Source organism: Schistocerca piceifrons, unplaced genomic scaffold (genome assembly GCF_021461385.2).
Source record: "Schistocerca piceifrons isolate TAMUIC-IGC-003096 unplaced genomic scaffold, iqSchPice1.1 HiC_scaffold_839, whole genome shotgun sequence".
Classification (NCBI taxonomy): domain Eukaryota; kingdom Metazoa; phylum Arthropoda; class Insecta; order Orthoptera; family Acrididae; genus Schistocerca; species Schistocerca piceifrons.
This window is the reverse complement of record NW_025729101.1, coordinates 363,463-435,551: the sequence shown is the minus strand read 5'-3', so window position 1 is coordinate 435,551 and position 72,089 is coordinate 363,463. Positions and strand designations below refer to the sequence as shown.

The 72,089-nt window shown below is 40.4% G+C and overlaps 1 protein-coding gene across 5 annotated transcripts; it reads left to right on the top strand.

The window, feature by feature from the left end:
* Window positions 1-34,910: 34,910 nt before the first annotated feature.
* Window positions 34,911-58,836, top strand: LOC124770914. Of its 5 annotated transcripts, none has more exons than XR_007013240.1 (5): window positions 34,911-35,412; window positions 35,631-35,788; window positions 37,475-37,657; window positions 43,837-43,994; window positions 58,540-58,836. XR_007013240.1 is itself a non-coding variant. In XM_047249229.1 (2 exons), exons 1-2 carry the CDS (start codon window positions 44,119-44,121, stop codon window positions 58,802-58,804), a joined length of 303 nt encoding a protein of 100 aa, XP_047105185.1. In that variant the 5' UTR covers window positions 44,006-44,118; the 3' UTR covers window positions 58,805-58,836. The 5 variants fall into 5 exon arrangements, 1 of the variants encoding a protein (XP_047105185.1); XR_007013238.1 differs by having other exon boundaries at window positions 35,631-35,953; XR_007013241.1 differs by lacking the exon at window positions 37,475-37,657.
* Window positions 58,837-72,089: the final 13,253 nt, after the last annotated feature.

Here is a 72,089-nt window from a genome sequence, read left to right as displayed (position 1 = left end):
ATGGCAAGAGCTGACATACAGGCTTCACATCCCTGGACCCTTCGTTATGGTGTTGATGTGGCACATGTTGCCCAAGCGTGCCCTGAACTCCAGCACCAGGTTCAAACGTGGAAGGACAGACTGGCTGAAAAAGGACTGCACCTCAATGTCCAAGTACAGAGTACCTAGAATGAGGGTCCCAAACCAGAGGCACCATAAGTGTCGGCGAAGGAGACCTGCAGAAGACCATGCATTGTAAGTACCTAGGGCCTGTCGTCACCTCAGACTGCGACACATCTCTTCATACTCGGATGAGGGTGAATGCAGGTTGGCTTAAGTGGAGACAGGTCAATGGAGTCCTCTGTGATAAAAAGATCCCTCAGTATCTAAAGGCAAAAGTATATAAGACCATGGTACGCCCAGCAGCAATGTATGGGACTGAGTGTCGCTCTATGACGAAACAACAGGAGCAAATGTTACACATCATGGAGATGTAGATGCTTTGGTGGTCCATGGGGCTGACGCGGTGTGAGCACATAACAAATGCAGACGTCCAGAAAAGGTTTGGTGTCGAGCCGATCACTGCCAGTTTAGTTTAGTTTAGTTATGTCATGTTCTGTAGATAATTTTTACGATTATTTTATCGATATGATGTGGAACAAGTCAGATTACAAAATATATATAGACACAAGTGAATAGTGCTAATACTAATATTACTGAAATTTTTAGTTCTACATATGCAACTACATTTAGATGTACAATTTTTTTTACCAGTTCTGAAACAGAATCTCGTCCGTGGAATAGAAGGAGTTGTCCAAAAGAAATGATTTTAAGCTAGATTTAAAACTGCTACCTGCCAGACACTTTATGTTGTTGGGTAAATGATCAAAGATTTTTGTTGCTGAATAATGTACTCCTTTTTGAGCAACTGACAGCTTCAATAACGGTTAGGAAAGGTCATTTTTCCCTCTAGTGTTGTACATATGAACATCACTGTGCTCCGCAAACTGAGATGGATTATTTATAACGAATTTCATTAGTGAATTTATGTACTCTGATGGTGCAGTTAAAATACCTACCACCTTGAATAGGTGTCTACATGACGTCCTTGGGTGAACACCACTAATTATTCTCACTGCTCTCTTTTGTGCAATCAATAGTTTATGTCTAAGTGGTGAGTTACCCCAGAAAACTATTCCATAACACATTATTGAGTGGAAATATGCAAAGTACGTTAGGAGCCTGATCTGTTTATTACCAAGACTAGCGATTATACGAAGAGCGAAAGAAACTGAACTTAATTGTTTGAGAAGCTCAGTAATATGCTTCTTCCAGTTCAAGTTGTCATCAAATTTGGATAAATCTACCCTGTTAACTGAGCCCTGTTCATATGCTACATCAATTGTGGGTGCGACTCTATTCAGTGCACAGAAGTGGATATAGTGAGTGTTCTTCAAAATTAAGGGAGAGCCATTTTCTGGGAACCACTTAATAATTCATTGAAACACATCCTTAACAATATCTTCAGCTGCTTTTTCTGGAATGGGATTTATTATAACACTTGTGTCACATGCAAAAAGTACTAGTTATGCTTGCTGAATGTTAAGTGAGAGGTCATTCAGATGAATAAGCAACAGCAGAGGACCTATAATTGAACCCTATGGGACTCCCTTTGTGATAACTCCCACTCACTAGAATTTACCACCCTCCCAACATTATTTGTGTTATTCAGCACGACTTTTTGGTTTCTGTTCGTTAAGTATGATTCAAACCATCTGTGTGTATAGCATTCGATTCCATAAAACCTGAGTTTTTCTAAGGGTGTGACGTGATCCACGCAGTCAAATTCCTTGGAAAGATCACAAAAAATACCAGCTGGCGATAATTTGTTATTTAGGGCTTGTACTGTGTGATGGGTAAATGTGTAGATAGCATTGACAGTCGAGTAACCCTTCCGGAATCCGAACTGTGACATGCTGAGTAAATTATTTTCACTTAAATGTGAGACTATTCTTGAATACATAACTTTTCGAATATTTTAGAAAACGAAGTCAGCAATGAGATTGGTCTGTAATTATTTAAGTCGCTCCTGTCCTCTTTCTTATGAAGAGGTTTGACAATTGTGTATTTCAATCTGTCTGGAAACTTTCCCTGTGCTAGCGAAGCATTACGTATATCACTAAGGACTCCACTTATTGAATTAGAACAACACTTCAAAAGTCTGTTAGAGACTCCATCAACACCACATGAGCTCTTATTTAACAGTATATTTATAATTCCCTTAATTTCACGGGGGGTGGGGGATTTGGTCCTATTTCTAAAGGCCTAAAGTCCTGGGGAATGACATTTTTAACATTTTTTTTGCTTCTTCAACTGAACCCTTTAAACCTATTTTTGCTGCTACATTCAGAAAGTGAATGTTAAAAATACTTGCAACTTGTGAATTATCACTCACAACATCATCATTTAGCTTTATTGCTATGGTATGCTGCGCACTGTGAGGCTGCCCCAACTCCCATTTGACAATGTTCCATACAGTTTTAATCTTATTATCCGCATTATTGATTTCTGTCAGAACACATAAGCTTCTCGACTCCTTAATAACTTTATTTAAAATATTACAGTATCTTTTGTAGAAAGCAAGTAACGTTGGATCCTGACTTATTCTGACCTGTCCATATATTTCATTCTTCCTCTTATGTTGTATCTTAATTCCCTTAGTAATCAATGGCTTACTTGACTTTGTAATGGCTTTTTTGGATAACATTTCAGGAAAGCAACTCTCAACTATTGAGACAAATTTACGGTGGAATAAATTGAATTTGGCATTAGCATAATTTTCTGTGTATACTTCATCCCATTCTACCTTTTCTAGGCCGCTCTTAAAACTCTGTACCCTGTTCACCTCCCTGCCTTGTATAAACCTGCCTGAAGCCTGTACGGTGCTATATGTGTTATTTCCGTGAACTGTGCATCATGATCAGATAGCCCATTAACAACTGGGTACATATTAATTGTTTCTGCCTGAGCACTGTCTATGAAAATGTTACCGATAAGTGACCTGCTATCCTACTGCACATGAGTTGGAAAATTTACAACAAATACTAGATTGAAACAATGAAACAAAGATTCTCGCTCAATTTTCCTATCCGTATCTTTTAAGAAATCTACATTAAAATCACCACAAACCAGTGACTGCTTCTTTTTGTCTGACAGGTAGCTCAATAAAGCCTCTAGTGAGAGAAGCCGTCTCCGCTGTTACGTCCACATCATGAGAAAGCAAGACAACTCAGTTGCAAAAACAGAGCTCCACATCAACCCAGGAGGAACAAGACCACCAGGAAGACCGGCAAAGAGATGGACTGACAACGTCAGGGGAGACATGTACGTTATTGGCTTAAGACCAGAAGATTTCAACGACAGGGAGAAGAGGAGAAGATGTAGCGAAACAGCAGACCCCGCAAGTCGGGATTAATGCTTGGAAAGACAGAGAATTGTTTCTGGGTGGTTTGTTTTGCACACATTTAGGAATGTCAGACTGCAACCCATCGAGTGCAGAGAAATCGATATTCGGGTGCAATGAATGAGATCCGGTAAAACATACTGAAACTTTCCAAGACTCTTGGCTTCAAACTGACAGATTTAGAGGTTGGTTGGATGCCGTTGAAGGTAACAACAGAAAGGTGCGGTGTAAACAGTGTTACTTTATTGTTGCCTGCAGTAGAAGCGACCTCGAAAAAAATGCTTATCGAGTTAAACACATTAAACATGTTGAAACTGTGCAAAGGAACAAAACTATTGTTGATTGTTTTCGAAAATGTTTGATGAAAGCAAACATACGGAAAAGGCGAAGACGGCTGAACTGAGATTATCAACTTTTTTCGCTGAGCACATTGTTGCATTTTCAACAGTGGACCAACTTGTTCCTGTGTTAAAAGATGTTTTCTCTCACTTCAAAATTGCTCCAGAGGTTACTTGAGGTCGTATAAAGTGTGCCAATATAGTGAAAAATGCTATTGCAAAGGTGGAAACTGATAAAACGTTTGCCCGCATCTCGTGGTCGTGCGGTAACGTTCTCGCTTCCCACGCCCGGGTTCCCGGGTTCGATTTCCGGCGGGGTCAGGGATTTTCTCTGCCTCGTGATGGCTGGGTGTTGTGTGCTGTCCTTAAGTTAGTTAGGTTTAAGTAGTTCTAAGTTCTAGGGGACTTATGACCACAGCAGTTGAGTCCCATAGTGCTCAAAGCCATTTGAACCATTTTTTTGATAAAACGTTTCAGTATCTAAAGGAAATTTTCTATTTTAGTGAACGAGAGTACCGACATATCAGATAGCAAACATATATAAGTTTTAGTGAAATATGTGTCGCCAGTTGATGGGTATGTGAAAACCCAACTTCTGGTGTCGAAACCTCTGGATGCCAAAGACTGCTCGGAAGAAAATCTATTCATAGCTCTGAGGAGTGTGTCGAAAGAGAAAGATATTCCAATTACAAATGTGATTGCCATGGCTTGTGACAATGTGTCTATAATGTGGGAAGCTGTGATTCTGTCATAACAAGACTTAGAAATGTTGTACCAAATCTGATTTTTCTCAACTCTATATGCCTTTCATCTGCTTCAGTTACAAACAAGACACGTCAGAAGCTTCCTAGATCCTGTGAAGAGTTAATAAGGTCCATGACAACCAACATACCTGGCAGTGCAAAGCGCTGCACTATTTTACAAGAATTTCAAGAACTTTTAGGAGTTGAACGTAAATGGTTCTTTAAATTATCGGGAACGCGATAGCTTATTTTGCATATATGTGTTGTTCGTCTGCTGGAAAACTGGGACGTGTTTTTACACTACTTCCAGTTAGCAACTATTCAAAATTAACGTCTGCAGAAATAGAGCTTCACGAATTTGAAAGTTCGTGTATTATAAGGCGCGTTTACACTTAGCTCAGAACATGTTTTTGTTTGCAACATTGATCCCTCCACATGTTGGCTACGTTGTTCGTTGTTTGTGTATTCAGTGATTACATATTGTCTCTAAAGTATATTTTGGTTTACTTCGACACTTTTAACGCTCTTTTCCAATTGAGGAAAATATTAATTCACAAGTTTTCAGGAGATCCTTTGTGTCTGTTTATAAAACATTGGTCAGAACTTTCAAAACCCTGGTGATCTCACTGAAATACACAAGATTAATAAACTTCCATCATACCATTATCTCCTATTAGAACCAGAATATCTTGGCCCCAAATGTGAACGGTTATTACAAACTCGCTAGGAAATGTGGAAATGGAATTCATAAACTAAGACTTAAATGCACTGATTTCTATATCTCAGCAATCGAATAAATGAAGGATCTGCCTATACACGATGAATTTTTTAGAGACTTAAAATTCGTAGAGTCAAATATTGCATTAACAGCTGACAGAAGGTACCAGATTTGTATCACGAATCGCATCGAAGTTTGGAGGATCTGATGTAATTACCTTTGCAGCTGAATGGAGAAGTCTACCGTTTGTGGCTGAAATAAGAAGAAGGAACGTTCAGAAATGGACTTGGATCGTATGCAGAGTGAAATGTCAAACTTGAAAGATTTCCGGTATCAGGGATTCAGAATATCAGTAAACTTGCTGAGCTGGTTCTTTCGCTTCCACATTTTAATGCTGAATCCGAAAGAATATTTTCTATTGCAAGTGATGTAAAAAAGAGGAAATGAAACAGAATTCGAGGTGAGAAATGAAATTCATTTGTTTTGTGAGATGTTTATTTCAAGCAAACGGAATAGACTTCACACCTTATTAAGTGGAACAAAAACAACTCATGCTTTACAATAAGAAAAACTTGTATTAAGTGAAAGTTTAACTGTGCGATGGAGACTGAAAGAGGGAGGAGTACGTGTATATCTCTTCAAAAGCAAGGGTGTATTTTCTGAAAGGATAAGCAAGCACTTCAGTAATGTAAGTCCTGAGTTTACATTATATGATGTGGTATTGCGAGGGTGCTGTTATATATTGTAGTTGCATTTTACACTCTACTACTAGTTTAATGTGCTGTGTGTGGAATCGTAAGCCATTATTTCTTTTGTTATACCTATTGTCTCTCTCTCTCTCCCGCTCTCTATCTCTCTCTCTCACTCACTTTTCCTAGGCATCATGTGTTTTTCCTTACCATGGGACACTTTATACAGAAAAGGGACATTTTGAGTAACAGGTTGGGACTTTGAGCTTCAGAGTGTGGCATCACTGGTAGTTATTCGTAAAAAAGCAGAACAGACGACAGTCGTCACTTTTAATCGATGTTCCGTGGTTGTCACTTTTTTAAAAGTTTATTGTGTGGAATACATTTAGAAAATCAACATGTGAGTGATCTAATAATTGTCTCTTGACCGTTGACTCCGCATATCTTTTCTTTTTCTTATTAAACGTAGTTAGGTTTAATATTTGCGTGATAATATGAGTGAGCAAAATGTAAAAGTGCGGCATGAAAATACTCTGCGGTTAACAAGTCGAGTTACAGGCGAAAGAAAAATCGTATGTATTCGTGGTTGTGTCATGCAGCGGATGCTGCCTTAATTCAGTGCGACGTTAAAGACTTGTGACATACCATGGCTGGAACAGCTAGTTGAGTCTCCCAGTTGTGAATAACGTTGTTTCGGATTTACCGGTATTATTAAAATGATTCACAAAACTGCGTTGTTTGATGTACTTGGGAGTCATAATATGAAATTCGTTAACATAATTTATAAATTTGAAGTTCATATAAGTTTAGTATGACTTGTATAACCGCAGTTTTGTTTCTGTAGATAGCTTCTTATGCGCGAATGTTACTTAGTACTGTGCTCAGGAAAGTATGAGTCTATATAGTGCACAACGTGAGTGATGAGTGTGCCCCTTTTTGCCACACGTTGTGTAGTTGACATCTGTGATGCTCTTATTGTTTAGGTAGTTCGCGTGTCTTGTTTACAATATGGCTCGAAGTTGTTTGTGTGTGGGGAAGGGGGGGGGGGGTGGTATGTAGGTGTAGTAGAGATGATATGTGTATTGTAGATTGCGATGATGCCCATCCGCCTTTACCAGAACTTCACTTGTAATGTTTTTTGTTTAATTTGAATTCTGTTGTCTCTAATTCTACCGTAGCCCGAGTTCTGGAGTCAACGGAAGCGTCAGATTCCACCCGTCTGGTTTGACCCGTGACGTTATGGATGTTGTGGTCTGTGACATTACGGCGCTCAGTTTAGTTTCAGTTGGTTGTTTGTAGATGTCTTCTTGTGTTTGATGGTTCCCTCTGGTGGTGTGTGTATGTATGTGCGTTGCCTTGTGTGGTGTATTGGGTTTATTTGAACTCTGGTTTTGGAAGAGCGGAGTTGTGGCATTGTTCATGACCTAGGGATTGAAATTGTTTTCAGTGAGTTATCAGTTTTATTGTGTTCTGTTTACGTGTCAGCATTTTCGATACGTTTTATTGGTTTGCTGTTTGTGGTGCGGTAAGACGTTTAATTTATTGATTGGATTCTCTTTTTGTTGTGAATATGATGATAAAGTGAAATAGCACCATGTTGCGGTCGGAGATGGGAGAGGATATGTTGTCCTCGATTAAGTTCTGCAGGTGTCTGGATTAATAGCGGAATTTGTGAAGTGAGGCGTTTTGCCGAGAGAATACGCGGTTGGCGAAAGTTCCGGCTTCTCGGACCGCGGACATGTACATGTGTTGGTGTCGGAAGGACAATGTTTGGAGCTCCTGTAGGTGCGGTACCTGGTTCGAGAAATCTAGGTTGGCTGTGAGAGATTATTTTCATGACGTACTATTTTTGTTACAGGTCCCATATTAGTTTTTGTGTGTATGCGACTGTAGTGAGTGAGAGGACGGTGTTAGATTGATTTTCTTTTTGTAGGGCAGTGTGTTCTGAGTATGTCAGTATAAGAGTAAGTTGGGTGAGCTGGGGTTAGTGTTTGAGATAGATGAGTCACAGTTTGGGATGAGGGAAGTATGGGAGAGGTACATCTCTGGTTGGTTTGTGGGTGTGGGGAGGTTGTTACTTTGTGGGGTGGGTATGCCGATTATGTTTTCAGGGTTTTGGAGGGGCGCACTAAGAGGGACTTGAAGGGTTAATTGAGGAGGGGAGTACTGTAGTTTCAGATGCTTTTTCGTCATACAAGGGTTTGGAGAAGAGGGCTTTTGATCAGTTAGTTGTAAACCATAGTTTAGAGTTTAAAAATAGCAAAACTGGTGCATGTGCTAATGCAATGGAGTTGGTTTTTTTTTTTTTTTTTGGGGGGGGGGGGGGGGGGGGGGCTTGGTGGTTAAATCAGTTATAAGGAAGGGAAGAGTGGCTCTTCTAACCTGCCATCTCATTTAGATGAGTATTGGTGTTGGAAGTGTGTCCCTGGCATTATTGTGTTTTTCGTGTTCTTCTGTGGGCAGTAGGGAAGATGTACAGGATAGTGGTTGGTTGAGGGTGTTCGGTATGTGGGGGGTGATTGTGGGTAGTTGTTGTGGATTTAGGTGGGGGGGGGGGGGATTCTTTTATGATTATGTTCGAGAGACCTTTTTTTGTTACAGTTGTTTTTGACTTGTACTGTGTGATTGAGTTCAGTTTATTTTTGTGGTTTTTATTTGGTGTGTGAGTGAGTGTTGGCCAACCAAGTGTGCAGTGCCGGAATTTGTTGGTGGTAAGTAGTAGTTTTTTTGGGTCTATTGTTCATGTGTGTTTATCGTGTATCGATTGTTTTTAATTTCTGTGGGGAAGTTTGATTTTTGTGTTTTCGAGGTGATGTGGGTTTGGTTTTATTTATCGCAGTTGCAGGTGTTTGGTTTTTGGTATCATCGGCTGTGGTTGACCTACGTAGGTCAAGGGAAATGTTTGATTCCAATTTTTGTCATCTGATAATGAAGCCAATGAATGTCATGGCAAAAATTATTGTGGGCAAAAAATTTAAAGTGTGTTGCTGTAAGAGTAATTTACTTGTCAAGAACTATCACTAATTGTCTCTGTGAAGTTTTATGAAATGTCTCATTTTGGGTTTTATAGAAGCATTGTCATGAAGTATTGTCGTCTGGCATTATCATGTGAGGGCAATTCTAGGTATTTGCATGACATCTTGTTGTTGCAGCTTGTGCTAATTAGAGTAAATGCTAAATGTTCATATATATATAGAGTACATTAGAAGCCAACATTCTGCGAGCTAAAGGTCATGGAGGCAATAAACTTTTGTACTTCTGTACATTGTACCAAGCAGTAGTTGGCAGAAGTAAAATGTTGAGGAAATATATTACGCTCTGCAAGAAACAATACATATTTATACATGATACTATAGATTGAACTTATAGTTGTTCGTATGTAGGTAACAAATTATTCAATAAAATACCACTATTTGTCTAAGTATTTACTGAGCATGCTTATAAACGTAATGTGCTTGGCTCATGCCTGCCCCTTCTGCAGTGTGAAGGGAAAATGATTAAATGTAATTGCAGTACTTAACCTACTCTTGTTTTACAGAGAGTAATGTAACGTTTATTGACATTATCTGTTGGTGTAATGACACCATTTGCCCTAATGACTTAGTAATAAAATTATTACTGTTAAATTATCCTTCAGGTATGTCACATGGAGCACTTAACTAAACAAACTTCGTTCTCAGCTAGAGTTTGATGCAAGCTATCAAACTGTTCACATTCCACCGCCTCACGGAACCACCCACTGTAACTGTTTTGAAGCCGTAGTTGCTTACACCATTCTCACAGAGATTGACGTGGGGATGTATTTGGGAGAGGAGTGAAACAGTCTGTCAGAACTAGTCATACAGCAGTAAATAAAAATTGGATGTTTGCTTTGCGACTGCCAAGTAACTCGTGTCTTTTATTGGATGCTGTATCTAATTTGTTCACTTGCATTATAAAAATAAAATCTTTAATCAGTGTCTACTATATTGGTTACACATTTACCATTTGCATTGGTAGCTTGCTAGTTACTTCCATGTTATACATGATGTATTCAAATTGTAGTACGGATTATGTCAGCTGAACAGCAGATTGCATGGCAGAAGTCCAGTGACACTGTACCTGTCTCTTACTTTGCATGCTGCAGTTCATATTTATGAATTGAATGAAGGACAGTGAACATGACAAACGGTGAGTGGAATTGTCACATTCCAACCAAACCTTAGCCTCGGGCTTTGCCACAGGTCACTTTGTCACCACATCTAGTTTTCTTCCTACTGTTAACACTGAAAACAAACACAGTTGTTTAGTTACAATCACTCATTTCGCAGTTGCCGACTGCATCGTGCAACAGAAGAGCCAGGACATTAACTACATTTAGCCTCTTGCATAGATCATTTAAAACATGTATGAAGTAGTGAGTTATCCTTTCCTTCTACTGTTGTAATTGTGGATATTGCTGTCACTTTCAGAATGAAGTGAATTTTTGCGTACTTAATCAGTGAATGAATGCAATTTGAGCCTTTGGTTGACGTCCCTAATTGCTTAGATATGTCCACAACACAGAATATTCTCCCACAGAACATTAATGAATGAATGTCTCTGTATCCCCAGAGTTGGCCAGTTTTGAGTTTTTATCAGTATTTGAACCCAAGAACTTGGAAGTTTCTACCCAATTTATTATTTTCTGTTGTCATGCTAACATTAATAGGTGATGAACTTAGTTTGCAATGCCAAACTGGATGATTTATGTTTCTCAAAGTTTGCAGCAGGTACATTTGTCTAGAACCACGTACTTCGTCTGGTTTGAATTGATTGCTTATTTTGTTTTGATCTGATAAGCTGAAAGTGCATTATTGTACTGTGTCGTGCAATGTTTGTCGGATTCTGATAATGAGTGTTTACGACCTGTCGCCGCTCGTGGCATGGCTTGCATTTGTGCGTGCTACTGCGGCTTACAATAAAAAAAGAGGAATTGTCTCATGAGCGAAACAATGGAAAGAGACTGCTATTTGTTGTTACTTACACTGCTGCTTTCTTTGATTATGATCAACAAGAACCAAATAATAGACTGCGTGTGATAGATGATGATCTGAACGAGAGTTTGGCAAAAAATTTTCTCTGTTTGAAAATCTTTGCAGCCGCCTGTTTAGTACATTACATTCTGCACAGAAATGAGTCCTCTTAGATTTAAAAATCTAGTCAGTTGCCGTGCTTCATTTCTGACTGAATCACTATTCAGCGTAAGAATAATACAAATATAGGCATGACATGATACGTATATTCTTCCATGTTTGCTGTTGTCTCTCTAGTTTCGTAGTTAATTAGGCAGACAGGATTTAAATGAGATAGCAGCAAATACAAAAAATACATGGCATAATGTTTACATTCTTCTACCTTTTCTTTTAATTTATTTACTGATGCAGAGGTTTTGGCGCCAGTATTTATCTTTGTGCCTGCAAAGCATGCCTGTGTAGCGCTGCGTATATTAGACAGCAGAAGTTAGTTGTGGCGGCACCTACCAACATTTTTCAGAACTTTCGCTTACTTTGAACCTGATTGTAAACCGCAGACAGTTTTTTAGATTACAAAAACTGGAAAAAGTGTGGCTTAGATTTGAGTGAATACGGTAATTCTTTCTCTGTTGCTGTATAATTCAGCTAGTGTTTGTCTAGGCTGCAACTAGCGAAAGCAATGGTTTTATTTTCTCCCTCTTCTGGGTCCCATTCCCCTCGCAATAATTCTGCTGCTATGCCATATTCTGATGCATCTGTTGTGATGCCAAATGGTTCACGAAGACTTGGATGATTTAAAATAGGATCATTGACTAGGGTATCCTTTACTTCCTGGAATGCCTTTTCTGCATTTTCATCCCATAATCATTTTGCCTTTTGCTTTAATAGCGATAGTAGATGTGGATTACTATGACTTGTCCTTGTATATACCGTCTATAAAATCCCACTAATCCTAAAAAGGAACGTAACTATTTTACATTCTGTGGATGTGGACAGTCTTTAATCGCTTTAATGCGTTATGGATCAGGTTTAATTCCTCTTATTCCTTAAAGATGTCCCAAGAATTTTAGTTCCCCTCGCCCAAAATGTGATGTAGCGAGCGAGCTTAGTAGTTATTCCCTTGGTATAGAATTTCTCTATTGCTCTTGAAAGTACATCACAATATTCCTCCCAGGTTTCTGAAACAATCAGTATATCTTCTACATAAATCAATAGCTCTTGTAACAACTTTCTCCCTAATGTTTGATATAATGCTCTTATAAACACTGATGCTGATATGTTTAATCCAAATGGCGAAACTTTAAGCTTGTAGACTTTGTCATATAGGAATGCAGTATAAGGTCTAGATTCTTTAGCTAATTTCACCTGCCAGTACCCATCTGTCCGATCCACAGAACTAAAATAATTTGCTTTTGCAAAATGAGCAAGTAGTTCGTTTATGCATATGGGACAATCTCTCTCCAGTTCAATGTGACAATTCCAGGTTCTCGCATCTAGTACTAGGCGCACACCACCTGTTGCCTTTCTGACAACTATCGGTGGATTGTTGTATATGCTTGTGCTTCTTTCTACAACATTATTATCTAACATTTTATGTATTTCTTCCTGTACTTCCTCTCTTACGTTGATAGGTACAGGGTAAGGTCTAAAGAAAAAAGGTTCCTTGGTTTTGATCTTAAAACTACACACATAATCTCCTATATTCCCTGGTTTGTCTGAAAATACATCTGAATATCTGCATAATATTCCATATAGCTCTTCCTTTTGAGTAAGGGTTAACAACATTTCAGATTCGTAAGCCTTAGCATACAAATCAGCTTTATTTGCAATTTGTTGTAGATTACTTACATCCTTTTCCATTGAACTCGTATTCGCTATTAACCATAAATTATTACTCCCGTTTAGTCCTTGACATCGATCTGTCTTAAACAAGATCTATTAGGCTACAGTTATCTAGATTGCACTTAAAGAAATCACTCTGAAAGTCTATTACCACCGCACATTTCATTAACCAATCTACTCCTAGTAATACTAGTGTATTTATTTTAGGGACTATTAACATGGTTTGTTCAAACACAAGTTGATCTATTTAAAATGTAATCCTTGTTTCCCATTTCACTACATTGCTCTTAATACCTGTAATACCTACAATATTTACTCCCGTAACAGATAAGTTAGGAAATTCCTTTATTCTTCCACTTAATAGCCATTCCTCGAAAATTGACACTTCGCTTCCTGAATCAATGTAAATTTCCACTCCTTGATTTCGTATTCCTCCGATTGCAATTGGTTTGCGTTGCACTTTTTCTAAATTTTCCTCTTTCGCTAATAACCAATCGTTAATAGGTGATATTTTACTATAAACGATCATTTTACTTATATATATGGGCCGAGTTTTGTTCTGCGACATCCTGAATTCTGGCCGTTGACCTAGGATTTTTCTTGTTTTCCATCACTATGACCGGATACTGATTGGAACTTACTTCAACAGTACGGTGGTTTGCCCCATGTTATTTTGTTGCATATTTATTTGTTGGTTTTGAGGTGTAAACACCTGTGAATTGATGTTACCAATCTGAATTCTTCCCCCTCTAGGGTTATTGTGATTTAGACCATTATCCGTGCTGTGAACAGTTTCATTACTGCTTACTCTACAATAATTAGGTTCCTTCGCCCGCGGTAAGGAATTAGGAAAGGATATGTTATTTCTGTTTCCCGTATTTCAGTCATTCACTGAATAATTTTCATTTCTTTCAGTATTCAGTGTCTAAACCTACAATAAACATTAATAACTCATTCACGGTTTTCCACACTCTGTACAATATTCCTTGTCGAACGTGGTATGGTAAACATCTAAGGAGTACTTTCCGTAAGTGCATTTCATCTGTTGGATTATCTAAGTATTTAGTTTTTGTCAAATGCCATTCCAAATACTTTTAATATGTGCCCCATGACTTATTGTATGGAGTAGGGTCTAATAACTTTAAGATTAATTTTTCCTGGATACTTGAAGACCAGTGCTTTCTCTTAAAGCTTTCTGAGACGCAAGTTCTTCTGCATGAGTATTTCCCCATTCCACTGCTTCTCCCAATACGTGTCCTTATGTGAAATCTATTTTCTTTACGTCATCCCAATTTTTGGGCAAAGATCTGGCAAACACTCGTAAAAAATAAATTGGGTGTCCATCACTGTCTGGTTTGTACTTTGGAAATTGCCGTGCTAAATCAAACCTATTACCTATAGATAAACCCTCTATTACATCTTTAGTTACTCCTGTTATAGTTTCAGGTTTACAATTTTCTAATTTCTTTTTATTATTGTCTATTGCTTTCCATATTCTATGAAGTTCTTGTTTACTGTTAATTGTACCTTCCCCAGAAGTGATTTTGCCATTATTTATTTCTGTTTTGTCTTTTACTTCTTTTTCTACGAATAACTGTAAACGTTTCTCCAAATGTTGTATAGCATGAGGTGTTCGTGCTACAGCATTTTCCCGTATGGACGTGATTTGCTTATTTATGTCTGAAATACTAGTGCATACCGCTTGGAATTGGGAATTAACATTATCTACATAGCTTGTCCACTGTCGGGTTGTTAATCTATGTACACTTTTCTGTAAATGATTTGTTAACACTTGTTTAGCTACTTGTTGCACCTGTAATGGCACTGAGTCTCGTAATTCTTTTACTCTAGAATTTATTTCCATTATTTTAATGTTTTGATTATTAACTTGTGCATTAAAGTTTGATCCTAAGTTAGGTTTAACCTCTTGTATTTTATGGTTGAGTACGTCATTGATTCAGTAACTTGTTCCTTAATGGACTAAATTAGTTCTACTTGTTCCACTCTCCGTCCTTTCTTTTATTTCTCTGCTTGTTTTTTAATCATACCTTTTAGTATTGCCTTATCCTTCTCTGCTTGTTCTTTAATTATGCTTTCCAGTATTGCTTTATCCTTCTCTGCTTGTTCTTTATTTATGCCTTCAAGAATCTATCTTAACTCCTCGTTTTGCATTGCCGTATTTCTTGTGATTGGCATACACTTTTTATTACTAATCGACAGTATTAATATTAAACCCTACACTCGCAGAAATGTCTCAACTTTTTTTTAATGTTCACGGCTCACCCTTCTGCGGAACTGTGAACTGCGTGCTTGTTGTAGAACAGCCGAAGCCAGTGCTGAAGTCGAAGCCGATGTCTGCTCTTGCTGCCACTGTCTTCTTTTTTTCTGTTTCAGGTATCCAACAGTAAATTATAGTTTCCATTCATTATGTGTTTACTAATCAGACAGTTCATTCAAAAGAAGCTCTTAAATATTATTATTCTTGATTCCTTGTTACGTGTGAGGTAAGACACTGTTGTTGATCGCTGGTTGTCAGGGGCAGCTTCTGTCTTCTATTCTTTGGAGTCGTAATTCTGGTTCAGATCAATTTTTTGCACTTAATTGCTGGTGCATTCTCCATTCACCTTTTCCACAGTTACCATATGGGGTGTATTTTTCTGCTTTCTCCTGCTGATACATATTTTGTATGGTTTGTGGTGGATCTTACACCAGCACTATGGGGAAGTTGCATCCCTGGCTGATACAGCAGGACAATATTTTGCCGACCCTGATACACCGCCAGATGAAAGTAGTATTACCTTTATCCTCTAGTCTCAGAGTAGTTGTTTGGTGGTCCGAATCCTTCCATGCCACCTCCCTGTCAATCCAACTGTGGTGAAGATACCTGGAATGTTTTTGCAAGTTCTCTCTACTGCACTACTAAATAAATAGCCACACTTATCACAAACGGGGTACATTGTGCCCAACATTTTCACTATTACTTTTAACAACACAACAAACATTTGCTACGGTAATACCATTCTCTTGAGAACATTCAAAAATGTCCGTATATGCGTACTTCAGGACCTGAGAGAGCAAACCAGATAAACTACTGCTGTTCAATTGTTCATTACGCCCTTGTTGGTGCGTCATTTACTTCATGGTTCTCGGATTCAGGCACTTGCTGCACTATGCCACAAATGACTCCCGTACGACCAGTGGTTGTAACACCATTTTACTGTTTACTGGTCACCTTCTCACTGGCTCCATGACTGCTCCACATTCACTGCATACAAGAAAGGAAAACACACAGTTTTCCCTTTCTCACTACATTTCTTATTCAACTTACTCGTGGGCACCTCTTGTCGACGGCCTTCCAATGGTCTGTTGGGATGTTTATAAATATCTTGAAACGCTACACTAACCAACCTTGGAAATCATGACATAATTAGAATGAACAACATAGTTTATGCCAGTTGTTGTTACAACCACTGATAACATTTAATAATGGGCTGCTTACATTCTTTGCTTCGTAAACTCATGACACTATTTATAAAAGCCACAAATTGGAATTGCACACTAGAATTAATGTGATCATGAAAATAAAGCAAGAACAGGATTCAGGTCTTTGTTTGAAACCTGAGGAGCATTCGAGCATTCATTGCATTTTGTACATGTATAGATGATAGTGTGTTCCAGTTTGTATTACTTGAACAGTGAATTGTGTTTTATACATCTCATGTACATTTGCAATCCATTTGGTTTGCATCCAGGAGACATGTCAAAAATTTATAACACAGTTACAAAGGAAAACACAGGAGAATTGCTTCAATTTAACCCTTGTATCTCTGGAAAGATCAGTGAAATAAATGTTGGTGTCAGTAGTGTTCAGTTAAAACCTGAAATTGTTAAAACTGAACAGAGCTCCAGGGCGATGTGAATCCCTGTCGTATTCAATACTGAGCTAGTCCCCCTTCTAACTATAATCTATTGGTCAAAAAGGGGTAGTAGAAGTGATAGATAAAATTACTGTCCAATACCCCTGACATAGATTTGTTGTGTAATCTTAGAACATATTCTGAGCTCAAACATAATGAGGTATCTCAAACAGAAGACCACATAGGTGCCAACCAGCACGGATTCCAAAAACATCAAGGCAGCGATTTAGAGGCAGCATTTCTTGGTTTTTGAAAAGCATTTGGCTCACAGTCAGTACCAAACTTAGGCTTATTGTTAAAAGTATGGTCATATGGGGCATCAAGTGAAACTTGATTGGATTGAGGACTTTCTGGTAGGGAGAACACATGTTGTCGTGGATGGAGAGTCATCTTCAGATAAAGAAGTGACTTTGGGTATGCCCCGGGGTAGTGTCAGGGCCCTTGCTGTTCGTGTTGTTTATTATTGACCTTGTGCACAATATTAATAGTAACCTGAGACATTTTGCAGATAGTGCAGTTATCTATAGTAAAGTACCATCTGAAAGAAGCCGCATAAATATTGTCATATCTTGATCAGATTTCATAGTAGTGTAAAGCTCTTGTACCCAAAAATCTTATATACAGGATTCATTATTTTTCCTTGCAGAAAATTTGAGGGAGCCATCTGGAGGTGGCATTGAGGCAGCAACAACATACATCACAACCTGTCCGTGGAAATGGCATGGCAAGCCGTTCCACAGGACTACATCCAGCATCTCTACGATCGTCTCCATGACGATGAGGAGACAGGAGCTGAAGCTGTGGCTGGTGCCAGAGCTGATGTCCGCTTCCCGGTGTTTGTTTTATGACTATCCCAGAATTTCAGCTAAGAAATAAGGCAGAGGGCACTTCTCTGCACTTAGCGACAGTGCGAGGTCTTCTGTTGATGACTACAGCGACATCTTGAAGTGGTGCGAGAGCCCCGTGGATAGCTGCATAATGAAGAGAAACGGACACATGTGGACTTCCGCTGTCGCTGCTAGCCACCAAGCGGTGTGTGGCAGGGGGCACTATTCGCGCCGAAGTCATATCGCCCCCTCCGTTCCACTCGCGGATCTCATGAGGGGATAAAAGACTGTCTGAATGCCTCAGTACGAGCTCTGATTTCCCTTAACTTTGAATGGTGATCATTGTGTGATATAAAAGTAGTTGGTAATAATATATTCTCTACATCCTTGGCGAAAACCGGATTTTGGAATTTAGTGAGCAGCCCCTTCTGTTTAGCGCATCGTCTATCTGCAAGTGTGTCCCACTTCAAACTTTCTATGAGATTTGAAACGCTCTTGCGATGGCTAAATGCACCAGTCACAAACCTTGGTGTTTTTCTTTGGACTTGCTCAATCTCTTGAATCGGACACAACTGGTAAGGGTCACACACAGATGAACAGTAGTCTACCACTGGATGAACAAAAGTATTGTAAGCAATTTCCTTTGTTGAAGGACTGTATCGCTTCAGGATTCTACCAATAAACCCCAATCTAGAGTTTGCCTTACCTGTTACATGTGTAATCTAATCGTTCCGTTTGAGATCATTTCGTACAGTCACACCCAGATACTTGACATATGTTACCACTTCCAAAGACTGGACGTTTATTTTGTACTTATACATTAATGTGGATTTTTGCTTTGTTATGCGCAGTAGGTAACACATACTAATATTGAGAGATAAGTGCCATTCATTACGCCACATGTTTATTTTCTGCAAATCCTCATTGATTTGTTCACCATTTTTGTGTGATACTACTTTTCTGTAGACTACAGCATCATCGGCAAACAGTCAAATGGCGTTGCCAGTATGATTAACCGGATCATTTATGTAAATCGTAAAAAGCAGCGGACCTATTACACTGCCTTGAGCCACACCTGATGTTAGGCTTGTTTCTGTTGAAGTCTCCACATTCAGGACGACATACTGCTTTCTGTCTATTAGAAAACTTTCTATACAACCGCATATGTTGGCAGATAGACTGTAAGCGTGCACTTCTAGGAGCAAGCGACAGTGGGGAACTGAGTCGAACGCCTTTCGAAAGTTGGGGTATATAATACACAGAGGGGGCCAGCTGTGTCTCGCATGACCACTGTTCCCTAAAACAGTGCTGGTTTCTGCAGATGAGCTTCTTAGTCCAGAAAGGTCTTTATATCTGAACACAAAATATGTTCCACGATGCTACAACAAACTGATGTCCGTGAAATTGGCTGGTAATTATGTGCATCCGATTTTCTACCCTTTTTGTAATTTGCTGTGAGCTGGGCCTTCTTCCAGCCATGGAACTTTTCACTGTTCCATTGATTTCTGGTAGATGACGGATAAGAATTGTGCTATATTTGTAGCGTAGTCAACATAAAATATTACAGGGACACTGTCTGGACCAGATGCGTTCCTGGTATCTAAGGATCTTAACTGTTTCACAATCCCAGATACACTAAACACTGTCAGCCATCCTTGCATTTGTTCGATAATTGAAAGGGGAATGGTACTGCAGTCCTGTACCATAAGTGAGTTTTTAAAAGCTAGGTTTAGAATTTCAACCTGCAGTTTATCATCATCTATTACATTACCTGTACTGTCAGCCAGAGAAGGTATTGAATTATTTGTAGCGTTCATAGATTTTGTGTGTGACCAAAATTTTTGGGGGTTATTCTTAGAACCTGCAGGTATAATATTGCTTTCAAATTCGTTAACAGAATCTCTCCTTGACCTTTTGACAGCTGCTTTCATTTCGCATAATTTCTGCTTTTCAGCAGGGCAGTGACTATGTTTGAAAAAACTGTGCGAAATTCTGTGCTTTCCCAGCAACTTCCTAATATGTTTGTTGAACCAAGGTGGATCCTTTCCTTGCCCTATATTTTTGCTAGGCACATATTTCTCTAGCACGTGGTGGACAATACCTTTAAATTCCAACCAGAGATGCTCAATATCTTTTTGTCCCGTGGTGAATGCTTGGAGCTGACTATGAATATCTTCATTAATGACACTCTTATTTGCTTTTCCAAACAAGAAAACTCTAAACTATTTCTTTGGTTTTCTTGCAACTTCCACTGACATAGAAGCCACAACCACATTATGGTCACTAATACCTTCTTGTAGATGAACTTCTTCAAAAAGTTCAGGTCTGTTCGTCGCCAAGATATCTAATAAGTTCTCATCTCATCCCAGAGCCCCAAGAAGCTGAAGGGTATGCGAACTGCATTACCTGGGCAGACCACAAACCTGAGAACAGAGTATCAGTTACAGAATAACCCAATTTACAGGTGTGAAGTTGATTCAGGTGCTCCCACCGCAATTTGCATGGACCTTCTGTCAAAATATGCAATTGCCAAGCAACATTATGACAATATCTCGTACCCAGCACTTCTGACCACTGTGTGATCTGAAAAAAAATTAGAAAAAAAAGTTCATTGCGTTTATACATTGCCTTAGTGAGTGGAGCAGGTGCAGGCGGCTTACTAGAGCGAGGAGTGGTGTCACTGTCTGTGAAGCAACTCTGCTGGTGATGTGCTGTTGCGAAGTGGTAGAACGAGAAGAGAAGCACATGTTGGTCCCGCATGTGGCAGGTGCGTAGTTTATCCATCTTCTGCTGAAAAGTTCGAACAAAGCATTCTCCTTCTCCATTGGACTGCTGCACTTGGGATGCGATAAATCCCATTGGCTGTACAGAAGTCATCGAATTCTGCGGACACAAATTGTGGTCCGTTGTGAGTCACAAGCAATGCTGGTAGACTTTCAAGGCAAAATATGGGATGCAAGGCTTGAAGATTGTAAAGCATCGTCGTAGAGTGTGTGGGAACCATAAAAGGGAAGAAACTTGCTGTACATTTCAGAGACAGTCGGCCAATGAGTGTTCTGGTAGTGTCCGGCAAAATCCAAATGCAAGTGCTGGCTTTCGCCAATCAAAGAACTGTTGTGGAGGACCCGGCTTGTGTTCCGCACAAGTAAGGCACTGAATCCAGAATGAGATTTTCATTCTCCAGCAGTGTGTGCGCTGATATGAAACTTCCTGGCAGATTAAAACTGTGTGCCGGACCGAGACTCGAACTCTGGAGCTTTACCTTTCGCGGGCAAGTGCTCTACCAACTGAGCTACCCAAGCACGACTCACGCACCGTCCTCACAGCTCTCGCAGGAGAGCTTCTGTAAAGTTAGGAAGGTAGGAGGCGAGGTACTGGCGGAAGTAAAGCTGTGAGGACGGGTCGTGAATCTTGCTTGGGTAGCTCAGATGGTAGAGCACTTGCCCGCGAAAGGCAAAGGTCCCGAGTTCGAGTCTGCCCGGCACACAGTTTTAATCTGCCAGGAAGTTTGAAGGCTCTGAATAGTTACCTGCTGTACTTGGAAGTCCATGCCAAACCGCATACCATGTTGGTGAGCCAGTTGCTTGGTATGGGCTATGACTTAGTGACCCTGATGAAGCAGAATAAGAAAATGTCTCCAGAGATCCTCTGGAATTGCCACACACAACTGTTCAGATTCAGTACACTGCAGTATGACACTTCATAGCACAGGCAAGTCATGCTGATATCCAAAGTCTCGACAAACCCCAGGCTACCAGTTTGTTTCACAGTGAGTGACCAATTGGTGTGGATGTAGTACAACATAATCCACAAGTAGGGATCTGCTGTCATTGCCTGGGCAATCTTCTGGTTGTGTAAAGGAAACTGACAGACCTGTGACTCAGTGTGGCAACAAGACACTTCTGATGCTTCAACGTCTGCACCCAGTGCCAAAGGAAGATGCAAAAGTGTGTCTGCATCGGCATGCTTTGTTGTAGGCCTGTGCATTATCTTGCGTTGTAGTGCTATAAGATGAGAGCCAAATGTTGCAGTTTATGTGCAGTGAAATTCTGGATGAGCTTGGCTAGGTTAAAAACTTACTGCAAAGGGTTGTGACCGGTGATCAAGTAGAACTTTCTTCTGTGCAAATACTGGTGAACTTTAGTCATTCCAGAGATGATGGCAGGAGGCTCCTTCTCTATTTCCAGATGGTAGCTCTGAGCTTTGTTAAGCAATTTGGAGCCAAAAGCTATTGATCTGTGAGTAGAACCAATCCTGCAGCAAAGCCTTACTAAGAGGCATTAGTAGTCAAGACCATAGGTTTTGAAGGATCAAAATGAAAGAGGCAGTGGTCACTGAGGAAAGAGTCTTTGAGTCGTCGAAAAGCAGGGTCACGTTCTTGGGACGACACAAAAGGTACATTCTTCAGCAAAGACAGTGCAGTGGTGCCGCAGTCGGAGCTGGATTTGGAGTGAAGCAGATGTAATACATCAGCTTGCCTAGCACTGACTGCAGTTCTTTGGAGATCTGAGGCCACGAAGGACCTGCAAGTGTGACTACACCAGATGAACTCCCTGAGAATTAATTACGTACCCCAAGTACTCGATCTCAGTTTAAAAAAACACACGCTCAGGTCTGTTGCATTTTAGGCCTCTTCTGATAACACTTGGCACAGGCTGTGCAATTTATAAAGGTGCTCATCTGCTTTGGGATCATCTAAACAATTTGTACACAAAGACACAGGTGCAGCTAATTGTTCCAAACAGCACTGAAAAATTGGAGGTGTGGGTGCACTACCGAAAAGCAAATGAAGAAATTTGAGGAGTCCCTTATGTGTATTAATGACACACACCTGTTGTGATTGTTCATCTAAAGGAATCTGGAGGAAGGCATTGTGTAAATCAATCTTAAAGTAACGACAGCTCCCAAACAGTCAACAAGTTAACCAGGTCGAGCCAGAGAAAATTAATCCGTTTCTATTCGGGGTACAATGTTGCTATCTTCTTCTTCTTTCTTCTTCTTCCATGGCACTACAATCCAGTATGAACCTTGGCCTTCCCAATGAGCTTCCACCATCCATCACGGTCACATGCTACCCTCCTCCAGTTTTTTTATCCGAGCTTCCATATGTCTTCTCTCACTCCATCCAGCCATCTTGCTCCAGGTCGACCTCGCCCTCTTTGTCCTCCCGGATTATCAAATAGAATCTTCTTTATCACCTCAGACTCCTCCGTTCTTGCCACATGACGTGCCCATGTTATCCTTCTTGATGGTATGATTTTTGTTACAGGAGCATCAGCATATGTAGTGTACAATTCTGCATTGTACCTTTCCTCTGTTGTTCTGTGTCACACACAGGGCCAGTTATTCTCTGCAAAACTTTCCTCTCAAATATGTCGAGCAGCCTTGCATCGGTTTCTGCCAAGGCCCATGTTTCTACATCTAAATCTACATTTATACTGCGCAAGCCACCCAACGGTGTGTGGCGGAGGGCACTATACGTGCCACTGTCATTACCTCCCTTTCCTGTTCCAGTCTCGTATGGTTTGCGGGAAGAACGACTGCCGGAAAGCCTCCGTGCGCGCACGAATCTCTCTAATTTTACACTCGTGATCTCCTCGGGAGGTATAAGTAGGGGGAAGCAATATATCCGATACCTCATCCAGAAACGCACCCTCTCGAAACCTGGCGAGCAAGCTACACCGCGCTGCAGAGTGCCTCTCTTGCAGAGTCTGCCACTCGAGTTTGCTAAACATCTCCATAACGCTATCACGCTTACCAAATAACCCTGTGACGAAACGCGCCACTCTTCTTTGGATCTTCTCTATCTCCTCCGTCAACCCGATCTGGTACGGATCCCACACTGATGAGCAATACTCAAGTATAGGTGGAACGAGTGTTTTGTAAGCCACCTCCTTTGTTGATGGACTACATTTTCTAAGGACTCTCCCAATGAATCTCAACCTGGTACCCGCCTTATCAACAATTAACTTTATATGATCATTCCACTTCAAATCGTTCCGCACGCATACTCCCAGATATTTTACAGAAGTAACTGCTACCAGTGTTTGTACTGCTATCATATAATCATACAATAAAGTATCCTTCTTTCTATGTATTCGCAATACATTACATTTGTCTATGTTAAGGATCAGTTTCCACTCCCTGCACCAAGTGCCTATCCGCTGCAGACCTTCCTGCATTTCGCTGCAATTTTCTAATGCTGCAACTTCTCTGTATACTACAGCATCATCCGCGAAAAGCCGCACGGAACTTCCGACACTATCTACTAGATCATTTATGCATATAGTGAAAAGCAATGGTCCCATAACACTCCCCCGTGGCACGCCAGAGGTTACTTCGTCTGAACACGTCTCTCCATTGAGAACAACATGCTGTGTTCTGTTTGCTAAAAACTCTTCAATCCAGCCACACAGCTGGTCTGATATTCCGTAGGCACTTACTTTGTTTATCAGACAACGGTGCAGAACTGTATCGAACGCCGTCCGGAAGTCAAGGAAACTAGCATCTACGTGGGAGCCTGTATGTAATATTTTCTGGGTTTCATGAACAAATAAAGTGAGTTAGGTCTCACACGATCGCTGTTCCAGGAATCCATGTTGATTCCTACAGAGTAGATTCTGGGTTTCCAGAAACGACATGATACGGGAGCAAAAAACATGTTGTAAAATTCTACAACAGATCGACGTCAGAGAGTTTTGCACATCTGCTTGACGACCCTTCTTGAAGACTGGGACTACCTGTGCTCTTTTCCAATCATCTGGAACCTTCCGTTTCTCTAGATACTTGCGGTACACGGCTTTCCAAAGCGTAAGTGAGAACCATTGGATAGTGAATTTTGTTGGGCTACTGAGGAGACTTGACTGGAATAAATCACTAAAGGCAAAATATATCTTATTTGCTGATATCAGTCTAATCTTAGTTACAGTTGAGATCTCATTAAAGCAAGTGACTATGGAACCAAGATACTTGAAGCAATCAACCCTTTAAAATGTGTATGCATTCACACTGAAAGTTGACGGCATATTCGTTGATATGCTTCCCCACAGGCCACGTATTTAGTTTTATCTTCATTTACCATAAGACCCATCTTCTTACTTGCTTGACTTAAGGCTGTAGAAGCTTCTTTCAGTTCGGGTACTGTCCATGGATTGTTTTCTATGTCATCTGCATGTGCTAAAATCTGTGCTATTTTTTTATTTCTAGGGGGTTTGTGTAATATCCTCAAACACGAATGCAGATTCTTACGTCGGACATCATAATTTTAACCATTCTCAGGAGCTTTCCCTGTATCCCTATCTCCTGTAATGCATGAAACAACTGGTTTCTATTGATGCTGTCATATGCAGCCTTAGTCAATAAAGAGGTGGTATTCGACAGTTTTCTCCAAATTTGGCGCAGGTGTGATCTATTGTTGACCTCCCTCGTTGAACTCCGCTAGTACCTTGTACCCCAGGTTCAGGAGGGTGATTCCACAGTGGTTTCTAAACTCCATTCGGTTGACCTTTTTATCTATTGGACATGATATTCCTTCATTCCATTCATCTGGTATCCTCTCCTGTTCCCATATGAGAGTGATAAGTTTAAACAGAGACTGCTCTAACATTGTTCCTCCACATTTTAACAATTCTGCTGGAATGCTATCAGTGCAGGGAGCCTTGTTATTCTTCAGTTTCTGTAAAGGTTTTTAGAACTATTCAGGGGTTCAATGTTGCCTTAGTCCGCACAATTACACCATTTGCCCGAAGGCTTCTGGATCAAGTACTAATGGAGATGCCCACTGACTGGCCCTGATGGATGCCACAGTGAAAGTTCCATGCAGCCTGTTCCCAGAGCACGTGTAGTATAGTGTGAGACCTGAAGAAGCGAGACTGTGCATTGTCTTTAGTGGTCACATGCACAGCAGAATTAGAAGCTTTGGCTAAGCCATCAGGGGACAAATCTTTGAATTCAGCACACAACTGACCAACACTGTCCTTCAAATCAAAATTAGCAACTGATAACACATTTGTAGAACACACACACACACACACACACACACACACACACACACACACACACACACACACACACACAAAATCCAAACAAATCATGGTCAGACATATTTGCACTGTTCCGTGAAAGCATACCCAGAAGTTTGTCTTTTGCAAATTCTTGTATGTGGAAGGAAGGTTGCAAGAACCTAGTACTGGAATGTTAATTCCGTTATATGGTGTAAGTGTAATGTATTATTTGTGCAGCTTGGACTTGCTAAGATGATCAGAAGCATTGAGACAGGGAATGAAACTGAGACACTCTTAGCTAATTGCAACTGAATAGTGCAGCCACCTATTACAAGGTCCACAGAAAGCTGTGTTGTGCTAAAGAAAATGCCACTGATTTCATGATTTGTAAACTACCACTCTTCTCTTCCACACTAGAAGTTCTGTTTGGTTCAGGATGCACAACATGTACAACAAAATTTGATTTCTGTGGGTGTATATCAGGAGAGGGAGGTTTCTCTTTCTGTAAGCACACCGCTTGAACATGTCCGTTCTTGCCACCTGAAAAACAAGGTGCATTTCGTGGCAGGTAGAAGCAATGCTTATGAGCTGAGGAGCAGCGCGGGCAAGACTTCATGCCGGTATCTTGCTGGCCTGGCTGTTTATGTGACTGGCTATCTGAGCCCACTATCTGAGTCCTTGGAAGTCTGTCGCCCGCTGTCTGTCTGTCCTGACTGCTTGTTTAGTCTGAAAACTTGGATCTTGCAGCAACCTCCTGAACTTTCTCATCACAATAGTCAATCAGAACCTGGATTAAACCCCGATAATTCAAAAGTTCTGGCCGTGAAGCGGGGAATACTTCGGAGCACGATTAATAGACTAACACACTGGTTGCTGATAAGAAAAAAGATTGTTTAACAGTAACTGGTACTTGGTGTACAGAGAGGTGAGCTTCAGACTGAGCCAAGTACTCAACATAATCCTCTTTTTCCCCTTCAAATGGGTAAAATGGATCCGTAAATTGTGGTGGTGCCGTAGTTTGTGACGTCTTATTGCGAGTCTCATTGGCTGCCATCTGCATTTGAATGAAGCCCTCAGCATCTCGATAAGCTGCGTCATTTGTTGTGTCTGTAACTGAAGGGGACACGTTAGCTCGAGCATCGGTGCCAAAGGCACTCGAAATTGTGGTGCTGCTAATTGCAAGTTGGGTGTGCGTGGGGCTTGGGGCAGTGGGTTAGCCGTAGCAAAGCAAAAATGCTAAAGCTAAATCAGTGTGTGGCAGTTCAAACAAGCAAACGGAACAAAAGTGGTAAGCGTGGATCTGAGACATAAATGTCCAGAAGCACAAATGGTAGAAAAACATACAAAAATGTCCAGAAAGTGGTAAAAATTAGGCGACAAAGGGAGGAAAATGACACGGCATCGTAGGTTTGACAAAGTTTATTGCCAGATGTGTCGTGTGTCTGCAACTGTTAGGCCTGGGGCAAATAGGTGGAAGGTGGCCTGAAGATATGTCGCCATAGGAATCTGGATGGATGAGCAAAAGATTAGTGCACACAAATGCATTTTAAATAAATATGTTGTAGTCGACTTAGTGCAGAACAACTGCTGCATTGTTGGCAACTTGTGAGTGATCGTGGCTAGCTATAAGCAGAGGCGTGAAATGAGTGGCACCCAAGTGCACTGAATGTTTGCCAGTGAAGTTAACTCTCAACGACTTGAAGTAATGTTTGTCACCAACTAGCAACAGGGAACTTTCACTAGAAGCACAGAACAAAAGGTAGAAGTAGTCTGGTGCTCAGATGGCGGCCGCTTGTAACACCGTCTGGGTGGTCTCCATTGGTTGGCGACATGGAGGTTCTTCATTGGCAGGGTGATGAAAGCACTGCTTGTGGTGCTTGCAGTAATCTTAGAGCCGCCAGCTCTGGCCGTGTTGATAACCTACGGTACTGCAGTTATTATACGTACTGTGTAAGAGGAGGATCGAAATGTTTCCATTTGAAAGCTGTACAATCCAGAATTGTGTGCCAGTTCGGTGAAATTGCTACGAGCACTGAGGCAGTCATCCCACCGACATACCGGGCTGGAGAAAGCGATTCAGTGAAACACCATTTGCTGCTGCATGAAGAAGTCTGTAACTGCCTGCTGGACATCCTCAACTGAGAGGAATTGTCGTTGCTTCACAGTTGTTTTTAATGACAGAAGGTGTGATGATTGCATGGGGAGACGTCAGGGCTATTGGACGGGTGCTAGAGTGTGTCCCACTCGAGGTGGTGTAACTTCTGCTTTATGACATTTGCGACATAGGGATATGGGTTACGAGGCAACAGTGCCTCGTGTTGCAATTTTCCCAGACGTTTTGCCTTAATTATATTTAGTAATTTCTCCAGTGTTGCACACAACTGTTCTCCAGTGAGGGAGACACCAGGTTCCTTGCAATCAGTAAGCAGTGGGCTCTGGTAATCAAAGAACAGGATGAGTGTCTCTTCTTCAGCAGATGGCTGGCTCTTGAACTTGAACTTGATGGGGTGAGGGAACAGTGGATGACGCCATTCCATTGTCGACGTTTTCGACTCCGGTTCCCAGTGGCAGCACCAGCTTTTGTTGCCTGCTACAATGCACTCGAGGAACGTGTTACCTTCAACATTGTCCCAGAGCAACAGAGGGGATAGTTGACTTCTGAGATGCAAAAATACAGAAATTATGTGATGTGATAAAACAGCAGGCCAAAAAATTTTCTGGAAAGAATTGCATGCATATATTCAAGTGGCTGAATGGTTAAGATCCATGTCCAAGTGACTGTCGTAATTTGTTGTAGCTTGAGTGTAATTTTTGCCTTTGAGTAAAAGTGTCATTTCTTTTATTATAGCATGTTGCTTTCAGTTACCTATTGTACTATCACAGAGCAGTTCTTTCTATGTATATTCAAAGTTTCATCTTGCTATATTACTTGCCAGTGACACATCACTTGAAAATTACATTTGTTCTTAACTTTGGCATACCACTGTGTGTGCGTGTGTGTTGTTATGTCCTCGTATGAGGCTGACACAGTTTTGGTGACTTCAGTTCACTTAATATTTCTTTCGGTTTAAACTTAATATTTCCTTCGGTTTAAACTTAATATTTCTTTCAGTTTAAACTTAATATTTCTTTCAGTTTAAAATTAATATTTCTTTCGGTTTAAACTTAATATTTCTTTCGGTTTAAACTTAAATGAAAACATCGTAGTTTTGGGCCATATTAATTGGAGGTTAGAGCATGGACAGACCCTTGTGGAGTTTCACAATATCCTTGCAGTTTAAACTCCCAGGAAAAACTGCCTGCTATGGATGTGTTAATCACATTCATTAGTGGCTTAGCAGTAAAGGCAGATGATGACAGTTTCATAAAGTATTTGAAATGCCATACATTTATGGGGGCTTTATTTAGTGTTTTTCAATCTGTTTGACTATTGTTACTCGATACTTGTAAACATGTAAATGGAAACCATATATGACATTATTTCGTGAAGTTGAAATGATACTTGTTAGATTTGTACAAATATTTATTGAAGTAGTTTCTAGATGCATTTCCTACTGATTCTAGGTTGCTTTCTAGAAAACTGTTCTATCTGATTTATTTGATGTTCTTGTTCATATGTTTTGACTGCCCAGTTTTCTCTTTTTATGATCAGCCGCCCCGTTCTGATCAGCTGCTCGTTTTTGCATTGTTTTGTGATCCAGTAATCGGCTCCTCAATGTGCAATTTGTTAGTTGCCCAACAATTCTGTGATGTGAAGGGAATGAAAGATAGTTACATAATTTTTTTAGTTTTGGTTGTTAACCCACTACTCTTTTGCAATGCTTAATGTGCTGTGTGTTCAACATTGTCAATTGCTGTAATAGTTGAACAATAATAAAACAATGGAAAATCCAGGATGGAATGATCATAATACAGGGTGATTCAAAAAGAATGCCACAACTTTAGGAATTTAAAACTCTGCAACGCCAAAAGGCAGAGCTAAGCACTATCTGTCGGTGAATTAAGGGAGCTATAAAGTTTCATTTAGTTGTACATTTGTTCGCTTGAGGCGCTGTTGACCAGGCGTCAGCGTCAGTTGATGCTAAGATGGCGACCGCTCAACAGAAAGCTTTTTGTGTTATTGAGTACGGCAGAAGTGAATCGACGACAGTTGTTCAGCGTGAATATCGAACGAAGTATGGTGTTAAACCTCCTGATAGGTGGTGTATTAAACGTTGGTATAAACAGTTTACAGAGAATGGGTGTTTGTGCAAAGGGAAAAGTTCTGGACGGCCGAGAACGAGTGATGAAAATGTAGCACGCATCCAGCAAGCATTTGTTCGCAGCCCAGGAAAATAGACTCGAAGAGCTAGCAGAGAGCCGCAAATTCCACAATCAACTGTATGGAGAGTCCTATGAAAAAGGTTAGTTATGAAGCCGTATCGTCTGAAATTGGTTCGAGCACTGTCTGCAGCTGATAAGATTAAAAGAATCGATTTCTGTGATTTTATCCTTGCTCAAATGGAAACAGATGAATCTTTCGTTTCAAAGATTGTGTTTAGTGATGAAGCAACTTTCCACACTAACGGGGAAGTCAACCGTCACAATGTCTGTATATGGGGCACTGAGAATCCGCGGGAAACAACTCAGTATGAACGTGACTCACCTAAGGTGAACGTTTTCTGTGCCATTTCAGCCAATAACGTTTTTGGTCCCTTTTTCTTTGAAGGTGCTACTGTAACTGGACTAGATGTTAGAGAATTGGCTGTTCCCTCAGCTCGAACAAGAAGCACAATAATTCATATTTCAGCAGGATGGAGCGCCACCACATTGGCACTTATCTGTCCGTAACTACCTGAACGTCAACTACCCGAGGCGATGGATTGGCCGCCAGGCAGCCCGTGACAGAGCACTTTCATCACTGGCCTTCAAGAAGCCCTGATCTAACCCCCTGCGATTTTTTCTTATGGGGGTATGTTAAGGATATGGTGTTTTGGCCACCTCTCCCAGCCACCACTGATGATTTGAAACGAGAAATAACAGCAGCTATCCAAACTGTTACGCCTGATATGCTACAGAGAGTGTGGAACGAGTTGGAGTATCGGGTTGATATTGCTCGTTTGTCTGGAGGGGGCCATATTGAACATCTCTGAACTTGTTTTTCAGTGAAAAAAACCTTTTTAAATACTCTTTGTAATGATGTATAACAGAAAGTTATATTATGTTTCTTTCATTAAATACACATTTTTAAAGTTGTGGTATTCTTTTTGAATCACCCTGTATTATGAAAAGGATAGATTGCTACTCACCATGTAGCGTAGATGCAGAGTTGCAGATAGGCATAACATAAAGATTATCAAACAAATTAGCATTCCTTTTGGCCAAAAAGGCTCTCATTGGAAACACACACACACACACACACACACACACACACACACACACACACACACACAGAGTCAGATGTCAGTTTGTGGGATGGAGTGGAGTTCCATGCCAGATGCACTTGTTGGTCAATACAGGGACGGTTGATGCTGTTTGTGGCTGATGCTGGAGTTGTCGACCGATGATATCCTGTATGTGCTCCATTGGAGACAGATGTGATTGAGCAGGCCGAGGCAACATGTCGACACACGGTGGAGCACGTCGGGTTACGACAGTGGTATGTGGACAAACGTTATCCTGTTGGCAAATGCCCACTGGAATGCTGCTCGTGAATGCCAGTACAACAGGTTGAATCACCAGATCTTTGTACGAATTTGCAGTCACGGTGCGTGGAGTAAGCACGAGAGTGCTCATGTTGTCATATGTAATCACACCCTAAATCGTAACTCCAGGTGTGGTCTAGCATGCAGACAGGTTGGTTGCGGGCCCTCAATTGGCACTCTCCTAACCGAAACGAGGTCATCACTGGCACAGAGACAGGAGCAGCCATCGTCAGAAAACGCGACAGACCTCCACCCTGACCTCCAATGAGCTCTTGCTGGACATCACTGAAGTCACAAATGGCAGTGGTTTGGAGTCAGTGAAATGAATTTTACAGGGCACCTGTCTTGGAGCTGTCCTCGAAGTAACTGATTTGTAACAGTTCGTTGTGTAATTGGGATGCCAACTGCTGCCCCTTGCTGCTGCAGATGTAATACGATGTGCCACAGCGGTACGCCAAACTCAATTGTCTTCCCTCTCAGTAGTGGCAGGTGTCCACCGAGACCCGTCTTCTTGTGAATGTACATTCTCGTGACCACCACTGCCAGCAATCGTTGACAGTGGATACATTACTGCCAAGTCTTTTCTGCAATATTCCAGAAGGAACATCCAGCTTCTAGTAGCCATATAATTTGACTTCTTTCAAAACTGGTGAGGTGTCAGTTATTCTGTCTTTGTCACCTAATGCATTCTTGACTAACATCAACTCACAGCATCTAATCTCACAGGTAACTAATGCTCATGGTTGTAACACTATATCTTTATGAGAAGTTTGCCACTGGATTGAGGACTTTTCAGTAGGGAGGACTAAGCATGTTATCTTTTATGGAGAGTCATTGTCAGATGTAGAAGTAACTTCAGGGTTGTGCCAGGGAAGGGTGTCGAGTCCTTTACTGTTCGTATTGTATATTAATGCGATTGCAGACAATATTAATACTTATCTCAGACTTTCGCAGGTGGTGCAGTTATCTGTGATGAAGTACTGTCTGGAAGAAGGTGCATAAATATTGTCAGCTATTGATAAGATAGCAAAGTGTTGCGAAGATTGACAACTTGCTCTAAATGTTCAGAAAGGTAAAATTGTGCACTTCACAAAACAAAAATATATTTAATATCAGTGAGTTAGTGTTATAATCGGGCAACACGTGCAAATATTTAGATGTAACAATATCCCCATGAACCATGGACCTTGCCGTTGGTGGGGAGGCTTGCGTGCCTCAGCGATACAGATGGCCGTACCGTAGGTGCAACCACAACGGAGGGGTATCTGTTGAGAGGCCAGACAAACGTGTGGTTACTGAAGAGGGGCAGCAGCCATTTCAGTAGTTGCAGGGGCAACAGTCTGGATGATTGACTGATCTGGCCTTGTAACACTAACCAAAATAGCCTTGCTGTTCTGGTACTGCCAACGGCTGAAAGCAAGGGGAAACTACAGCCGTAATTTTTGCCGAGGGCATGCAGCTTTACTGTATGGTTAAATGATGATGGCGTCCTCTTGGGTAAAATATTCCGGAGGTAAAATTGTCCCCCATTCGGATCTCCGAGCTGGGACTACTCAGGAGGACGTTGTTATCAGGAAAAAGAAAACTGGCGTTCTACGGATCGGAGCGTGGAATGTCAGATCCCTTAATCGGGCAGGTAGGTTAGAAAATTTAAAAAGGGAAATGGATAGTTTAAAGTTAGATATAGTGGGAATTAGTGAAGTTCCATGGCAGGGGGAACAAGACTTCTGGTCAGGTGAATATAGGGTTATAAATACAAAATCAAATAGGGGTAATGCAGGAGTAGGTTTAATAATGAATAAAAAAAATAGGAGTGCGGGTAAGCTACTACAAACAGCATAGTGAACGCATTATTGTGGCAAAGATAGACACGAAGCCCATGCCTACTACAGTAATACAAGTTTATATGCCGTCTAGCTCTGCAGATGACGAAGAAATTGAAGAAATGTATGATGAGATAAAAGAGATTATTCAGGTAGTGAAGGGAGACGAAAATTTAATAGTCACGGGTGCTTGGTGTTCGGTAGTAGGTAAAGGAAGAGAAGGAAACGTAGTAGGTGAACATGGATTGGGGGTAAGAAATGAAAGAGGAAGCCGTCTGGTAGAATTTTGCGCAGAGCATAACTTAATCATAGCTAACACTTGGTTCAAGAATCATGAAAGAAGGTTGTATACATGGAAGAATCCTGGAGATACTAAAAGGTGTCAGATTATATAATGGTAAGACAGAGATTTAGGAACCAGGTTTTAAATTGTAAGACATTTCCTGGGGCAGATGTGGACTCTGACCACAATCTATTGGTTATGAACTGTAGATTAAAACTGAAGAAACTGCAAAAAGGTGGGAATTTAAGGAGATGGGACCTGGACGAACTGACTAAACCAGAGGTTGTACAGAGTTTCAGGGACAGCATAAGGGAACAATTGACAGGAATGGGGGGAAAGAAATACAGTAGAAGAATGGGTAGCTCTGAGGGATGAAGTAGGGAAGGCAGCAGAGGATCAAGTAGGTAAAAAGACGAGGGCTAGTAGAAACCCTTGGGTAACAGAAGAAATATTGAATTTAATTGATGAAAGGAGAAAATATAAAAACGCAGTAAATGAAGCAGGCAGAAAGAAATACAAACGTCTCAAAAATGAGATCGACAGGTAGTGCAAAATGGCTAAACAGGGATGGCTAAACAGGGATGGCTAGAGGACAAATGTAAGGATGTAGAGGCTTATCTCACTAAGGGTAGGATAGGTACTGCCTACAGGAAAATTAATGAGACCTTTGGAGAAAGGAGACCCACGTGCATGAATATCAAGAGCTTTGATGTAAACCCAGTTTTAAGCAAAGAAGGGAAAGCAGAAAGGTGGAAGGAGTATACAGAGGGTCTATACAAGGGCGATGTACTTGAGGACAATATTATGGAAATGTAAGACGATGTAGATGAAGATCAAATGGGAGATACAATGCTGCGTGAAGAGTTTGACAGAGCACTGAAAGACCTGAGTCGAAACAAAGCCCCGGGAGTAGACAACATTCCATTAGAACTACTGATGGCATTGGGAGAGCCAGTCCTGACAAAACTCTACCATCTGGTGAGTAAGATGTATGATACAGGCGAAATTCCCTCAGACTTCAAGAAGAATATAATAATTCCAATCCCAAAGAAAGCAGGTGTTGACAGATGCGAAAATTACCGAACTATCAGTTTAATAAGTCACAGCTGCAAAGTACTAACGCGAATTCTTTACAGAGGAATGGAAAAATGGTAGAAGCTGACCTCGGCGTAGATCAGTTTGGATTCTGCAGAGATGTTGGAACACGTGAGGCAATACTGACCTTACGACTTATTTTAGAAGAAAGATTAAGGAAAGGCAAACCTACGTTTCTAGCATTTGTAGACTTATAGAAAGCTTTTGATAATGTTGACTGGAATACTCTCTTTCAAATTCTGAAGGTGGCAGGGGTAAAATACAGGGAGCGAAAGACTATTTACAATTTGTACAGAAACCAGTTACACGAGTCGAGGGGTATGAAAGGGAAGCAGTGGTTGGGAAGGGAGCGAGACAGGGTTGTAGCCTCTCCCTGATGTTATTCAATCTGTATATTGAGCAAGCAGTAAAGGAAACAAAAGAAAAATTCGGAGTAGGTATTAAAATTCATGGAGAAGAAATAAAAACGTTGAGGTTCGCCGATGACATTGTAATTCTGTCAGAGACAGCAAAGGACTTGGAAGAGCAGCTGAACGGAATGGACAGTGTCTTGAAAGGAGGATATAAGATGAACATCAACAAAAGCAAAATGAGGATAATGAAATGTAGTCGAATTAAGTCGGGTGATGCTCAAGCAATTAGATTGGGGAATGAGACAGGTAAAGTAATAAAGGAGTTCTGCTATTTGGGGAGCAAAATAACTGTTGATGGTAGACACTTCGTCCAGTGTTGCTGTAGCTTTTGATATTGTACAAACTGGCAAAGGTTCAGATTCATCGTTGTCTTTACTTTCTTCACTTATCGATATCGTCAATTGAAGACCTCCTACGATTCCAATTTTTCTCGAAGTAAGTCCGTGCTCTGTTTACATTGAAAAAAATACTCAGCTGAATAACTTTTGATCTTTAACCTCCAGAATTTTTCAGATGGAACCAAGGGTAGATAGTGGCCTCCGAGCTGTTTCTTTACTTACATCTGTACCTTTGTTGAATTACATTATCATAGTGCAAGTTGGTAAGTTTGATTATTACTTTCATCAAATAGTGTGTTGTATCCTAATGCCTAAAAGTAACAACTTTGGATGAATAGCAATTTTTAGTTTTTTTTATTTTGCACTATACATGTATATCTTCACAACTTAAGACTTTAGTAACTTTGAACCTATACGAGATATTAACAAATGGTTTCTATTGTATGATAAGATAACTCATAAAATTTCTTTTACCTTCCAGGTCATACAATTTTGATGCAAAAGTGAACCTGAAAACATGATAAAATGTGGACGTCTCTGGAGAAAGCTCAGTGTGTGGGGCCTGGTAGATACAGACGATACCTGATACCCAAATGCAACAAACCTTTCAGACTTGGAATACATCATTTATGGAAACAGGTAGTGTTCTCCATAAAAAAAACAGGGCTGGTCACCACGAGTTTCAGATGCCATTGTGGACAGGGTACGGCAGGCGTTTGCAAGGAGTTCTATAAATTCTGTATGTACTGCAGCCAGGGAGTTGGAAATGAGAAGATCGACATGGCACAATCTCTTGCATATGAGGTAATGGCTCTAGCCCTACATGCAGCTGCTTCAGACATTTAACCCTATGACAAACCTAGGTGCGAACAATTTGCAGTGGATATTCTATGCAAGATTGATGCAAGCATTGACTTTTTGGAAAAGATTCCTTTCTCTGATATGGCAACATTTCGTGTATCCAGCAAACTGAATTGTCATAATATTCATATGTAGGATTTGCAGCATCCTCGTGTTACACATGAAATGGAAAGACACAGTCGTAAGGTCAATGTTTGGTGCAGACTGATCCCCAGTTGCATCACTGATTCACTCTTTCCCATCACTGCCATCAACAGTGGTGTTAACGTGGACATGCTACAATAGTTTAATGTGCCACAATTCAAACACCTGCAGCCTGGTGTCATATTTCAGTAAGACAGGGCATCACTTCACTGGCCCCTAAATGTACTTCAATTTCTATATAAAAGGTTTCCAGGTAGGTGGATTGGACGAGATGGTCCAACTTCAGGTGCACCATGATCCCCTGACCTTACACCACTAATTTTTTCCTGGGGTTTTGTGAAGGATGCGGTATATTGAACCAGGGCTAGAGACCTACAGGAATTGAAGGCACACATTTGCAATCCATTCGAACATGTTACCATGGAGACCTTGAATCGTATGTGGAGAGAAATGGAATTCCAACTAGGCATTATCCGTCCTATTAAGGGTGTACGCATTGATTTGTGTGAATGAGGAAACAAAATTTAGTTATCTGATCGCGTAAATTTTATTTGTATGAAAATAGATCACTCACTGAATTGTTGAATTTCATCATTCAGTTCACTCTAGATCCTGCTATTCTCAAATTACTGTTGCTCAGTTCCATGGGTGAACTTCAGCTCTGCTTTCAGTTGTTGGTAAATCTACAGTGGGCTATCTTTCTCAGTAGCAATGTAAAAAGCATCAGTGTGTGCTATGTCCAAGAAGTTATTGTGAAGGAAAAGGAACTTTGTTTTCTTATGAACTTCTGCTGATCGAGCTTGTATTTGTAGTGGCCTCCATTGTTCATAGAAAGCTTGTAATTCTGATACATAATTTCTCGGCTCCTGTGCCAGAATTTGTGGTCTTTCTCGTAGTAAATAGTCACATCCCCCACATCTAGTGTGACACTTTGTAGCTTAGTTAATTTTCTCATCTGTAAGTTGTAAAACAAAAGAAAACCTTTAATTTTTGGTTGAGTGACAGTAGTTTTTTCATTACTTCATGCAAGTAATATCAAAGATTTTAGATGTTGCTTATGAAATACTCACTGCTGATCCATTTTCAGTTACTTGTGGACCAGCCTGTTTGCATAGTGCTCATATCCTCAGCTAAAACTTGCAAAGTAACATCCATGGACTTTGCTTGTTTTGTGAAAGTTATATGTTTACATCCTTTCTCTGTGTTGAGTTTTAGGTAGCCAGTGGGAGGACAGTAAATGGTAACCAATGAACAGCTTGTAACTAGGTACGCCTTCCTGCAGCTACCTTTTGTTTCACTTTCTCATTTTTCTGCTTACAGGAGTTCCTGTTACATATACAGCACTTGACACTGCTTGTGAGAAAACATTATTAATCAGCATTGATGGTGAACTTGGTCCCTAGCACCCACTAGTGGGCGTCTCCACTTCCATAGCAGGCAGTAGACAGTTGGACCCTAAAATATTTATATTAGGGTTTCACAAAACTTTGAAAAAAATATTTGGTTAGTAATTATTATTTTATGCTTTAACTTGATGCAACTCTGCTTTATATATTTTATAATGTGAAGTTACATTCCCACTTTATAAATCGTCATTACAGTGGAATGGTGGATAGTTAGAAAATTTTAATATGAAAGCTACATTTTCCTAGATGTGGATAAATTTATTGCCTGTGGAATGCGCTTGTCTTCTGCTGTCCGAAGTGGGCCGCAGGACACTGTGTTTTTCTAGGTGCGGGGGCAGTGCATGTACAAACATCAGAAATTGAAAGTTGTGTTTTTTATAATTCGACAACTGGACATGATAGTGATAGGAGAACTATCTTCTTACATCTTTCATTAACCCAATGAAAATTTTGTGCTATTTTTCACGCTAATCAATGTTTATCATGCCATACCTCCCAAACTAGGTGTTGTACAACACAATTTCATAACTGGCTTCAGTATCACATGTTAACGGGAGGAAACTTACTGGCCAATAGAGTTAGTAACAGTGAAGTAATAAATTAAAATGTGTTACTTGGAATTTTTAGCAAACCAGCATTTGAAATGTATTATTTGACAAACTTTTTCACTTTACATTTTTTTTGTGGGAGATCAGAGCAAGAAAAACTTTCGGAAAGATTTGAAAACATTTTAACAGTTTGTTGGAAGTGTGTGGGTGCTACAGTTTTCGGTAGATGAGAGTAATATTTTTTGGTTCATTGATGCCATGCGAGTTCAAGCGTGCTGCAAGGAACATTTTGGTATTAAAGGCACAGTGGACTGCGGCGCAACAGTAGGTAGCGGAGGCAGCGAAGGCAAAAGGTGTAGTGGAGCGTGCAGTCTAAAAGGAAGGACTTTGTGTATTATTGTATTCAGAAAGTGCAAAGCAGTCACAATTCTTGTGTTGTGAAGGAGCATATAACATTTTAGTAACGAAACAGTTGCTAGACGGTGCACAAGAGTGCCATCTCCCAAGTAACAACATCCAACTCATTATAAAAAGTGGTTAAAGCTCAGTACACCAAATTCATATTCTTGAGGAAAAAGACCCTGTTTCACAAAGCGCCTAGCATCTAGCACACATTGGTCTATCGCTTATTCGTATGATATTGAACCTCATCCCTGCTGGTTTTTGAACAAATTCTAAGTTGGTTTCTAAATGGATCATAAGTTGATTTTTGAATGTGTGCATAATGTACATGATATTTCTGCCATAGGAATCCCAGTCCCACCTAGAAATAAATTTTCCTGCAGACAAAAGGGTACGGGGCTATATGAGATCTGCAGAATAAAGCCGAACGGGTGAATGCCAGTCGCTGTATATGTGGTTGACTGGGTTTGCAAATAATCAGCTTTGTTATAATTACTAGCAAAATCCATAGATTCAGACTACCAGAGTGGAAATAAATGAGTAACAGGAATAACAGGTAACAAAGATCATGTATTATCTTCTCGGTGTATCCAAGAAAATGAGATTTTGACAGAAAATTTGTTGCCAGACCGCTAGTAAGGGCCAGTTGTACAATCCCCAGCCAGCAGCCGCTAAAGTTCTATTCTGGGAGTAGCGCGGAAAACGTGTTGTACGAACACGTAATAACTCCTAACTGAAGAATAAATGCGGTGTAACTAAACTGGTGATTGTGGCCAGGTTAAGCGGAGAAGTAGTTTTGACACTGGCAGGAATAGTTACTGAACTAGTCATGACAAGATTGTTTGTTAGAACGAGGAAGAAGAAGAAGAAAACGGGGACATCACACAAATTGTGGAAGAATACGACGATCCCAAATTTATATAAAAATTTTGTACTACTACTCTTCGATCTCATACTTCAGAAGCCAGAGAGTATGAATGAAATGTGAAACTATTTCCTAACATACAACGTTTTGCTTGTCATTTAATATTGGTACTTCATGAATTATATTCTGTCGTGTTACAAAAATGACCATTTGTACCATAACAGTCTCATTTATTTGGTGTGTGTTAAAATTGCTGAAATATTAGGCAGGCCTATTTAGTTTTATCTAGCAGACAGTGACGAAATACATATAAACAGACTGAGAAACCACACCAGTCTTAGGTACTACTTGTATTAACAGCTATTCCAGTGTTAAAGGACAACATTGAGTTTTCCTGTTCAAAATATTTGACAGACTTTGATGAGGTAATAGATTCTTTTGCAGAAAGGAAAGCACGCCATGTAAAGCTGTAGCAAGATTAGAGAAAAAAATGCTAGGGCTTCAGGATTGAAGAAATATGTACTACTGTCTTGCTTGTTTCTTGTCTTTACTGGTTTCATGGATCATATATTTAATTTTATTAATAGGCAACAAAGAGTTTCTGAGGAGTTCTTGTTCTCCAGGTTACAAATTCCATCCAGTATTAACTGTGAGTTATTTTTGAGGGGGGGGGGGGGGGGGGCGGCAGGATGTCAAACCGGCCGACTATACGACATTTTAATTTCAACTGTCCTGAATATAGTTTGATGGCACCCATCACAAAATATTACACGTTTGAATTCCACAGAGTGAAATACAGTGACATGCAGTGCGCTACAAGGTGAACATATTTTATATATTTGAAAAGTCGATTTTTAAAATTTTTGGCGTCCTACCTCAAATGCTGGAGGGAGGGGGAGTGCCAGTATCTATTATTGCCCCTTTCGGAAATATTGTAGATCCAAGGCTGATAAACGAGTTGTATGGGGGAGGTGGGTAGTCTCCTGTGACCCGTGTTTATGTTTGAAAACAAAATGGATTTCTGCGGCCGGGAGTTAACAAGTGAATTAAAATACATTCACATAATTACGGAAGGCTAAAATATGTTTTAAGAGTGTAATCCCAAAAGTAAGGTCTCCTATTTTTGTTATAAGTACAGAACTCTCTTTGTGTGGCAGTTGGTCACACTGTTATTGAGAGTGCTTCACGTGTTGTGTGTAAACATGCACACGTCACGCTGAGGCGCTCAGTCTTGGCTTGGCAGCCGTTGAGAATGTAGCTCCTGTTGGATGTTACTGGCAAGTGCGAATTGCGTGAAGTTAATCGGTTTTTTGAATGCAAAGGGGACTGCGCCAATTGAAATCCATCGCCAATTGACGGAAGTGTATGGTGAGTCGTGCATGGATGTCAAAAATGTTCGTAGAATTTTAACGGAAACATTGAACTTCCGGAAGGTGTGTGCAAGATGCTGACCAAGGACCACATGCGGCAAAGGGTTGATGCTTCCCGTGCATTTCTTCACCGCCTTGCACCCAAACAGGCCAACTTTCTGGACTCAATTCTCACGGGTGACGAAATCTGAGCATACAACTTTACACCTGAGACCAAGCAACAATCACACCAGTGGCCGCATCCTTCTTCACCAAAGCTGCGGAAATTCAAACACACACAGTCTGCCGGTAAAGTCATGACAACCGTTTTTTGGGATCTGAAAGGGGTACCATTTGTCGACTTTACACCCACTGGCACCACAGTTAACGCTGACAGGTACTGTGGGACTGGAAAAACTCGAGCGGGCAATTCAGAACAGGAGAAGAGGAATGATGAACAAGGGTGTACACATTCTCCGTGACAACGTTCGCCCACACATCACTCGGCAAACTGTTGCTCTCCTGCAACAGTTCCAGTGGAACATAATCACCCACCCACCCTATAGTCCTGAACTGGCGCCCAGTGACTGTCACCTGTTCCCTGGGTTAAAAGAACAGTTGGCCAGAAAGTGATTCACCTCTGAACAGCATGGCGGCAAGCTGGTATAATACGGGTAATTATGTTGAAAAATAGTTAAATGTTAAAGCTGTAAACTGATGTAAACCGCTGTAGAAATAACAGCGCTGTGTACTTCAAAAATAGGAGACCTTTTTTCTTGGTATTACCCTCGTAGTTGCAGATTTTATTTTATTCCCACACTTCTGACAGTCAAGCATTAATCACCTTGCAGACCAATGAAGCAAGGTAACGGCTGATAAACTGTGGCCCTCGTCTGTGGGCCAAAAGTCGACAAAATTCCAGGGCTAGAAAGTTTTAACAGCCGGGACGTCAACGCTTATCGGACTTTTCACATCACAGAGGTCTACAATAAAGACATGGGTAAATCATATTACCTGCCGTCAATGCCGTTCGTTCTGAGGACCAGGAATCATAGTAAACTAAATGAATAGGAATCTGTGTCAGTGTGGGTTAAAGGTGCTGACCATTGTAAGAGCAATTAAACTTGTAGGTGATCTCGCCCGTTATTACAGAAATGAAATAAATCTTTCCTAGCCCTTACAAAAAAAAATTATTTATTACAATATTGCATCAGCCACATGCGAGATACTCTCTGTGAGTGATCACCTTGTTCGTTACGCAACCGCTTATCGCTCTTTGTTAACAAATGTGACAAGCCAAATGAGACGCACCAACAAATGCATGCTGCTAGTGTAACTACAGGACGTGTCCAGGATATCCACTTTTCAGACTTAGAAAATTTCGGATTCACAGCATTAGCCGAGAACAGCTAAGCGTACATCGAGAACCGGGGGCTCAAGGAGGCAATAGCTTTGCCTATATAAGTAATGAATCTGGAAAGAAGTCGTCAGACTTCGTGCAGCTGCGCGAGCAACAGCATTGGACCACTCACACAGAAGATGCCACTACTTGCTAAACCCCAGATGTGCACATTGTTTGTGTGTGTGTGTGTGTGTGTGTGTGTGTGTGTGTGTGTGTGTGTGTGTGTTCACATTTCCACTTATATGAAATGTCAAGTAATCGCTGAAGAGGACGCGGTCCAGAAAATGTTTGGCATGCTGCTACATTTTGTTTGCAAAGTTGCTATGTAAACCGTAGCTGTATGTTTTAGAGCTTGTAAACCGCAAACAATAAGGACGTAGAATGAGATATTCACTCTGCAGCGGAGTGTGCGCTGATATGAAACTTCCTGGCAGATTAAAACTGTGTCCCCGACCGAGACTCGAACTCGGGACCTTTGCCTTTCGCGGGCAAGTGCTCTATCATCTGAGCTATCGAAGCACGACTCACGCCCGGTCCTCAAAGCTTTACTTCTGCCAGTATCTTGTCTCCTACCTGCTAGTTCTGCAAGGTTCGCAGGAGAGCTTCTGTAAAGTTTGGAAGGTAGGAGACGAGATACTGGCAGAAGTAAAGCTGTGAGGACTGGGCGTGAGTCGTGCTTTGGTAGCTCAGATGGTAGAGCACTTGCCCGCGAAAGGCGAAGGTCCCGAGTTCGGGTCTCGGTCGGGCACATAGTTTTACGCTGCCAGGAAGTTTCAATAAGGACATAGTTGTCTCCTTAAGTCACCACATAGATACATAGATGTCAATATAATTATTAATTTGCAACTTGCCTTCCAGACTGATTTCTTCACATTGTGCGTAAAACACTGTCTCACTCATTTAACACATTCTTTGGTTGCATACGCATGTGCACATGTATACAAACAAAATTGTTTGTATTGCCTTTGATAATTCTAAGTTGAATGTAATAAATAATACAAAACCGAAAAAGCCTGATATTCATTTTGACACACCAAGGACAATAAGATCCAGTGTGTAGTAACATTTTCAAAAGTTTGAGAAACATACCAGTAGTTAGTTCTTATTTTGTACTAATTTTTATGGTGTAATGTCCATTTTATTTAACACATTTATCACAACTTCAACATGTTCATATCTCAACACTCAATGCTTAACTTTGTCCAGTGTTGCTGTAGCTTTTGATATTTTAAGAACTGGAAAAGGTTCACATTCATCCTTGTCTTTACTTTCTTCACTTGTCGATATCGTCAATTGGTAACCTACTTCAATTCCAATTTTTCTCGAAGTAAGTGTATGCTCTGTTTACATTGTAAAAAATACTCAGCCCAATAACTTTTGATCTTTAACCTCCAGAATTTTGCAGATGGAACAAAGGGTAGATAGTGGCCTGTGAGCTGTTTCTTTACTTACTTCTGTACCTTAGTTGAATTACAGTATCATAATGAAAGTTGTTAAGAGTGATTATTACTTTCATGAAATAGTGTGTTGTATCCTAATGCCTGAAAGTAACAGCACTGAATGAATAACAATTTTTAATGTTTTTGTTTTGCAGTATACATGTATATCTTCACAACTTACGACTTTAGTAACTTCGAAACTATACAAGATATTAACGAATGGTTTCTAGCAAATGATAAGATTACTCATAAAATTTATTTTACCTTCCAGGTCATACAATTTTGATGCGAAATGGAACCTGAAAACCTGCTAAAATGTGGATACCAGTGGATAAAGCTCAATGTGTGTGGCCTGGTATATACAGATGATATCAGATACCGAAGTGCAATGATCCTTTCGGACTTGGAATACATCATTTATGGAAACAGGTAGTGTTCTCCATAAAAAGGGGCTGCTCACCCATCAGTTTCAGATGCCAGTGTGGACAGTGTATGGCAGGCATTTGCAAGGAGTTCTATAAAATCTGTATGTACTGCAGCCAGAGAGTTGGAAATGAGAAGATCGATATTGCACAATGTCTTGCATAAGAGGTAATGGCTCTATCCCTACATGCAGCTGCTTCAGGCATTAAAGCCTATGGACAAACCTAGGTGCGAACAATTTGGAGTGGGTATTTTATGCAGGAATAATGCATCCATTGAATTTTTGGAAAAGATTTCTTCCTTCGATATTGCAACATTTCATGTATCCAGCAAACTGAATTGTCATAACGTTTTTATGTAGGATTTGCCACATCCTCATGTTAGACATGAAATGGAAAGAGACAGTTGTAAGGTCAATGTTAGATGTAGACTGATCCCCAGTTGCATCACTGATTCGTTCTTTCCCATCACTGCCATCAACAGTGGTGTTAACATGGACATGCTACAAGAGTTTACTGTGCCACAATTGGAACACCTGCAGCCTGGTGTCATATTCCAGTAAGACAGGGCACCACTTCACTGGCCCCTAAATGTACTTTAATTTATATGTAAAAGGTTTCCAGGTAGGTGGATTGGACGAGATGGTCCAACTTCAAGTGCACCATGATCCCCTGACCTTACACCACTAATTTTTTCCTGGGGTTTTGTGAAGGATGCGGTATATTGAACCAGGGCTAGAGACCTACAGGAATTGAAGGCACACATTTGCAATCCACTTGAACATGTCAACATGGAGATGTTGAATAGTACGTGGAGAGAAATGGAATTCCAACTAGGCATTATCCGTCCTATTAAGGGTGTACGCATTGATTTGTGTGAATGAGGAAACAAAATTTAGTTATCTGATCATGTAAATTTTATTTGTGTGAAAATACATAACTTACTTAACTGTTGAATTTCATTATTCAGTACACTCTAGATCCTGCTATTCTGAAATAACTGTTGCTCAGTTCCATGGGTGAACTTCAGGTATCCTTTCAGTTGTTGGTTAATCAACAGTGGGCTGTCTTTTTCAGTAACAATGTAAAAAGCATCAGCATGTGCTATGTCCAAGAAGTTATTTCGAAAAAAAAATCTTTTTTTCTTATGAACTTCTGCTAAAACAGCTTGTATTTGTAGTGGGCTCCATTGTTCATAGAAAGCTTGTTATTTTGATGTATAATTTCTTGCCTCCTGTGCCAGAATTTGTGGTCTTTCCCACATCCCCCACAACAAGTGTGACACTTTGTAGTATAGTTAATTTTCCCATATGTAAATTGTAAAAAAAAAGAAAACCATTAATCTTTATGTGAGTGAGAGTAGTGTTTTCATTATGTCGTGCAGGTAATATCAAAGAATTTAGATATTGCTGACGAAATACTCACTGCTGAGCCATTTTCAGGCTGCTTGTGGGCCAGCCTGTTTGCATAGTGCTCATATCCTCAGCTAAAACTTGCAAAGTAACATCCGTGCATTTCACTTGTTTTGTGAAACTAATATGTTGACATCATTTCTCTGTGTTGAGTTATACGCAGCCAGTGGGTGGACAGTAAATGGCAACCAATCAACAAGTTTTAACTAGGTATACCTTCATGCATGTTTTTCTGCGTGTCAGGGGTTTCTGTTAAATACACGGCACTTCACACTGATTGTGAGAAAACATTATTAATCAGCACTGATGGTCAACTTGGTCCCTAGCACCCACTAGTGGGCGTCCGAACCTTCATAGCAGGCAGTAGACAGGTGGAGGTTAAAATATTTACATTAGGGTTTCACAGAAATTTGAAAAAAATATTGGGTTAGTAAGTATTATTCTATACTTTCACTTGATGCAACTCTACTTTATCAATTTTATAACGTTGAGTTACTTCCCCACTTTAGAAATCATCATTACCGTGGAATGGTGGATGGTCAGAAAATTTTAATACTAAAGCTGCATTTTCCTAGATGTAGGAAAATTTATCGCCTGTGGAATGCGCTTGTCTTTTGCTGTCCGAAGTGGGCCGCAGGACACTTTGTGAAATGTTTTTGTAGGTGTGGGGCAGTGCATGTACAAACATAAAAAGTTGAAAGTTGTGTATTTTATAATTCAGCAACTGTACATGACAGTGATATGAGAACTACCTTCTTACGTCTTCCATTAACACAATGAAAATTTGGTGCTACTTTTCATGCTAATCAATATTTTTCACGATTTTTGGACAGCATGTTTGTAGAGATGAAGCAGCAATTAGTATTATTAATCCCACATCAACAACACCATACGAACACACAAGCTGCTACCATGACGACGGCATCCTCGCTACACGGACTAGAGGGTGCCTGATATACGCTTTATAGCCTGTGGCAACGGCGTCCTCTCCACAGGGAGTAGAGGGCTCTGTAGTCCTTCCATATTAGCTGTTTTAGTAAATTGACTCAAATGTTTTCTATGTAAATGTACAAATAGATATATTGTAATACAAGACGACACCAGTTTTTGTGTGCCACAAATTGCTTATGGCACATAATGTAATATACTTTTACGAGTTGACTACGGAACATTTGTTGTTATTTCATAATTAACACTATAATTGTAACTCTTTTTAAATGAAATGGTTTCGCCTTCTGTTATTTACTGTAACTTAAATTTACGTTAAACCAAGGTGACTAGTAATTACATATAATAAACTGTATTAAATACCGTTGATCGCCACTGGGGGGTGTTGCTGTCTATTCACATGATACCAGCATGCTATTTAAGCCCATACGAAGGGTGAGTCTCGCATAGTTTCCTGCTGTTATGTAGACAGGAGTGACACCGCCAACAGTCGACCAATGGGTAACATACTTTAAATTTACGTAATTTTAGCTGTAGTATAATGGAGTCTTTCTGACAAATATCTATAATTTCACAGTGTAAACGTCCAGATGATAATGACCCCTACGACGGGTTGAAACCGGTTGGCTGTATAATAATAATAATAATAAATGCGATTAAGACTGTTTTTGAATAATTAATATATATCACGCCATACCTCTCAAACTAGGTGTTGTACAACACAATTTTATAACTGGCTTCAGTATAATATGTTAATGGGTGAAAACTTTCTGGCCAATAGTTAGTAACAGTGAAGTAATAAATTAAAATGTGTGACTTGGAATTTCTAGCAAACCAGCATCTGAAATGTATTATTTGACAAACTTTTTCACTCTACATTTTTTTGTGGGAGATCAAAGAAAGAAAAATTTTCAGAAAGGTTTGAAAACATTTTAATAGTTTTTTGGAAGTTTGTCGGTGCTACAGTTTTCTTTAGATGAGAGTAGTATTTTGTAGTTCATTGACGCCATGCGAGTTCAAGTGTGCTGCAATGAACATTTTGGTATTAAAGGCACAGTGGACTGCGGCGCAACAATAGGTAGTGGGGGCAGCGAAGGCAAAAGGTGCAGTGGAGCGTGCAGTCTAAAGGGAAGGAGACTGTGTGTTATTGGGAAGATTATTCAGAAAGTGCAAAGCAGTCTCACAAATCTCCATGTGTTGTGAAGGATCAAATAACATTTTAGTAACAAAACAGTTGCGAGGCGATGGAGAAGAGTACCAGTTCCCTCTGCCTTATCACTCAAACGTACCGGAAATCAATGCCCTGGTTGACAGTTATGTCAAAGCTAAGGGATTCACCGTGAGCAACAGATTCACTGATTACTTCGGTGGGCTGAATTTTAAGTCATTCAGGGTACTAATCACAGTAACAACATCCAACTCATTATAATGGTGGTTAAAGCTCAGTACACGTGAATTTACTGATGTTTTATATTGGACATAATCAAAGACATTTCTTCTTACATGTTTCATTCAGTTTTCTTCAGATTTCTCCCCAAATTAACTCATTTTTGCAATTAGTTTCTCATGCCAGTGTCAGCTGTGTTCCACAAAATATGCCGTTTGGACACGAATTTGATAAGTTGCTCATTGTTTGAGACAGAGAATCAGTCAGCTGACATTTCAGGTGAATAATTAGATCAGAAGAATTACGTAGTCTTACTGCCTGTACATGTGAAAAAAATATTGCAGCTGTCATGTGGTATTCTCCAGCTGCTCAGTTGACTTTCCCACTACAAGCGCCCTCAAGCAAATTGCTGCAGTGTGCGAGACATACCCTTCCTGAGGCGTGCAAGCGTGTCCCACAGTGGCACTGTTTTGCCGGACGATAGGCAAATGGTCTGCTATGTTCGCATTGTGCGAGTGGGGAGCGCAGTCTCCCACACATTTTATGCAGCACGTTGCGGGAAATTCCCGCAGCTAGGAAAACATTGCAGTGATGCAAAAGTGGATGGTAGGTAAAAAAGGTTCACAACCCCTGCTTTAATAAATCAGACTGCCACGTATAAAACAACTTCAAATATGTGTTTACTTTATAGGTGCTCAGCAGCATTTTGGGCAACAGGTTTCCTGCAGCAAACTTGATCAACTGCCAGCTTTTCAGCTTCTTCCCAAATTGGGAAGTTTCCAGGTGATACAAAGTTTTCCCTGTTTCTGCATCCATCTGTTAGTTTCCACACCACTGACACTTTGGGGATTCTTCCGTCCTTCAGGCATAGAACGTGGCCCACAAGTGTCATTCTTCTTTCAGCAATGGTATTGTTTGGGCTGTGCAGACAACCATTTGAAACTTGGTCACTATAGCTAATACCAAAAATTTACCCCGAGTGTCATCAGTGAGAAACACTTAAATCGTGTGTCAATTTTGTTGACATTTCCTAGGTTCCGCACCAGTGCCTGGCCGTCACTAGGACGAGAGACAGGAGTGCACCTGGAGCTTAGTATGAGTACTTCTAGAGTCTTAATTCCTGTGTGGATCAGATTGCGTGGAAGACTGCAGAAGCCCTTCCCAATTCAGCTAGTGATGCCTGCATCTACATCTACATCTCCACTACACTGAAGTGACAAGTCACAGAATTCTTCGTAATATCTTCTCGAGCCTGATTTTGCCCAACATAGTGCAGCAATTTGACGTGGCACGGACTTGAAAAATCGTTAGCAGCATCCCACAGTAGTAATGAGCCAAGCTGCCTCTATAGCTGTCAGTGTTCATGAAAGTATTGCCAGTGCAGGGCTTTGTGTTAGTGTGGGATTTTGTGGAGAACTGTCACGTGAATGTTCAATGAGATTCGTGTTGGGTAATCTTGGTAATCAAATCATTCACTTGAATTGTTCAGAATGTTCTTCAAACCAATCACAAACAGTTGTGACCCATTCACATGGCGAATTGTCACTCCATCGTTGTTTGGGAAAATGAAGTCCAGGAATGGCTGCAGGTGGTCTCCAAGTATTGAAGTAAAACCGCACTTGAACCCTGCCGTCAGCTCCTACCATCTGAAATTGGGGTTCATCTCACCAGTACACAATTTTCCAGTCACCTAGGATCCGATCGTTAGTCACAAGCTCAGGAGAGGTGCTGCAGACGATGTTGTGCTGTTAGCAAAGGCACTCGCATCGTTTGTCTGTTGCTGTAGCAGTTAATACCAGATTTCAGGACCGAGCGAGGTGGTGCAGTGGTTAAACACTGGACTCGTATCCGGGAGGACGACCGTTCAATCCCTCATCCGGCCATCCTGATTTAGGTTTTCCGTGATTTCCCTAAATCGCTCCAGGCAAATGCCGGGATGGTTCCTTTCAAAGGGCGCGGCCGACTTCCTTCCCCGTCTTTCCCTAATCCGATGAGACTGATGACCTTGCTGTCTGGTCTCCTTCCCCAAAAACAACCCAACCAGATTTCACTGCACTTTCCTAACAGGTGGGTTTGTCGAAGTCCCACTGATTTCTGTGATTATTTCACACAGTGTTGCTTGTTTCTTAGCACTGGCAACTCCACACAGCACCACTGCTCTCGGTCGTTAAATGGAGGCCATCAGCCACTGCGTTGTCTGTAGTGAGAGGTAATGCGTGAAATTCGGTATTCTTGACACTGTGGATCTCGGAAAATTGAATTGTCAGATAATTTCCAAAAGGGAATGTTTCACGTGTCCATCTCAGACTAGCATTTCGCATCCACAGTCCGTTAATTCCTGCCGTGTGATGATAGTCGTGTTGGAAATCTTTTTACGTGAATCACCTGAGTGCACATGACAGCTCCCTGTTGTACTGCCATTGTATACCTTGCGTGTGCAATGATAGTGCCATCTGTTTATGTGCATATGGCTTTCCCATTATTTACGGATAAAACTGCTGAGATATGGGAATTGGTTAACACCTTGCTGTACCTTCTGTTGCAGTATAAGTTGAGTAGGTACATTTCCACTTATGCATATTGTTTTTGTTTCATCACTATTTCTTTACAGTCCTAAAGAAATGGCTGCTCCACCCAGCTCGGTAACTATTAGTTGAAAGCTGTGTTGTGTTTCTGTCAACAGAAAAATGTAGTCAGCAAAATCCAGGTTCTTAAATCTGTATAACAAGACACACCGTAGGTGTAAAAGTGAAGTGTGGTTGACCTGCCATCTAGCAGCAAAACAGGCAAAGCTATGGTTCTATCATTTTAGCAGACTGTTCATCTGCCAGGTTGAAGTAGGAGCAGTTCTGTTAACACAGGTGGCACTTGGTATTGGGAGCGCCTATATTGTTGGCGACACCCCAAATCGATTTTGGCTTCCCGACCAGTGTTCAGTTTATACTGCGCAGCTTTACGCTGTTCTCCATGCTGTCCAGTACATCTATTGCCATCAGCGGGTACAGAATGTTATCTGCTCAGACTCTCTCAGCTCTCTCCTCAGTCTCCAAGCTCTGTACCCTGTCCACCCTCTGGTCCACCAGATTCAGGACCTCTGTGGCATTCCTATGGATCCCAAGACTTGTTGGTATCTGTGGAAATAAGGCGGCCGATATAGTGGCCAGGGCTGCAGTCTCTCTTCTTCGGCTAGCAATTCGCATGATTCTTTCGCCGATCTATGGAATGTTTTATGTCGTCATGTTGCTCTTTTATGGCACGCACATTGGTCGACACTTCCCAGTAATAAATTGCGGGACGTGGAAGCTCTTCCCTGTGCTTGGACCTCTTCCTCCCGAACTCGGCGTCGGGAGGAGGTAATTTTAACTAGACTCCGGATACGGCTCTGTCTTTTTAGCCATCGACATCTTTTAAACGGCGATTCTCCCGCACTCTGTCCCCACTGCTCTCAACTGTGGACGGTGAGACACCTTTTACTTGAGCGCCCCTATTTTACTCCGTTACGCGCCCGTCTACAGCTGTCGCCTGATATATCTTCTATTTTAGCAGATGACACGCGATCAGCCGATCGTGTTCTCGAGTTCATTAGTGCCAGTGAGATGACATCAGTCATTTGAAGCTCCTTTTGGGGACAAACAACCCCCCTTCTATAGTGGTTTTTTAAGCTTTCCTTCTGTTTTTTGGTTTCCACACTTTTTTGAGTTTTGCTCCCATTGCTACTGGTTTCCAGTTTCGTTTTTTTTAGCTTTTCCTAAGTCACAGACCGGGTGCTAATGACCGTAGCAGTTTTGCGCCCTAAAACCATAACAAAAAACCACACAGGTGGCATCTGTTCTATTGTCGTGTGTCCGTGTGTGTGCAGTAGAGGCGGTGACTCCGCGTGCACAGAACGCAGCCTTGCGAGCGGGCTGTCTACTAATTATAGTTTTCCGCAGCAGACAAAACACACGGATCGATTCGTCGATTCCACATAGTATCCTGGGTATTTTTTCCACTAAGAAGTAGCTTATAAATACATTAACGAAACAAATGAAATATCTTTTTTGTATCCCCATTGAAAGAAATCTCTATATCTAATGATAGCTTCTTATTGTAGCAATGAAATGGAATAAAAAGAGCTTTCAAGTGATGATTGAAGAATACAGCAACGAAAGGTGTCGCTATGACCTAGCATATTTTGTACCACAGTAAGGCAATCTACAGATCTACAAATGATTCATTCTGGGTTTATACAAGTTAATGTGCCTATAATTTTACTTTTGATATATATATATATATATATATCACATAAATTAGTGAAAGTAGCACATGCATTTGATTCCGTAACATCTGTATTATTTCAACACGCCAGGAAGGAAAGCTTCGCCAGAATAGGAGAAAAAGTGAGAACAGTTGTCTGGTGTAATGAATGAGGAATGTAAAGCACGCTTAGCCTCCTTACGTTTGCATTATTCAGCTGAACTCATAAAGATGGGGGGGAAAAACGCATAGTAGCTCAGGCGGGACCACCCATAAACTAAGCGTGTGGTGGTTCGACCTGTTGGCGTATTTGAAAGGCCACATAGTGCCTAGAAAACTGCTGAAAAATATCCCAATCTCCGTCGTGAGTACTAATTTTTGTCACTGTCATTGCACATTTTCTGCATTATGTAAGATAGGTTATCCTGTTGTAGGAATCTACATTGATATCAACGGTTAATTTCCGATAGTAAAAATATACTTCACAGGGTTTGGACACGTCCACTTAGTGCAGAAATTGTTGATTTGTGCGATATGTGCTAGTGCTTTCAAATACTATGCTTCCACTTTGTGTGTGCTCCCCATGTCATTTCTGTGAGTGAAAACATTCACATGTCAAATGCACAGCAGTGGAAACTTTGATGCAAGCACACTGGTAGTAATAAATGAAATTAACTTAAAATACCCCAAATACATGTACGGCAGACCGGTGGACTGAGAGCATTTTTTGTGGTCTATTGTGCAGAAGCATCCACTAGACTTTTTGAAAAATCTGATACATCACTGTATGTAGTAGTTTGCAGAGATGCTCGTGTATCAGTTTCAGAAGAGGTAATGTCAATGATCTTTAATAGGAACTGCTGAGCAATTTATTTGTTTGTAACGTACTCTAATGCCTAAGACAATCAAAAGCAATGTGAAGTTGGACTGCAAAAATTCACACCCATCTGTCATAGATTGACTTAATTGATGTGTACAGCCGATCTTCTTCTATGGATTGCCGTCTCCGTTGATCTCCAAAACCTTCTTCTTTGAAGAATACTGCTGGTTAACAGGAATTTATAAGACACTCTCTCTCTCTCTCTCTCTCTCTCTCTCTCTCTCTCTCTCTCTCTCTCTCTCTCTCTCTCTACTTTGGAAATAATTTAGTGCTCAATGAATACTTTTAGTTCAGTCTTGGTAATTTCAACTTCCACAAATAACATATTCACCATTTCTCACATCAATATTCGAATGTATACAAGTCAACCGATTCGTCTCGCATTAGACTAGATAAAATACATCTGAAATAAAGTTGGTTTAACAACCACATAATTTATGAACCCGTCTTGCCTCTAGAGTGTCCAGCATGTGAAGTACTTAAAAATCTGGAAAAAAATAAAAATCTATTTTACACTTCACTCTCACTTCTTGATAATTAACTTCATCCCTGGAGTTGTCCTCTACTTTAGACTTCTTTACCCTTAACAGATACTACGTCTACATATATTCCGACTCGACATTCCTTAATAATTACCAGAATCGATTCCTCTCAGGTTTATGCTCTTTCCTTGCTCATGCCTCCCTATCTACTTGACGTGGAATCCTTCTAGTTATATGTATATATCCAGGGTGGTCCATCGAAAGTTTCAGATGAGATTATCTCCAAAATTATCGAGTAAAATTATCTGGTAAAAAAAAGTGGATAAGACAAGTTCGTAAGCTCAGAGCAGGACATCAAATGATACTAGACGTGATCCACAGCCCCCTCCCCCTTCAGTGGGGCATGGGGCAACTTTTAAATTTTAAATGGAAACACCTATTTTTTATTGCAGATTCGGATTCTCCATAAAAAAGTAATCAAGTTATGTCTGAAACATTTCTAAACCAATGACAGATGGCACTGAAATAGAGAAAAATTAAAATTGGGAAGAACTCGGATTTATTTAGAATGATCCGAGGAGGATGCATGAAATACATACAAAATGTCCACCCATTCTTTCATTACGCCAAATTAAGCTATTTTTTATTTTTTACAAAATGTATCCTTCCCACCACAGTATTTGATGGAGGGAGGCAGAATGGTATTAAAATTTCGTTACAGAACTCTTCACAGTTTCATTACTCACCTGACTGTAGCGCTAGCGTGGCCAAACTGGGAACTGCAGCTCAATATAAAGATCAGACGTCACTTAACTTTCAGATTGTGAACCGTAAACATCAACTGACAAAAGTAAATTATTCTTTAGCGAAACATGGCTCACTATTCTCCTACAGAGATTGTTGATATGATGTTAATTTTAGGTGGATGCCATAACAATTACGCTGCAGCTGCAGAATTGTATGTGTATCGTTTCCCAAACAGGTGACATCCAAGGGAAAATATTATTCTAAATTGCACTCGACGAGCTCGAAATGGATACATGCACCGTCCACCTCGTCATCGTGATTACAATGAAAATTACGCCCCTACCCTAACATTCTCGCCTGTGTTCAACTGGATTCTGAAACGAGTAGTCGGTACCCCGGTCGGTGGATAGGATGCGGCGGGTACTTGATTACTCTTTTATGGAGAATCCGAATCTGCAATAAAAAATGGGTGTTCCCATTTAAGATTTGAAAGTTGTCCTCCACCCCACCCAAAGAGATGGGAGTTGGAGCTCACGTGTAGCATCATTTGATGTCCCCCTTTGAGCTTACGAACTTTTCTTACCCACTATTTTTACCTGATGTATAGTTTTTGGGACAATCTCATCCGAAACTTCAGATACACCACCCTGTATATTTTCCTATATATACGTGCGATGTAGAACCGTCACAATAAACAACAATGTGTGCATATTTCCTGCTGTACACAAACCTTCCCTCTCCATCACTTGATGGTTCTCACCTTTTGACAGGTTTCTAGTCAGTATTTTCATTGCTTGTGTATCTTCGTGTGTGTGTGTGTGTGTGTGTGTGTGTGTGTGTGTGTGTGTGTGTGTGTGTGTGGCCTGATTCTCGGTCTACTTATTTGAAGTAATTTGTAGGTTATTGGAAACCAGGAAGGACTTCTGCGATGGAAGTAGATGCATATGGAAAGAGGGAGAAATAGACACGTCCTCAAATGAGAAGTAAGAAAGGAAAAAAAAATAGATTTGGTTGCTAAGATTGAAAAAGAGAAAGAAGACAGCCCCAAAGACAGGAAACCCTTCCCACAACCCTTCCCCAGGACCCCCTACCTCGCCGGTGCTTGAGTGACAAGCTGGAGGAGGTTCCTATGGAACAGACATTACCACCGTAACCTTTAAGGTCCCCGAAGAAAATCTTAGCAACCCTGTGGAAATAGCAGTGTCAAATAATCACACACACTTGTTTGCGAGGGTTGTTTGAAAGGTGTGATGTGAGTATTGTGTCATTCATGATATATCTGTTAGTGTAAATCGTGCTTTTACCTACACTACCCAGCCCCTTTCAAAATCTATACAAACGCTCCCGTCTATATCATACCTCATAAAAGGTGTAAAATATTCTATGCAAAATAGAAAATTATACACTATGATAAAATAGTTGTTCTGTCCGTCACATTATATTACATTATTCATAAATATAATATTCTACTCGGTTCGTTTCATGCCTAGAGGTCACTGTTTCTTCCATGGTTCTCTTATGCCAGTCTTTACATTATGTTTATATCCAATTTTCTAAACACTAAAATTACAGGATAGTTTAGTAATTCAGTAATAGACTACAGAATCATGTAAGATTTGAAGGGAATTCAGTGCAGGAAAACTATTCTGGAAGAAACACCGAAAACAACTCGGGATCCGACAGTTGTCACTCCGCCCGTTAACACAGAACGTTAATGTCCCTGCGGGATAAATGTGACTCTGCCCGGATTCCATGTATCTGATATTAACCTCACTGGAGCAAGTGCAAACCAGTAATTCTCGCTGAATTTTGTGTGGAAGTCTCCCCACGGCAAAACAATCACCACTTTACTAGGTAACACAACATCAGGTGAAGTTATTCCATTTTCTACTCTATCCTGGATAAATTTGAATCCTTTCCACAAGTCAGCTATAACCTTGCTGGTATTATTAATTTCGGAAGAAGCAATAGTTGAAATGTTTCCAGAGGTTACTCTCGTGACAACTCCTCGATCTATTATTTCTTAAATGGTTCCTCCAAGCTACATACACTTGTAATAACAAAGCTGGATGCATTCTCTTTGAAATTCCATCCTACATTATTTACTCGTGTACTGACACCTGTAATTTGCAATTCAATAATAGAAATTAATTCCTTAGACTAATCTAGACTCTCTTTTGAAGTACTTAAACCTTGTGTTAAATTATTGTATTCATTATTGTACACGTCCTTTAAAGATTCTAAGTTTTCAATAGGTTTCGATTCTACATTATTACGTTTGGCATCAAATTCAGTTTCCAAATCAACCATGTCTCCACATCAGTTACTAGATTCTTTGCTTTGAGTGTCTACTCTGATGTTCAACAAATCTATATTTGTCATGTCGTTCTGATCCTTTAATTTAGAATCCATTGATCTTATTAAGTCTAGGTTTTTATTCAAAATCTCACCTCGAGCATCCAATTTAGAACTTATTGAGTTCATCACTGTCTATTTCTCTACTTAAATTAGCACTCTGTGCACCAAGTTTTTCACTGGAAGTTGCACATATTTCATTTGTCAAAGAAGCACCCTGGTCATCTATTTTATCATTTGAGTATTTACTGAGTCTAAATTAAGACTTTGAGCATTTAAAGTTTTTAGTTCCTTTCTTAAAGAAGTATTTTGAGCCGTCAGTTTGTTTCTTGAAGCTGCTGAATCTGCACTTTGGTCATCAATTTTATCACTTAGTTTTAATCAAATTCACTAATTCAGACCAGTCTGGCACCTCCTCACTCACTTTCATTGCTATGGCTGGTTCTGAAGTTTCTCCAATTCTCTGTGTATCCATATTTGTCTTAGTTTTTGATCAGATGATCATTTAACGAATTAACTCTAAGCATTGTAACTACACTAATGCAGTTTCTTCGACTTTGTACTCGAACAATTATTATTTTTCGCTCTACGGTGTAGAGTTTAGGCTCCATCAATGAGCAGGTGTGGAATCGACACCGGTGAAAAATAACTGGTGCCGGTGGCATCGGTTGCTGGTTTTCGTGTCTGCATCGGTGTGCCGATGTAGAATCAGCACCGGTTAGCAGCAACTGGTGCCGGTGATGTCTGATGTTGTCTTCGCATCTGCGTTCCTGCGATGCGTGTGGGAGCTGGACATTCCCCACAACGTATCTTCTTAGTTGAATTTAACATTATTACTTTCGTACGTCTTTCACTGTGTTGCATTCACAAAATTTATTTAATTTTTGGACTTAATCCAGTTACATGAAACAGTTCCCTTGTCTTGTTATTCCTGATTGCTATGGCGTCATCTTCTGCTTCGATTTTCTCTCAAAATTGCCATTTTTTAAAGTCCTGTCATGGTGATATTTGACATTAGAAATTTAAAAAATACTTAACTATGTGCTTACATCTTCGAAAATAGCCTCTGAAATACGTACATAATTACCAAAGATTTAAATCACTTTATGTTTTCTGACAGTTTTTTTTACATATTTGCAAAGTTACATATGAAACATTACATTAATTTTTTGCTTCAAGGTACGCTGTATGTAAAATTTTAAATAAGGGACATTTTAGTTTATTTTTTAATCTGAAAGTGGACATGTTTTCTGTTAACTTTATGTAGTATGGCAAACAGTTGCATAGAAGGCATTTTGCTTTTACAGGTTCTTCGTCAGTTAAGTTGACCCAATTTCCTTCAGTATGTTTTTTTTTAATTTTGTTATAGTTACGGATATTACTGTTTAACAATGCAGCATGGTGACTTTTTACGTAAATACATACACAATCAAAGGCTTTTGAAAAGTCTAGAAACATACCACAAACTTCCTTTTGTCCATCTAGTGCCTTAGTTGAATACAGTATAAATTCAGCTGTTGCTGTACTGCTGGATCTACCTGTGCTAAATCCGTGCTGGGCATCAGAGTATGGCATTTTTTCTTTACAATTTACTATTGTTTTTAATTGCACGTTCTATTATTTTAGATGAGACAGGTGTAATAGTTGTTGTTCGGTAATTTCCTGGATCTTTCTTGCTGCACTTCGGAAATGGGGATCACCTTACTCTATCTGAAACATGTCGGGAATAACCTTCCATCTGTGGCTAAATTTATTAGAAAAGTTACAGGCTTTGCCACCCACTGCAGTTGAGTAGATACAACGTCTCATGTGTCAGAATTTTTGTTTTTTAATTCACTGCCTCACCATAATGTTCATTTATATCATCACAGACTTCTTTAGTGTTTTTCTTTATAGAAAATAAGAGTTTCAACACTGACCTTTCCATATTACTGTACAAATTTATTGCAGCAAGCCAGTGGTTCCAACATTCAGGTTTCATACATGTTATTTACACCAATAATTTTATACAGTCTACTGTATTTGGCACAATCAATTTTAATTGTAATGTTATTATTTTATCATGTTTACAGTGCAGTATTTCATAAATTGCTTTTTTTTTCTAGTGCTCACAAGACATTTACAGTGGGGTGTGCAGTTGAGAACAGTTCTCCATCTACCCCTCAGTGCTCACCAGAATTATCCAAAGTGGAGCACTGTGCCAATTCCAAGAAGCAGGCCAAAGATGTCCTGGTAAGCAGCACATTTTCAATGCTGCGAGACAAACAAACAGCAATGAATGGGAGCAATGAGGATGACAAGTTGGGTGAACATGTTGCAGCTGAGCTGATAACAACTAAAAATAGAAAATTAAATGCAGAGGCAAAGTGAATGTTATCATGAATGCCATCATGGGTGCAATTCAGAAAGTTACTGATTGTTAATTTTTAAATAAAAGATTGAAAATTAAAAATTGTTTTCGTTATAGCTTCCCACTGCCAGGGTACATACCCTACAGGATTGAAATATTCACAGGATTCTCACTCACTTCTGTGGCATGTAATGATGTCCTGTTTCTGTCCTGTTGTGGTAAGCTTGCGAGAGATTTGTCACACCGCCAAAACCCATTCTCTATGGCAGGGCTTCCCAACCTTTTCAGTTGGCGGACCCCTTCTACAGTTGAAAATCCATGGCGGACCTCTAGTCAGTCGAGCACAGTAACTTTAAATTTCAGAGCGAAACCCATGGGAACTGAGAGCTTCTTAATGCTAGTGCTACTTTCCCAATGACCCCCCTCCCTGAAGTATTAATAGTCTGTGGAGCTTCTTGTGAGTGTTCTTCCTGTGGTCGTCCTCCCTCCTCCTTCATTTCAACTGGAAACTTCCCTTGTTGTGAAGGTGATGGAGAAACCGCACCCTTCTTCACTGATCCCGCTTTCAGCGAGGGATCCATGTTGGAAGTAATAAACTGGTCAAAAATCGACTTACGAAATAGGTAGTGCACTGACAAAGCAAGTTTAACATTTAACAATGCCTGGGGCCGCATACGTGCCATTGAGCGCTGTGATTGGTCGACAAAGCTCGCTCCGCGCATGCGTAAAAGCTTTCAGCGCATCTAGCGCCGTGAGCCGGGGCACAAATGACCCCCGAATTGCTGCGAAACCGTCAATCAGAGAAGCCACATTCTCCGGCATTAAACTGTGTATGCATTCTCACTTAGGAACCGCAAAGGCTGCTTGGGAATACGACCTGAAGTTAAAGTACTCGTTTTCACACGAAAAAAAATAGTGATAAATTTGATTTTCACATTTTTATTTAATAATTTTACTCATTATTTTACACGATTCGGTGAAAGGTGGCCGCGGACTCCCTAGGAAGAGCCAGCGGACCCCTAAGGGGTCTGCGGACCACATGTTGGGAAACCCTGCCCTATGGTATACAGATCTGTGTCTTCGACATCAGTACTTGCCAGATAAGTGCTATCTGCATCATCAATTGAATAGTTGTGTAGCGAACAAACAATGGGAAATCCAGGATGGAATGTAACAATATTATGAAAGGAAAGTTGCCACACACCATGTAGTATGTTGTGTGTGTGTGTGTGTTTGTGTTTGTGTGTGTGTGTGGGGGGGGGGGGGGGGGGGGGGGGAGAGAGAGAGAGAGAGAGAGAGAGAGAGAGAGAGAGAGAGAGAGAGAGAGAGAGTCCTCTGTCAGTATAACATGTAGCACTTTTTATGTTGCTGCATGGAAGTATTTTTTCCTAGGGTATCTTTAGCCAGTTTTCACGCAGAACTGATGTGACTGTTGGCATAGATCTCCTCCCTCCCCCCCCCCCCCCCCCCCCCAAAAAAAAAAAAAACACTTACCCTGCCATTGCAACCATTGCCAACAAGGGTGAACCTATCTATACCTAGCATCTACAACAGCCAGCAAAACAAGGCTGTGAAACTTTTTTTAGTTGTAATATGTCAAGTCATCAGATTGTGGAGGGACAAACCCAACATGCTTCCTGTCCATTGCATCTGAAGAGATAATTTGTACAAATATTTAATAATGGACACATTTATATTGCCAATTGCAGTAAACTGCTGAAAAGTCCTACTGGTGAAGAATATTTAAGATAAAATTTCTTTTTTATACATTTATATTCACTTCGGGAATGCCAGGTTTTCAATGGTACATAGCTCAATTTTGTGGCTTACCAATACAGCTTGGAAACTGCCACAAGTTTTAAATTTTTTTTCCAAATTTAATTCCCTTATGTTTGTGTTGTTGGAGCCTGTTAACAATTTAAACAAAATTAGCTTCTTAGCACCACGTAAAGGTATTCCACACTCGTAAGATAACAGTAGTTTACCTTCAAGTATTTATCTTTCAGTCTGATGCAAATTTTAGCAAACACCTGCACAATAATTTATTGAAATGCTTGGCTGTGAAACTCTATGACTGAAAGCTAGGCTCTTAATGATTCCGTAGTTGCCAGGAATCGAAGTGTGACAATCAACCCGAAACATAGTAGGGCATAATGGAGGTTGTCAGTGATATGTGATGGTCAAACCATAAAACACAAGTTAAATGGTCTGATTCTTACCTCCGACTAGGTGAAATAGCTTCCCTCGTCAGTGTCACGCACACAAATCCCATCGTGTAGCACGGACAATAGTTTGTCAAATCAGGACACATCCATCCTGGCTAAATTCCTGAATTCCAGAGGATTTTCGGGCCTCAACTCTTTCCTTAACAGGGAGTGTATGACCCTCCCTGCCTTCAGCCCTTCTTTGCAGCCAAGGCCAAACCCAAAGCCAGCCCCTGACATTACGTCATCGTTCTGTCCTAACTACTGAAGAAGCTACTGTCACTGCAAATGCAGCTTAAATAATACCGTCGTCCATGTCTAAAACACTGAAACAAAAGCGAAAGTAAACATAGTTAATAATAATAATAATTTTCTTGCATCACCAACAGAATGGTTTAGTGTACAATTCTGTATAACCATAACATAATTTCATTCTAGCGCCGCTTAATAAATATGAATCTAGATCTCTCAGAAGATTTAATGAGTAGTATCAGTTCTAAGAAACGATAAATTTGCATACTCGACAACGTAAACAAGACTGTAATTCCGAATATGTTCTCTTGGGGCACTAGGGTAGACCTACACGGTAGGTATATCACACAGTCGGTCGAAGTGAACCAGTCGACAGTGCCACACTTGTCGCTTGGGGTGCTGGTGCAGATTTGTATATGTTAGGTGTGTCTTGTAATACTGGCTTAAGACTAGTTTGCTCGTTCAGACGTATGCCCGTGTTGGATTTTTTCATAGTTTTGTTCATTAAGAAATCTATGACTTATATAGAAAGGAATGGTGACAGAATGAATGCTTGTGATGAATTCTTCTCGGGTTAACAGCCGAGTGGTCGTGTCGTCTTGTCGCAGTGTTTCAATGACTTTCGTAGTTATCTTTGCCTACAGCAATGAGGAATATCTCGCAAGTCATGTCAACGCATCCTTCGTGGCTTAAAAATGAAATCTTACTGTGTGAGTGTTGTTCAGCAAATAAAAGAAGCGGACAATGGTAAGCATACACATTACTGTAATTGTTGCCGGAAAATGTCGCTGGGGGAAAATCTTGATCTGTTCCATCTATTTACGAGGGGTGAAGCTGGGTTTCATCTGTCAGGTTATGTTAATTCACATGACACTGGGATACAGAGAATCCCCATGGCATACTGCAAAAGCCATTCACGATTTAAAAATTGGTGTATGATGTCCCGTATCTGGTAACAGAATTATCGGGCCATTGTTCTTTGATGAAACTGTCAACATGCATATTTACTTGCAACTCTACAATGAATTTTTGGCTCTGTTAACTCCAACTGAAAAATGTTGTGCATATTTCCGACATGATAGGGCAACTTCTCATACCTCAGATTTGTCTGATTTTACAGAAGAGAGGACCATTAGTAAGGGGTTGTGGCCACCCCGCTCTCCTGACTTGTCGCCATGTGACTTTTACCTCCGGGGATTTCTAAAGGCTAGAGCCTACTGCAATAATTTGAGAACACTTGACACATTAAAAAACAACATATGTGAAGAAATTTCGAACATTCCTCAAAGAGTACTGAAAAGTGTATTTCGCAACATACTTAGACGTGCACAAATTTGCTTGGATGTTGGCGAAGAACATATCGAACACAGACTTTAAATTCCTTTCTAAAATATGCTTATGAAACTAATAAAAGTAAATCTGTTACTTAAACTGTTAATTCTATAGTTAATAATGAAACTGTACAATAAAAATGTAAGAAAGCGATGATGTATATTCATTTTCTTCATTCATATTCCTTTCAGCGTAGGGGCTGGTTTTTTGTGCACCTCTCAGTATTATCTTTAAATATCACGGCTGCTGCCTTGTGTGTTACGTGCTTGAAATCTAGTGTTAGGACAGTGCTCTGGTTGGTTCCTGCCAGTGCTGCAAGGGAGCACTATAGTCCGTTCCCATGTGCTGTCATTACTTGAAGAAGATAGAAATATAACTGTGTCAATATATGCCCCTGCATCCCATCTCTTACATATAAGGGTTCATATTTTGCTGCCGAAAGGAAGTCAGGGATGTGCATGTTTTTGATAGTTGAGGAGCACAGTTTTAAGGTAATTAAATAAATGGAAGGCTGCTTTGTTTTTTAATCCCCTGATATCCTGATGCAATATACTAACATTGTTTTTCACTGTGCTTTTATGTGAATCTTGTGACATACTAACATATTTTTCACTGTATTGTTATGAGAATTTTGTGCTATTTTAACATCTCTAGTACCTGCCTGCCTGAGCTTCTCTTTAAGCTTAATTTCAATCAACGTTGGATGATGACACTCGTAAACCATGGCTGAATCCAGGCAAACCATCGACATCCACTGCAAGACCAAATTGCTTTGGACAGTGGTCTGGGTTTGGTAGGATCATGCATGTTTGGTGAGATCAGAAAGATGTCATCTATTATGAGCTGCTAAAACCTAGTGAAAACATTAATGCTGATCACTACCAGCAGAAAATTATAGATTTAAATTGAGCATCTTGTGAAAAATGACTGGAATATGGAAAAGTGCAACACAGTCATATTGCTCCATGATAACGCCCCATCACACACAGCTAAACGGGTTAGGAAACGATCAAAGCATTCAGTTGGAAAATATTGGGGCATGTGGGTTATCCTCCAGACTTGACTCATCCGATTATCACCTATTTGCATCACGGGGACACGCTCTCGTGGAACAATACTTCAACTCGTATGAAAATGGCTCACTGACTGGTTCACTTCAAAAGAAGAACTGTTTCTTTTTTTGTGTCGCATTCACAGCCTGCTAGAGAGGCGAGAGAAATGTACAAATAGCAATGGAGGATATTTTGAATTGAATATTGTTTATCACTTTCAAACAACAGACATGTAATTATTGTAACCAAATTCTGGTTTCATACTTCTACACCTGGTAAGAAACCAGTCTGGCAAAATGTCATGAAATGAGTTTCTCAACCTAATGCTGTCATGTGAAGTAGCCTTAATATGGTATTATGATTTGCACAATCGAAAGTCTTCAACAAATCGCAGGATTTTGCCAATGTTTAATAGTTCATAATTCTAAATTTTTTCTTGTGCTGAGGTATCAATAATTACCTCAGGAGGGTAGATTTTTTGAAATCGAAACGCTGGTTATGAGTCCTTTACTAAACAGGTGAGTGACAACTCTTGAGTATATTATCGTCAGAAAAGTGTTGTTTGAAACCAGTGCAGTCACCTTTCTTGTTGTGACATGGGATCAGTTGAACCTATCAATATGTAATGTGAGTTTGATATATGAAGTAATTTTCTGCATCTACATTCCTAATTAGCAAGCACCGTGTGGTTCATGTTGCAGGGTGCCTTGTATTGCAGCTTATCATTTCCCCATTTCTCCTGTTCAAATCACAAATGGACCTAGGGGTAGAGGCAATCTATATGCTTCCATGCAAGTCTTGATTTCTATTATCTGTAGACAGCAATCCTTATGTGAAATTTTAGTTGGTGGCCATAGAATATTCTGCTGTCTGTTACAAATGTCGATTCCCAAAAATTCGTCAGTAGTGTTTTCTGAAAGAACGTCATCTTCCATCTAGGGATTCCCATTTGAGCTCATGAAGATTATCTGATTGAAGCTACTGGTAACAAATCCTGTAACCTCACCTCCCGGGATCCCAAACACTCGAGCAGCACAATCTGCTTAATAGATAAACTACACTTTCCCAGAATTCTCCCCCAATAAATTGAAGTCAACCATTGGCCTTTCCCACAACCGACCTTATGTCTCATTCCATTTCAAGTCTTCTTGGCGCATGATACCTAGATATTCAACTGAAACGCAACACTCCACTAATGCTGTGCTTGAAACCAAGTCTGTTTTTCCTACACATCTACATTAATTTGTATTTTCCCGCATTTAGAGCAAGCTGCCATTCATCACACCAAATAGATATTCCGTCCAACTCATCATCTACCCTTCTAAAAGAGTGAATCAAATATAAATCTGAAATTTTTAGTGCCTGTTTGTAGATGGAGAGTGGTGTGATCTGTGCTCATTGTTGTTTTAATTTCCAGTGATTGTTTTTCACAGCCAGAACATTGTCGTACCATTTCTTTAGCCAGAATCTCGATGTCAGAGAGCTACCATTATCTGTCGTGCACCACATTATAATCAAGTTTCTCGCAACAGAGGAATAAAGCAATCTGAAATTTTGAAAGGACTTGTGGCACAGTCTGGGGTTAACATCCTGAGAAACACTTGACTGTATGCTGGCACAAACAATTGTTACGATGTTGAGAAAACAGTTGAGAAAGCAATTCATCGACGTTGCCTGAGGTCCTGTCTAATAGAGGAGCATATTCTCACGGTTAGGCAGTTTATTGAAGGTGACTGACGCACAGTGGCTGCCGAAATTGCTCCCGAGATGGGCATACCCTGCAGCAGTGCTCGAACGATCATTACTGACAACCTCACATTGCGCAAAATGTCTGCAAGGTGGGTGCCTTGTCTTCTCATCGCAGAACACACAAAATTTGGGAATTGTTCTGGACACAATGGAACATCCTCCCTACAGTCCGAATTTATCTCTTGCAATTTGCCTCTCCTTGGACCTGTAAAGCAAACAGTCGGAGGACACAGATTTGATGACGATACGCTGAACTGTTCATGTGCAACTGGCTGCTGTGACAGTCCCACTTACCTTACAAACAAGGGATCGAGAAACTGCCGGCCTATCCACAGGGGAAAATGTGTTTCCCATTCAGGATACTGTATGAAAAAAGAAGTTCATGTGCATGGATTTTTCTGTAACCTAAATAAACATATAAAAACAAATTCCAGTTTGTATTTGATTGACGCTCGTACAGTCACCAAACGTCCCCCTCGTATACTACAGCCACATTAGCAAGCAATCATATATTACTGCTCACTCGAGCCGTCAAACCATTGATGTATATAAAAACATGCAGTCCTACCATACGCCTTGTGGCGCACCTGATGACGTCCTTGTTTTGAATGAATATTCACTTTCCAGGACTACGTACTGGGTTCTATCAAAGTGTTCTTTGCTATGAGAGATCTATACCACATAAATTGATAAGTTATAGTACTGATACCCCAAGGTACACAAAACGGGTCAGATCGCTGTTGCAGAAGCAGCGAAAAAAGGATGCTAAATTTAAAAGAACGCAAAATCCCAAAGACTGGCAAAGTTTTGAAGAAGTTCGAAATATAGCGCGTACTTCAATGTGAGATGCCTTTAATAATTTCCCCAACGAAACCTTGGCTCGAAATCTGGCAGAAAACGCAAAGACATTCTGGTCATACATAAAGCACACCAGTGACAAGACGCAATCAATACTTTCACTGTGCGATAACAACGGTGAAATCACCGACGACAGTGCCACTAAAGCAGAGTTATTAAAGAAGGTTTTCCGAAACTCCTTCACCAAAGAAGATGAAGTAAATATTCCTGAATTCCAATCAAGAACAATTGCGAAGATCAGAAACATAGAAGTAGATATCCTAGGTGTCGCAAAGCAACTTAAATCACTTAATAAGGGCAAGGCTTCTAGTCCAGATTGTATACCTGTCAGGTTCCTCTCAGAGTATGCTGATAAAATGGCTCCATATTTAGCAGTTATATACAACCGCTTGCTCACAGAAAAATCCGTACCTAACTATGGGGAAATTGCTCAAGTCACACGAATACCCAAAAAGGGAAGTAAGAGTAATCCATTGAATTACAGGCCCATAACACTAACGTCGATTAGCAGTAGGGTTTTGAAACATATACTGCCTTCGAACATTATGAAGTACCTCGAAGAAAACGATTTATCGACACATAGCACAGATTCAGAAATTATCGTTATTGTGTAACACAACTAGCTCTTTATACTCGTGAAGCAATGAGTGCTATCGATAGCGGATGTCAAATTGATTCCATATTTGTAGATTTCCAGAAGGCTTTCGACACCGTTCCTCACAAGAGTCTTCTAACCAAACTGCGTGCCTACGGAGTATCGCCTCAGTTGTGTGACTCGATTCGTGATTTCCTGTCAGGAAGATCACAGTTCGTCGTAATAGACGGAAAGTCATCGAGTAAAACAGATCCGGCGTTCCCCAAGGAATTGCTATAGGCCCTCTGTTGTTCCTGCTCTGTATTAACGACATAGGAGACAATCTGAGTAGCCGTCTTAGATTGTTTGCAGATGATTCTGTCATTTACCGTCTTGTTAAGTCATCACATGACCAAAACGAATTGCAGACCTGTATGGTGCGTAAAGTGGCAATTGACCCAGAATAAAGAAAAGCATGATGTTATTCACACGAGTATTAAAAGAAATCCGCTAAGTTTCGATTACGCGATAGCTCACACAAATTTGAAGGCTGTAACTTCAACTAAATATTTAGGGATTACAATTACAAAAACCCTAAATTGGAAGGATCACGTAGATAATGTTGTGAATAGAGCAAACCAAAGACTGAGATTCATTGGCAGAACACTTAGAAGGTGCAACAGAGACTGCTTACACCACGCTTGTCCGCCCTATTCTGGAGTATTGCTGTGCGGCGTGGGATCCGCATCAGGTGGGATTGACAGATGACATCGAAAAAGGACAGTTCGTTTTGTATAATCACGAAATAGGGGAGATAGTGTCACAGACATGATATGTGGGTTGGAGTGGCAATTATTAAAACAAAGGCGTTTTTCGTTGCGACGGCATCTTCTCGTGAAATTTCAATCACCAGTTTTCTCCTCCGATGGCGAAAACATTCTGTTGGCACCCACCTACATAGGGAGAAATGATCATCACGATAAAATAAGAGAAATCAGGGATCGCACAGAAAAATTTAAGAGCTCGTTCTCCCTGCGCGCCGTTCGTGAGTGGAACGGTAGAGAGACAGCCTGATGGTGGCTCATTGAACCCTCTGCCAGGCACTTTATTGTGAATAGCAGGGTAATCATGTAGACGTAGATGTGTGTGTTGTGGAACCTATTCAATGTTTGGACCTTCAGTTAAAGTCTGCAGTTGGGCACATTGTCAGGTGCTTCCTAGAGCTCTAGCAGCATGATTTCAGCCTGTTGCTCTTAATCTATCGTTCACACGATATTGTGTGAGAAAAGAGCAAGTTGAGTTTCACATGAGCATTGCTTTCAAAATCTATGTTGATTTGTGGATAGAAGCTTTTCTGTCCGAAGGAAATTTATTGTATTGTGGCTAATGAGGGATTTTGATTTGAAAATGTTTTACTTCCACATCTACATCTACATTTATACTCCGCAAGCCACCCAACGGTGTGTGGCGGAGGGCACTTTACGTGCCACTGTCATTACCTCCCTTTCCTGTTCCAGTCGCATATGGTTCGGGGAAAGAACGACTGTCTGAAAGCCTCCGTGCGCGCTCTAATCTCTCTAATTTTACATTCGTGATCTCCTCGGGAGGTATAAGTAGGGGGAAGCAATATATTCGATACCTCATCCAGAAACGCACCCTCTCGAAACCTGACGAGCAAGCTACACCGCGATGCAGAGCGCCCCTCTTGCAGAGTCTGCCACTTGAGTTTGTTAAACATCTCCGTAACGCTATCACGGTTACCAAATAACCCTGTGACGAAACGCGCCGCTCTTCTTTGGATCTTCTCTATCCCCTCCGTCAAACCGATCTGGTACGAATCCCACACTGATGATCAATACTCAAGTATAGGTCGAACGAGTGTTTTGTAAGCCACCTCCTTTGTTGATGGACTACATTTTCTAAGGACTCTCCCAATGAATCTCAACCTGGTACCCGCCTTACCAACAATTAATTTTATACGATCATTGCACTTCAAATTGTTCCGCACGCATACTCCCAGATATTTTACAGAAGTAACTGCTACCAGTGTTTGTTCCGCTATCATATAATCATACAATAAAGGATCCTACTTTCTATGTATTCGCAATACATTACATTTGTCTATGTTAAGGGTCAGTTGCCACTCCCTGCACCAAGTGCCTATCCGCTGCTGATCTTCCTGCATTTCGCTCAATTTTCTAATGCTGCAACTTCTCTGTATACTACAGCATCATCCGCGAAAAGCCGCATGGAACTTCCGACACTATCTACTAGGTCATTCAAAAGCATTAATAATTAATATCTTACCTTTTGACTGTTGGCAGTCTGTTAGATTTTGCTCCTTAATATAAAGCTGCTTTCTGAACTGTAGAGCAGGAGCTGTAGTCTGTATGGAAAGTATTTTTGTTTTTGGCAGTGAAAGTGACATTTTGTACCAAACTCATTCTTATCACTTACTACAAATACCATTAAGAGTATTTTGATTGGTGCACAAATACAAGAATTCCTCCGATAAAGCTCCTGTTTTAGCTACATTATCAAGTTTGCACAACATATTTGCTGCACATCTCTGTAGAATACTTTTTTGTTCTTAGCTGTAACAACCCACCAGAGTGTAGGACAGGACGGAATTAAAGTATGTGAAGTGTGCTACTATTTCTTATCTGCAATTCGACAGTGTGAGAGAGATTACTGAGTGCAAAGCGGGCAGAATCATAGTCATCATAGAGTTTCTATCCCTTGTTTCTGAATCTTTGGTATTTTCTAGTTGTTTTCTTAGTTCTGTGTCAGAAATTTTTAAGATGTCTTGTTGCAGTGCACTTCACTTTTTCCTATTACCACAGATGTTTAACGTGAAGCTTGTAGATAACCTTCATAGCTACTCGTTCTCCAACCAGTTTGCTTTGTGTTATACCAATTGTTTCCCAGGTGATTAGTCATTCCAGTGCCTCTAGTTTATTCAGTCCCCCCACACAGAGTAAAATGTTCCTGTTTTGTATTTCTAGAGATGCACTTCTTGTACACATTTTTCATTGAACAATATACTCCTTCATTTTGTTAGTGCAAATGGCTGTTGGATATCTTTCTGATCAGTTCTGTTGTATGTTAGAACTTACTAGCCTTTTTCTTTCTCCCCTCCCCCTCCCAAGATCTCTCTCTCTCTCTCTCTCTCTCTCTCTCTCTCTCTCTCTCTCTCTCTCTCTCTGTTTCACATGGATTCCGTTTTCTGAACCAAAATTTTGAGAAATCTTTCTTTGCAAATTGTGTAAAAGACCTGAATAATTGTTTCTACTGGATTTGTTGGACATAGTGCAAACTCGCTTTCTGTGTCAAACTTCGTGTATTGTTCTGCACATGGAGCCAGACAGTGTACTTCAGCCAGGAGCTGTTGACAGATGCTGTGAGAAGCTGCTCAATAGAACGCTGAGCTAACGTGTGTTAGCGGTTTTTTTGTGTGTGGGTTACAGTAAATTATCGGGACTGTTGCGAAGTTTTGAGTAAAATGGTAGACAAAAGTATTGATATTAACCTTAAGCAGAATGCACTGATACTGAAAATATAATACAGTTTAGTTTGAAATAGTTGGAGATTTAAATAGGACCAAATTTCACAGTGTGTTACAGTGTATGAGTTATTGAGCTTTAAAGAAGTTCGTTTATGGTGGTGATAAGCAATTACTTTTAGCTGCGTACCGAGCATGCCATGTCTCCACGTAGTAGCCTCTGGAAGCAGACTCTGCTGCCACTGTAGTGCAGGTTGTAGCATTCGGCAGCTTGTCAGAGAAAACACAGAGTCTGACCGGAGTGTGGACACGTAATCACTGCCGTGTTTCAGCAGTGAGGGATGGACGCTGCGGAGATGTAGTGAGAAGAATGTGTAAAGGGGACACTGTTTTCGTCGGATGTTTCACCAAATTATTAAAAAAAACGTAAAACGATGTTTTACGTCAGTTGCCTGGGCGTATCCTTTGTAGGCAGGTGTAATTGCTTCACAAGTTTCCCTAAAAGTTGAGTAATTATGTTTGCTGGCATTACAGAAGTAGACTTTGAGCATTCAAATTACCTAAATGTCGCCAGAAATCTGTTTGTTACTCCTAATTTCTCGTCGACTGAGACTGACTCTGACATTAACGTATCTTGCTTCTCTGATTTATCTCGTCTCAACATAGTTACTTGTTGTACCGGTAGGGTGCAGGACTCGCCAGAGAAAAAACTTCTGGGTGCATGGTTCTGTCAGTAAGTTAACATGTGGCCAGTCGGTCATTTTTTCAACCATTCTCAGACCCATTTCGTCTTTTTTATCTGTCATCCACTGCTTGCAAGCTGTAGCTAATATAACTGCAACACACACATATCCTTTTCGGTGTTCGACAGCTTAGGCTGTAAGACCAGGGTGTCAACTGACGATTTTTGTCAGTATTATTGATGATGTGAGGTCACTTTAATATGTTGAAGGTTTGACAAGCTAGTATTATCAATAAATATTGAGCACACACAGGCCTCCAACAGTTGGCGATACTATGCCGTCTGCATCTAGTTTAAAAAAAACTTGCACCGTCAAGGTAAGAGTGTACGATGGTAAGTTCCAAAGTATACCTGAAATTTCAATTAGAACATGACTAAACAATGTACAACAAGGAATTGACGAAGTTCATAAGCAGCTACGAATGAGTTTCCTTAATTCATTTATAACAACAAATATGATGAGTGTCGAAAGAAAATAAACAAGAGATTGAAAATGATTTGGGGCTGCTGACCTGTAAAGTCAGGGGGGCTTCCAAAGCTGAGCTTCCGACCTGTCCGAAACAGAGGGTTTGTGAACTGTGCAAATAGGGGGTTGACTTTTAGCAACGAGATATCGCGATGTTCTTTAAATGCGGGAACAGGAAAAAAAAACATTGGGTCAGGGACCAGGCTGGGTTGGTAGACGTAATGAGGCGTGTTGGACGTAGGTTGATTGTGAAACCAGGAAGATGGATTACATAAATATATATATTTTAATTATTCGTCAGGTGACGAATATTTATTAACTTTACATCAATACAACGTAACACCTTTACAATTATACATGAACAGAAATATAATGGTCAGTGCAGCTTAATATTAAGCAAAATTGAAAACCTTTAAAAAACACAGGATATTGGATAATATATAAACACATATTCTTCATAATAAATAAACCTTTAAAAGAAACAGAATTTGCAACGTCTAACGTTTATCGGTACACAAAGAGGTTCGGTCAAACATAGATCATGTTCTTCATAATAAATAAATCTTTAAAAGAA

Excerpts from the sequence above, each read along its gene's own strand:
- LOC124770914 (XM_047249229.1), top strand. The coding sequence starts at position 44,119 with ATGAGAAGATCGATATTGCACAATGTCTTGCATAAGAG. Across the intron at positions 44,157-58,539 it reads CACAATGTCTTGCATAAGAG|TGCTCACAAGACATTTACAG; the intron begins GTAATGGCTCTA and ends TTTTTTTTCTAG.